This window comes from Pleurodeles waltl, chromosome 10 (assembly GCF_031143425.1).
Source record: "Pleurodeles waltl isolate 20211129_DDA chromosome 10, aPleWal1.hap1.20221129, whole genome shotgun sequence".
Classification (NCBI taxonomy): Eukaryota; Metazoa; Chordata; class Amphibia; order Caudata; family Salamandridae; genus Pleurodeles; species Pleurodeles waltl.
This window is the reverse complement of record NC_090449.1, coordinates 645,831,782-645,903,870: the sequence shown is the minus strand read 5'-3', so window position 1 is coordinate 645,903,870 and position 72,089 is coordinate 645,831,782.

Here is a 72,089-nt window from a genome sequence, read left to right as displayed (position 1 = left end):
TTCACAAGTGTTAGTGGACCTCTTACAGGGTGTCCAAAGAGGAGTTCAAAGGGGCTGAAGCCCACTCCTTTTTGGGGTACCTCCCTGTAAGCAAAAAGGAGGCAAGGTAACAGGACATCCCATCTCCTCCTGAGTTTTTCAGGGAGTCCCATTATCATACCTTTGAGAGTTTTATTAAACCTCTCTACCAGTCCATTAGTCTGTGGATGATAAGGAGTGGTGAACTTGTAGGTTACACCACACTCCTTCCACATTGCTTTCAAGTATGCAGAAATGAAGTTGCTACCCCTGTCTGATACAACCTCTTTAGGGAAACCCACCCTGGAAAAGATTCCCAGGAGGGCCTTTGCCACTGCAGGAGCTGTAGTGGTCCTTAGAGGAATTGCTTCAGGATATCTTGTGGCATGTCCACAACCACCAAGATAAACCTATTGCCTGAAGCAGTAGGAGGGTCAAGGGGACCAACTATGTCAATCCCTACCCTTTCAAAGGGCACCCCAACCACAGGCAGTGTGAATAAGGGGAGACTTTGGAGTGCCACCAGTCTTGCCACTGGCTTGGCGGGTCACACAAGACTTGCAAAAATCTTTAGGGTCCTCTGACATCCTAGGCCAGTGAAACAGGGGCACAAGACTTTCCCATGTTTTGGTCTGGCCCAAATGCCCAGCCAAAGGAATGTCATGTGCAAGAGTTAGGAGGAACTCTCTGTACTGCAGGGGAATGACCAATCTCCTGCCTGCTCCAGGTTTTGGGTCCCTTGCCTCTGTGTACAAGAGGTTGTCCTCCCAGTAAACTCTATGTGAGTCACTGACATCCCCATTTTGCTGCTTGACAGCTTGCTTTCTGAGACCCTCTAATGTGGGATAGGTTTGCTGTGCCACACTCAGCTCTTCCCTGGCAGGCCCCCCTCCACCCAAAAGCTCAGCAGTGTCTGCTTGCAGCTCATCTGGTGAAGGTTCTGCACAGGGAGGAAATTCTTCTTCCTCAGAAGGAGAATCATCTGTAGAGAGAGTGATAGTGGGTAGGGATTTACCCTTGCTACCCCTAGCTTTAGGGAGCACTTGGTCCATTGTTCCAGGATCCAAGTTACCCTGTCCTTTTTGCTTTTTGGCCTGAGCCCTGGTCAAAGCAACAATATGCCCAGGACTGCCCAGCATTGCTGCATGAGCCTCAAACTCCACTTCTGCCCAAGCTGATGTCTCTAAATCATTTCCTAGTAGACAGTCTACAGGTAAATCTGAGGCAACCACAACTTTATTTGGACCAGTAACCCCCCCTCCACCCAAGTTGAGATTCACAACAGCCATGGGGTGGCTAAGAGTGTTGTAATGAGAGTCTGTCACTTGGTACTGCTGACCAAGTAGGTGTTGTTCAGGGTGGACCAGTTTCTCTCTCACCATGGTAACACTGGCACCTGTGTCCCTGTAGACCTGAACCTCAACACCATTTATTAGGGGAAGTTGCTTGTACTTATCCATATTAAGGGGACAAGCAACCCCGGTGGCCAAATCAATGGCACCTTCAGAGACTAACATAGCCTCTGTGGTCTCCCTAACAAGACCAACCCCAACTACATTATCAATAGTGAGCCCAGCTACTTCCTTGGATTGGCTATTTGTAGGTGTTGGAAAATGGGTTATTGGTAGGGCAGGTAGGTACCTACACCTAGCAACAAGCCACTAACCTCCACATAGGTACAGTTAGGTCTCAGTAAATTAATCCCAGCTCAACCCTTGGTAGCTTGGCAACGAGCGTCAAGGCTTAACTTAGGAGACAAAGTGTAAAGCATTCAAATATCACAAAACAGTAATTAAATAAAACACAGGAAACAGTTTACAAATCCAAAACCAATTTATAAAAATAGTTTATATTTTTATCTTTAAAATGACACAAAAACGATTAAAATCGGTTCAGGGGAACCGGAGATATGAATTTTTAAAGAATTATTACTTTTCTAGCGCTTAGAAACAAAAAGCGCCAATCGGGTCATCTGGTTGCACCTCGACCGGGGCAAAGTCAAACTTTCAGGCCGACCGCGATGGAGCCCTGCTCGGCTACAGGTCGCGGGAGGCCTCGGTTAAAAAGTTACCTTCTGACTTAGTCTTTATTTTGAAGTTTTTCTTCACCGGGACGAACCTGCCAGTTGAATCCGACCTCCTGGAGCCCTTGTCCGGATACGCGATGTGGGTTTCCTCGGTGGAGACTTTTACCTTCGGACTTAGTCGTTTTTTCGAGATGAAAATCCTTCGACCGGAGTAAACCTGGATCTTGATCCGACGTCCATGGAGCCCTTCTCGGATACGATGGCTGGGAGGTCCCGGTCAACTTTTTACCTTCGGACTTAGGCCCTCATTCTGACCCTGGCGGTCGGTGATAAAGCGGCGGCCAAGCCGCCAACAGGCCGGCGGTCTAAAATATGCAATTCTGACCCTGGCGGGAACCGCCAACACAGCCCGCCAACTTAACACTCCGACCGCCACGGCGGTACAAACAAACAGCGCGGCGGTTCCCGCCAACAGTCAGGCGGCAGACAATGTACCGCCCACCCTATTACGACCCACCAATCTGCCACCTTTTCCGGGGCGGGAGCACCGCCGATAAGAACACGGCGGAAACAGACTACGAACGGGAAAACGCTCACCTCTACGCACTCCACGCGAGATTCCGGCAGTATGGAACCAGAGTTGCAGGTCATCCCCGCACTCCTATTCCTGCTCATATACCAGGAGCACGCCCGGCGGCGCGGAAGACATCGGTGAGTACTGCACCTACGACACAGGGGAGGGAAAAGATTACCGGCACACACCCACCCACCCACACCCACTACAACACACACATCAATGCATTCCCACAGATCACTGTCACAACCCACAAACCACCCCCCTCCGAAATAATGCAAAGACCAAAAGAAGAGATCATAAACGGGCAGATATATTGAAATATGTACACCAGTAATCCCAATAAATAAATAAACTATGTACAAAATATACACAGCTACTAAATGTAGTCCAACCACTGTCCGTGGATCACAGGGGTCCTGTGCAAAGGGGCAAGGCCCAGTCCCACGACAAGAACTCCACGGAGAGAACACTGCAGGGGCATCTGAAAGAAAATAGGACAGGCACCTCAGGGGGAAGGGAAGGGGGGGCACCTCAGCCACTTGAGTACACGACGCCAGATCCACGAGGGGACTCCATGACCACTGGCCCATCCTGGGGAGAGCAAAGCCACAGTCCATACAGTCCATACAGTGGGTGGCCTGCCCACTGGGCCATCCTGGGGAGAGCAAAGCCACAGTCCAAACAGTCCATACAGTGGGTGGCCTGCCCACTGGGCCATCCTGGGGAGAGCAAAGCCACAGTCCAAACAGTCCATACAGTGGGTGGCCTGCCCACTGGGCCATCCTGGGGAGAGCAAAGCCACAGTCCATACAGTCCATACAGTGGGTGGCCTGCCCACTGGGCCATCCTGGGGAGAGCAAAGCCACAGTCCATACAGTCCATACAGTGGGTGGCCTGCCCACTGGGCCATCCTGGGGAGAGCAAAGCCACAGTCCATACAGTCCATACAGTGGGTGGCCTGCCCACTGGGCCATCCTGGGGAGAGCAAAGCCACAGTCCATACAGTCCATAACAGACCCCACTGCCACTGGAGGAGGCAAGTTGGCCAGAGGACATCCTGCAGCCCTGCCCGAGATAGATCCTGCCCTGCCACGTCTGCCAAAGGGCCAGCGGTTCTTGCCTTGAAGGGCCCAGTTCAGCGGTTCTTGAGACGGCGGGGCCCAGCGGAGCGGTGCGTGAGACGGCGGGGCCCAGCGGAGCGGTTCTTGAGACGGCGGGGCCCAGCGGAGCGGTGCTTGAGACTGCGGGGCCCAGTTCAGCGGTCCTTGCCCTGAAGGGCCCAGTTCAGCGGTTCTTGAGACGGCGGGGCCCAGTTCAGCGGTTCTTGAGACGGCGGGGCCCAGCGGAGCGGTGCGTGAGACGGCGGGGCCCAGCGGAGCGGTTCTTGAGACGGCGGGGCCCAGTTCAGCGGTTCTTGAGATGGCGGGGCCCAGTTCAGCGCTCCTTGCCCTGAAGGGCCCAGTTCAGCGGTTCTTGAGACGGCGGGGCCCAGTTCAGCGGTTCTTGAGACGGCGGGGCCCGGTTCAGCGCTCCTTGCCCTGAAGGGCCCAGTTCAGCGGTTCTTGAGACGGCGGGGCCCAGTTCAGCGGTTCTTGAGACGGCGGGGCCCAGCGGAGCGGTGCTTGAGACTGCGGGGCCCAGTTCAGCGGTTCTTGAGACGGCGGGGCCCAGTTCAGCGGTCCTTGCCCTGAAGGGCCCAGTTCAGCGGTTCTTGAGACGGCGGGGCCCAGTTCAGCGGTTCTTGAGACGGCGGGGCCCAGCGGAGCGGTGCTTGAGACTGCGGGGCCCAGTTCAGCGGTTCTTGAGACGGCGGGGCCCAGTTCAGCGGTTCTTGAGACGGCGGGGCCCAGTTCAGCGGTTCTTGAGACGGCGGGGCCCAGTTCAGCGGTCCTTGCCCTGAAGGGCCCAGTTCAGCGGTTCTTGAGACGGCGGGGCCCAGTTCAGCGGTTCTTGAGACGGCGGGGCCCAGCGGAGCGGTGCTTGAGACGGCGGGGCCCAGTTCAGCGCTCCTTGCCCTGAAGGGCCCAGTTCAGCGGTTCATGAGACGGCGGCCGGTCTATGGCCAACTGCTAATTGCCTGGTGGTGCCCTCCTGGGCAGCGGGGATGGTGCTCCTTCACTGCCCACCTGGGCTGTGGGTGGTGGGGCCCTCCTGGCCAGCTGGGCTGGGTCCTCCCTGGGCAGCGGCTATGGGGGTGGTGGGCTCTCCCGGGGCAGCTGTGCCGGTTCCTCCCGGGGCAGCGGCTATGGGGGTTGTGGGCTCCTCCTGGGCAGCAGGCCTGCTGCCTGACCTCTCCGATTTGCTGCCCTTGCCCTCCTTAGTCGTGGGCCTGTGGCCCTTTCCTCCCTTTGGAGCTGTGGCTGGTGACTGTCTCTGGGTGGTGTCCGGGGGGGATGTAGAAGGCGGGCTCCTGCGGCGCCCCTTCCGCCTTCTGCTCCTCTTCCCAGGGGGTGGGCTGGCTGTCCCCTTGCTGCTGGGCGAAGATCCAGACATGCGGGCTGGCGGGCTCCAATACCCCTGCACCCTTGTCAAGGGGGTTGCAGGGCTGGTGGTGGCTGAGGTGCTCTTCTTACCCCGACGAGAAGGAGGGGGGGGCTCAGGGTCAGGAAAGAAGTTAGTAGTGGCGAGGAAGAGCTTCTTGGGACAATGGAGAGTGGTAGGTACAGTGGGAATGGGAGTGGAGGGAGAGGATGTGGTTGTAGGTGAGTCACGTTTGCTGTCTTTGGGTGCAGGTGCAGGAGGGATAGGCTGTCGTGAGGTGGATGGCTGTTGGGTGGGTGGGTGGCTGCGTTTGTGTGGTGTGGAAGAGGGGGTGACAGACACAGTGGGAGAGGACACAGGGGACGTGTAAATGGCAGTGGGGGTGGTGACTGCACGTGTGCGGACTGGAGTGGAGGGTGTGCTGGTGATGGAAACACTGGCTGATGGTGAGGTGAATGGAGGTGTGAGTGTAGACGTCACAGGGAGGGAGGAGGGAGACGAGGAGGTGGGGGTCACAGAGGTGGTAGTGACTGTTGGCATGTCTGCATCGGAATGTTGCATGTGTGAATGTCTGCGTGATCTGTGGTGCTTATGTTTGGATGAGCTTCTCTTGGGTGTTGAGGTGTGTGCAGGCTGGTCTGATGGTGTGGGTGGGACAGGCAGAGGAACAGGAGACTGGGAGGAGGGAGTTAGTAGAGGCAGGCAGGAGACAGGGACAATGGCTGCCGTCAGTGCTGAGGCCAGAGCCTGGAACGATCGCTGATGGGCAGCCTGACCCGAATGAATGCCCTCCAGGTACGCATTGCTGCGATGAACCTCCCTCTCCACCCCCTGGATGGCATTCAAAAGGGTAGTCTGCCCAACAATGAGCGTTCGGAGGAGGTCAATGACCTCCTCACTGAGGGCAGCGGGGGTAACAGGGGCAGGGCCTGAGGTGCCTGGGGCGAAGGAGATGCCCGGCTTCCTGGCAGAGCGGGCACGGGGCGAACGCTGAGGGGCTGCTGGGAGGGCGGAGATGGTGCGCTGGGTGGCGGCTGTACCTGTAATGGCGGGGGGCACGGATGGTGCCACCCCCGCAAGGGAGCCCCCTTCCGAGGACGTGTCCGTGTCGCTGCAGGGTCCAGTCGTCCCCGTCGTGGAGCTCCCCTCGCCCTCCGTCTCACTGGTCCAGTCTGACTCTGTGGCATGGCCCTCCTGGGCCATGTGAGATGCAGCTCCCTCCTGCCCCGATGCCACTTCTCCTCCGCCTGATGATGCTGATGCACACAAGCACAGAAGGACAAACAAAAAGGGGGGGGGGAGAGAAATAAAGGGATATTGAGTACATGGATCTCCGGTACAGTTAGCGGACATGACAGACACAGATGCCCCCTGCACTAAGTTGCGCACTTGGGGTCCGCTACGCATTCCGTGGAACATGCCCTACACGCCTAGAGTTGACAACTGCACCCATGGATGACACGGCCCAGGGATGGCTGTACTGACAAACTACTGAGGGTGGTGGCTGGGGACACAGGGGCTTACGGGGGTGCCCAGCCTACAGATATCGCCCTGGCCTAGGGGGACCCACAGCCCTCCTCCCCCACCCAGACACCTCCACTGCGCGACAACAGAGTAGATAATGCTTGTACTCACCCCCTTGTGTCTGCTGTGCTGCCCTCACGCGCCCATCCAATTCAGGGTAGGCCACCGCCAGGATCCGGAACATCAGGGGGCTCAGTTGACGGCAGGCACCCCGCCTACGTTGGGAGGCCATCCCCAGCAGAGACTCGGCGGTCTTCTTGGTCCCGCGGCGGATGTCCTCCCACCTCTTGCGGCAGTGGGTGCCCCGTCGATGGTGGACCCCCAGGGTCCGGACTTCCTTGGCGATGGCACGCCAAATCCCGATCTTCTCATGGGCGCGGACCTATGTGACACGTACAGGGAGGGAGAAATACCACGTTCAAGTTTCTCAGCATTTTCCTTTCCAGTGGCCCAACGCCCCCCATCCCCGCCAGGCCCCCCGCCATGCCCCCCGCCAGGCCCAACATGCCCCCCATCCCCGCCAGGCCCCCCGCCAGGCTCCCCGCCAGGCCCAACATGCCCCCCATCCCCGCCAGGCCCCCCGCCATGCCCCCCGCCAGGCCCAACATGCCCCCCATCCCCGCCAGGCCCCCCGCCAGGCCCCCAAGCCAGCCAGTGGCCCCAAATCCATATTGAATTAAACTCACTTGTTGGTCTGGAGGACCGTAGAGTAGCGCATACTGGGGGAGGACCCCATCTACAAGTTTCTCCAACTCCTCTCCAGTGAAGGCAGGGGCCCTTTCCCCAGGCGCAGCAGCCATTGTCCCTTCCAGACCGAGGTCACAGCAACACTTGCAGTATAGGTCCTCTCCTGTGAAAGTTCAAGTCGCAAGTGGATAAGTAGATAGAAAATGGCGGTCACGTCCGCGGCGGTGCGTACCGCGGCGGTGCGTCCCGCCACCGCCGGCGCCCTTCGCCATTGGCTCCTGAAACCCATAGGCTTCAATGTTAACCAATGCGGCTTCGCGCCGCGGTCTTCGCCCGCCGCCCGCCGCGGTGTGCCACGCCAGCGCATTGACCTCACATCCCATTGTCACACTTCACAGGTCAGGCAGCCGCCATTTCCAGGGCCCACATGGCTCAATTTCAACTGCGTCACACAGGCCTAGGCCTTGCATAGCCACTCAGACACGCCATTCACTGCATAGAGAATCGTATACTGTGCTAGCTGTGAGTACGTACCTGTGGGTTGCTTGACTGTGTGCTCCATGTTGTCCTTCCTAGGCACCGTCCGCTGGGTTGGGCGAGGAGACGGATGAATCCTCCCGTGTACCGACCGCTGGTGGACCTGTCGACAATGGAAGAACGCCACATTATCCTGACCTACCGTCTTAACCGTGCCACTATCCATGAACTGTGTGCCCAGCTGGAGCCCGACCTGATGTCCCCCATCCGCCAACCCACAGGGATTCCCCCTCTGGTGCAGGTCATGTCAGTACTCCATTTCTTGGCAAGTGGGTCATTTCAGACAACCGTGGGAATTGCTTCTGGGATGTCTCAGCCCATGTTTTCGAAGGTGTTATCCAGAGTGTTGTCTGCCCTGATGAAATCCGTGAGGAGCTACATGTTTTTCCCTGAGGTGGGCGAATTGGCTACAGTGAAGGGTGATTTCTACGCCCTTGGACATATTCCCAACGTAATTGGTGCCATTGATGGGACCCATGTGGCTTTGGTTCCCCCAAGAGACAGGGAGCAGGTGTACAGGAACAGAAAAAATTACCATTCAATGAACATCCAGGTGGTGTGTTTGGCTGACCAGTACATCTCGCATGTAAATGCCAAATTCCCAGGGTCAGTGCATGACGCCTACATCCTCAGGAATAGCAGCATCCCTTACGTGATGGAACAGCTACAGAGACACCGTGTATGGCTAGTGGGGGACTCTGGGTACCCCAACCTGTCGTGGCTACTGACTCCAGTAAGGAATCCCCGGACCAGGGCAGAGGAACGGTACAATGAGGCCCATGGGCGTACTAGGAGGGTGATCGAACGCACCTTTGGCCTCCTAAAGGCCAGGTTTAGGTGCCTGCATATGACAGGTGGATCCCTAATGTACTCACCTAAGAAGGTGTGTCACATCATCGTGGCCTGCTGCATGCTTCACAACCTGGCTTTGCGCTGCCAGGTGCCTTTCCTGCAGGAGGATGGTCGAGACGGTGGTGTTGTGGCAGCGGTGGAACCTGAGGAGAGTGACGAGGAGGAAGACGACGGGGCTGAAACAGACAACAGGGACAGAATCATTGAACAGTACTTCCAATAGGACACAGGTAACATTTCAAAGATAATTTAGTAAATGTTAACTACTCTCCTGCATCTCTGCTGCCTGTCTATTTGCCCCAGTGTATGACGACTGAGTTTTGGCTTTTCCCTCCCTATTTCAGATCTGGGGTCCCCACTACGAGTCCTGTGCTTCGTTTCCCCATGGACTACAGCTTTGTGGCAGCTGTTTGTTGACTTCACCATGTACAAGGACATATTTGCACTGTCATGTCAATTACAATCTATTGAAATCACAGCCAGACTCCAGATATTTTGGTGCAAAATAGGTGTTTATTGAAGTGCTCAAAATGGGATGGGTGGTTTCAAGTGGGTGGGGGCTATGGTGAAGGAATGTCCATGGCAGAGTCCAGAGTAACAGTCACACAGGTGCATTGTCCAGAGGCCTGTGGAGAGATGGAGCATGGGCAGTTCAAGGATGGACAGGGTGACAATGTGGGACAGTGGGATGACATCAGGTGGTATCCATTGCTGGCGGGGGTCTTGACATCCTACTCTGTCTTCTTGCGAGATCTCAGGGCCCTCTTGCGGGGTGGTTCTTCTCCTGCAGGAGGTGGGGGTCTGGTGGGCTGCTGCTGTGCGGGGGCCTCCTGTCCACTAGCGCCGGCGGAGGTGGTTGGCTGTTCTTGGTCCAGGCTAGTGGCAGGGGCCCTTGGGTGTTGTTGAGTGTCCGCCCTGTTGTTGACGAGGTCCTGCAGCAGCCCTACCATGGTAACCAGGGTGGTGTTGATGGCTCTGATGTCCTCCCTGTACCCCCGATAGTGTTCCTCCTGCAGTACCTGGATCTCCTGGAACCGGGCCAGTACTGTCGCCATCGTCTCCTGGGAGCGGTTGTATGCTCCCATGATGGTGGTGAGGACCTCGTGGAGAGTGGGTTCCCTGGGCCTCTCCTCCCCCCCCTGTCGCACAGCTGCCCTCCGAGTTCCCCTGTTTCCCTGGGCCTCTGCCCCCTGGCCGGTGTGCCCACTACCACTGCCCCCAGGTCCCTGTTGTTGTTGGGGTGGTGGGTTATCCTGGGTGCCCTGTAGTGGTAGACACACCGCAGATTGACGCGCCCTGGAGACAGAGGCATGGGCCCGCTGGGTGGGAGCTGTGCTGGTGTTCCCAGAGGGGTTTGGGTCTGTAGTGGCCTGGGCCTGTGTGAGGGGAACCGACTGTCCAGAGGTCCCCGATGGTCCGGGCTGGTCATCGGTGTCCAGGTGGACAGAGCTGCTGTCATCGCTGACGGCCTCTTGGGTGGGGGGTGTGGAGAATTCTGGCCCCTCCGCCGCGGTGTGTTGACGGTCGGGTCCTGCAGGGGTATAGAGGTATGGTTATAGTTTCAATGTGTGGCATATGGGTGTATCTGTGGGTTCTCGTGTCCCCAAGTGCTGGCATTCGTGTGTGGGGGCTTTGGTGAGGGTGGCTTGTGGGGGGGATGTGTATATGCATTGGGCATGCTTTGGTGATGGGTGTCCATGCTTAGTGGACGCATGCAGGCCTAGGTTTTGGGATGTGTGGGTTGTGATGGTGAGACATTGGCGGGGAATAGGTGTGCTGGGGGTGGGGGTGAGGATGGTGGTGGGGGTGAGGATGGTGGTGGGGGTGGGGGTGAGGGTGGGGTTCGAGGATGGGGGTGAGGGTTGGGGTATGATTTGGCATGCAGGTGGGGGGGAAGCAGTATTGAAGCTTCAACTTACCAGTATCCATTCCTCCGCCGACTCCTGCGAGGCCGTCAGGATGCAGGATGTTCAAGACTTCCTCCTCCCATGATGTGAATTGTGGGGGTTGAGGTGGGGGTCCTCCGCCAGTCTTCTGCACGGCGATGTTGTGCCTGGATACCATGGAACGCACCTTCCCGCGTAGGTCGTTCCATCGCTTCCTGATGTCTTCCCGATTTCTGGGGTGCTGTCCCACTGCGTTCAACCTGTCGACAATCCTCTGCCATAGCTCCGTCCTCCGGGCAATGCTGGTGTATTGTATCTGTGTGCCGAACAGCTGGGGCTCTACCCGAACGATTTCCTCCACCATGACCCTGAGTTCTTCGTCTGTGAAGCGGGGTTGTCTTTGGGGTGCCATGGGGTGGTGTGTATGATGTGTGGGGTGGAGTATGTGTATTTAAGTGAGTTGAGTGTGGTGGTGTGTGTTGTTTTGTGTGTGGATAGTGTGTGGTTGATGGTGTTGAGTGGCTGTGGCTGTTATTTTTTGGATGCTGGTGTCTCGCTCTTGCCTTCTTTACGAATTTTTTTGCGTGGGGGTTTGTGGGTGATGTGGGTGGGTGTTTTATATTGTATTGTGTGTGTGGGAGTGGTGTGTGTATGTGTATCAGGTGTGTGGAATTCAAATCGTCCAATGTGGCTGAGTTTTGTTCGTTTGTGTGTATTCTGACCACGGCGGTGTGTCCCGCCAATGGAATACCGCGTTTGAATGACCGCCGCGTGGATTCGTGGGTCGTAATGGGATGGGCGTATTTCTGTTGGCGTGGCGGTGGAGGTTTGGTCACCTCCACCTTTCCGCCGACCGCTGGTCTGGCGGTCTGTTGTGGCAGTCGGATTTTCGGAGGTTTGCCTTCTGCGGGTCAGAATGACCGTGGCGGGTTTCCACGACCGCGGCGGGATTATGGAGGATTTCTGACCGGCGGTAGGCGCCTTTTACCGCCGAGGTCAGAATGACCACCTTAGTCTCTTTTTTGGATGTTTTTCTTTACCGGGACGAACCACGAAGTCAGGCCGGGTCGCGGTTGAGGCAAGCCGGCTAGAATTTCCGCGGCGGGTCGGTCCCTCTCTGGAGCTTTTTTCCAAAAATTCTCAAATCTTTTCCAAACTTCTGGGGCTTCACCCAGATGTTCTTTTAAGGTTCTTTTGGGGTCCACAGCTCACCCCAAGGGTCCAGAAGTTCTGTGATGGTCCTTGGGGGGTGCGGACTTCAACTCCCAGAATGCACCTGGCGCAAACTCCTTTTTGGCCACTGGACAGTGGTCAGCTGGTCACTTTTTTCAGGAGTTGGTGCAGGGGACTCTGGTTTAGCAATTTTTCACCTGTAGCAAACAGGGAGTCCCTCCTTGAACCAGTTGAAGCCAGGCAAAGTCCTTCTTGTGGTGAAGCCCAAGTGTGCAGCTGGTGCAGTCCTTCTGAGTGCAGGGTCCAGGTGCAGGCCAGGGGTCCAGCAGGGCAGTCCTTCTTCTTCTTTAGTTCCTTTCTTGTTGAATTCTGGAGGGGATCTGAGGTGTGGGTGCAGGTCTGCCAGTTTTATCCTTGCTCCTGGGTGAAAAGCAGGGGGGCCCTGGTTCTCCAATCAGGGACAGGGTCGTCCCCCTGTGATGACCACTTCCTGGGAAGTGTGGCAAAAATCCATCCCAGAAGGCAACAGTCTCTAAAAATCCAACATGGATGAATCTGATTTTTGGAGGTTACATCTGGCTGAGCCCACCCACTGGTGTGGCTAAAAATCATAAACACACCCCTCTCCTGCCCTCTCCTAATCTAATCAAGGGGGCACCTAGCTGTCTGGGGTTGCAGGATGTGGGGGTGTTGCTGGGTGCTGCAAATGTCCTTCTCTGCCTTTGAAGACCAGTTTGGCAGCCCTCCCCCTTCCTGCCTCACCATCTACTGAGGGGAGATTCTCTCCCCCAAGCACATTCCTTTGTGTGAAGTCAGGCCACTTCACACCTCATCAAGGTAGCCTGGCAGAAGCTGCTGCAGGCTGGCCAATCAGAGCACAGCAGCAAAAACAATGCAGAGCTGAAATTGGCAACTTTTTAGGTAAAGTCTAAACTTTTTACCTGAACAAGTTATATTAAATCCAACAACTGGAAGTTGTAGGATTTATTACAACAATTAATTTGATACCAAATTCTTGGTATGCAACATTTAAGGAGACTTTAAAATTTAAAATAAAGTCTGCCCATTCTAGCCTATGAAGGCCATTTACTTCAATGAGGGAAAAACGAATTTGGCTGTTTTTACCTCACCAGGGCTTATAAATCTATTTTTATAAAGTCCCTGCTTATAGTTACATGGCACCCAGCCCTAGGGGCACATAGGGCGCACCTTAGGGGTGACTTATATGTAAAAATAAGGTAGTTTAAGACTTTGGAAGTACCTTTAATTCCAAAGTCGAATTTGCATATATCTTTAATTTAAAAGCAGCCAGCAATGCAGGCTTGCTTTTAAAATGACACTGGGCACCTCAGCAGTGCACCTAGGTGTGCACCACCTATGCTGTGGTCCCTAAACCTACATGCCCTACCATATACTAGGGACTTATAGGTAGGTTTATTTAGCCAATTATAATTAGCCTAATTTGCATATCCATTTTACACAGAGCACAGGCCCTGGGACTGGTTAGCAGTACCCAGGGCACCATCAAAGTCAGGAAAACACCAGCAAAAAGAGGAAAATGGGGGCAAAAAGTTATGGGGCCTCTGCAATCAGCCCTGTTTTCTCACAGTAGGTATGCTCCCACCACCACTGCTATTACTAGGGGCACTAGAATTTGCAGTAGGGGTTGTGGTAGTGGGAGGTTTGGTGTTTTTCTTTGGACAAATGGCATCAGTTGTCTAATGGCCTTTGACTTTACACAAATAACACCAAGGCTTTTTAGGTTGATTATTGAAAGAGGATTTGGACCCACCACCCCCACCAGAGGATTTTTGTGGGCCTGATGAAGACTCAGTTTTACTTTTGTCCCCACCCTTGTCAGAAGACTTACCATCCTTCTTCTTGCCATCCTTGTCACCCCCGTATGAACTTTTCTGTTCACTCTTGTTCTGATCCATTTGTCTGCCTTCTTTCCCACTTGTTGGGGAGAGGTCTGATCTGAGTCCACTAGATATTGGTGTAACAAATCACACACACAGTTATTCAGAATATGCTCTTTCAGAATAAGATTATACAGGATTTCATAGTAAGATACTCTACTGCCATGTAACCACCCCTCCAAAGGCCTTCACTGAACAGTCTAAAAAGTCGGTCCAGTCTTGTGAGGACTCTTTTCTGGTGTCTCTGAACTTAATCCTGTATTGTTCAGTGGTTAAGTCAAATCCATCCAAGAGTGCATCCTTCAAAACTGCAAAATTGTTAGCATCACTTTCTCTAACAGTAATGAGCCTATCCCTACCCTTTCCAGAGAAATATAGCCACAATATAGCAGCCCAGTGCCTTTGAGGGACCCCCCTGTACCATACAGGCCCTCTCAAGTGCAGCAAACCACTTGTTGATGTCATCCCCCTCTTTGTAAGGGGGCACTATCTTGAGCAGATTTCTGGAATCATGCTCTCTAACAGGATAACTATCAGGAATACTGCTGCTGCCACCATGGGGTCCAAACCTCAATCTCTGTCTTTCCTTCTCTAGGTCTAGGGATTCCCTATCTAAGGCCAGCTGTTGCTGTTTAAGCTTCAGTCTGGTCTCTTCAACCCTCAACTTTTTGAGTTCCCTTTCTAATAAGTTATCCTCAGGGTGGGTGGGTTGGGAATGCTTGGACACAGAAGATAAATTGGAAACAACAGAGGGGGATCTGTCCCTAACTGACTGGACCCAAGCAACTTGGCCTCTAGGAATAAAGACTTCCCTACTGTGATGGGAACCTCCATTACTACCAACATTACTGGGTGTCCTGCAAGGGGGCAGATCCTGTCCCGAACCCTCCCCACCTCCCTTAAGGAGATCCCCTGAGTCAGAATGGGAACCTTCTATTAACCTCTCATTTGATGTGCCTGCTTGGGACTCATCATTTACAATAGGCATGTTAAATAGAAACTCTTGTTTAGGGTTCTTTCCTATCACTAAACCTCTATCTAAGCAGAGACTCCTTAGGGTCTTGTAATTCAAATTGTCATAAGTAGTATTGACCATTTTAAGAGTAGAATCTACCACAGACATGATAAAAGGAGGGTTAGAGATAGTGAGAAGGAAGAAAAAGTTTCAGAACTTTTTAAAGAACAGAGAAAAACACTTTTTCTAACTTTTAGAAAACTTTTAGAAGTTTTAGGAAACTTTCCAGAACTTTGTAAAACGTTTAAGAGCAAAACGTTTTGGTGAGGTGTATATACACTGAACCGTTTTGTATATTATTCTGTTATGAAAAGTACACACTGACAAAGTGGTAAGTAGTTAAAAGTACTTATCCCACCACTGCACAACCAATGTAGGAGGCTAGCCTGGCTTGTAGTGGGTACCAGAGGTACTTACACCTTGTGCCAGGTCCAGTTATCCCTTATTAGTGTAGAAGAGGTGTTTCTAGCAGCTTAGGCTGATAGAAGGTAGCTATGGCAAAGCAGCTTAGGCTGCACTAGGAGACATGTAAAGCTCCTACGATACCATTGGTGTCATATGCACAATATCATAAGAAAACACAATATACAGAGTTACTAAAAATAAAGGTACTTTATTTTTATGACAATATGCCAAAAGTATCTCAGTGAGTACCCTCAGTATGAGGATAAGTTATATACACAAGATATATGTACACAAACCAACATTAGGTAAGTAATAGCAAGAAAAGTAATGCAAACAGTGTAGAATTACAATAGATTGCAACAGGAGCACATAGGTATAGGGGCAACACAAACCATATGCTCCAAAAGTGGAATGCGAACCACAAAAGGACCCCAAACCTATGTGAGCTTGTGGAGGGTCGCTGGGACTGTAAGAAAACAGTGAGGGTTAGAAAAATATCCCACCCCAAGACCCTGAAAGGTAGGTGTAAAGTGCACCTACTACCCCAAGAGAGCACAGAAGTTGTGATGGGGGATTCTGCAGGAAGAACAAACACCAGCAATGCAACAACAGTGGATTTCTGGACCTGAGTACCTGTAATACAAGGGGACCAAGTCCAATAGTCACGACAGTGTCGAGAGTGGGCAGGAGCCCAGGAAATGCCAGCTGAGGGTGCAAGGAAGCTGCCACCTGTTGGAAGAAGCTTGGAGTTCTGCATGAAAGAAGAGGACTAGGAACTTCTCATTTGGAGGATGGATGTCACACGTTGCAAAGAAGCTTTCAGAGGTGTTCCCATGCAGAAAGACCACAAACAAGCCTTGCTAGCTGCAAGAGTTGTGGTAGAGGTTTTTGGGTGCTGCTGTGGCCCAGAATGGACCAGGATGTCGCCATCTGGAGGAGGAGACAGAGGGGGCACCCAGCAACTTAGGGAGCCCTCACAGAAGCAGGCAGCACCCACAAAAGTACCTGAACAGGGACTTGAAATGAAAGTGAACTGGAGTCCATGCGAAATCACAAAAGGCAGTCCCACGATTCCGGAAGACAACTCAGAAGGTTGTGCACTGCAGGAAGGAGTGATGGGGACCCAGGCTTGGCTGTGCGCAAAGGAAATCCTGGAAGACTGCACAGGAGCCGGAGCAACTGCAAATAACGTGGTAACAAGCAATGCAGTCTAGCGTGGGGAGGCAAAGGCTTACCTCCACCAAACTTGGACTGAAGAGTCACTGGTCTGTGTGAGTCACTTGGACAGAGTTGATGAGTTCCAGGGACCACGCTTGTCAGGCTGAGAGGGGACCCAGAGGACCAGTGATGCAGTCTTTTGGTGCCTGCGTTACCAGGGGGAAGATTCCGTCGACCCACAGGAGATTTCTTCGGAGCTTCTGGTGCAGGGTGGAGGCAGGCTACCCCCAGAGCATGCACCACCTGGAAACAGTTGAGAAAGCTGACAGGATGAGGCGCTACAATGTTGCCAGTAGTCATCATGCTACTTTGTTGCGGTTTTGCAGGCGTCCTGAGCAGTCAACGGTCGATCCTTTGGTAGAAGGTGAAGAGGGAGATGCAGAGGAACTCTGGTGAGCTCTTGCATTAGCTATCTACAGAATTCCCCAAATCAGAGACCCTAAATAGCCAGAAAAGGAGGTTTGGCTACCAACAAAGGAGGATTGGCTACCAAGACAGGTAAGAGCCTATCAGAAGGAGTCTCTGACGTCACCTGCTTGCATTGGATACTCAGAGCATTCCAGTGTGCCCCCAGCACCTCTAAATCCAAGATGGCAGAGGTCTGGGACACACTGGAGGAGCTCTGGGCACCTCCCCTGGGAGGTGCAGGTCAGGGGAGTGGTCACTCCCCTTTTCTTTGTCCAGTTTCAAGCCAGAGCGGGGCTGGGGGATCCCTGAACCGGTGTAGACTGGCTTATGCAGAGATGGGCACCCTCTGTGTCCATCAAAGCATTTCCAGAGGCTGGGGGAAGCTACTCCTCCCCAGCCTTCACACCTATTTTCAAAGGGAGAGGTGTGACACCCTCTCTCAGAGGAAATCCTTTGTTCTGCCTTCCTGGGCCAGGGCTGCCTGGACCCCAGGAGGGCAGAAACCTGTCTGAGGGGTTGGCAGCAGCAGCAGCTGCAGTGGAGACCCTGAAAGGAAGTTTGGCAGTACCCGGGCACTGTGCTAGAGACCCGGAGGATCATGGAATTGTCCACCCAGTGCCAGAATGGCATTGGGGTGACAATTCCATGATCTTAGACATGTTACATGGCCATGTTCGGAGTTACCATTGTGACGATATACATAGGTAGTGATCTATGTATAGTGCATGTGTGTAATGGTGTCCCCACACTCACAAAGTCTGGGGAATTTTCCCTGAACGATGTGGGGACACCTTGGCTAGTGCCAGGGTGCCCACACACTAAGTGACTTTGTCCCCAACCTTCACCAGGTGAAGGTTAGACATATAGGTGACTTATAAGTTACTTAAGTGCAGTGGTAAATGGCTGTGAAATAACGTGGACGTTATTTCACTCAGGCTGCACTGGCAGGCCGGTGTAAGAATTGTCAGAGCTCCCTATGGGTGGCAAAACAAATGCTGCAGCCCATAGGGATCTCCTGGAACCCCAATACCCTGGGTACCTCAGTACCATATACTAGGGAATTATATGGGTGTACCAGTATGCCAATGTAAATTGGTAAATTTAGTCACTAGCCTGTTAGTGACAAATTTGGAAAGCAGAGAGAGCATAACGACTGAGGTTCTGGTTAGCAGAGCCTCAGTGAGACAGTTAGGCATCACACAGGGAACACATACAGGGAACATACTTATGAGCACTGGGGCCCTTCCTGGCAGGGTCCCAGTGACACATAGATTAAAACAACATATATGCAGTGAAATATGGGGGTAACATGCCAGGCAAGATAGTACTTTTCAACACCCCGCCACAAGCTCAGCCGCGACTGACACCGCCACATGCACCTCCGCGACTGACACAGCCACAAGCACCGCCAGCGGCCCCGCGACGTCCTCAGACAGTGGCACCACCGCAGACATGGTTACCATCCCCAGTGGTCAGTCGTCCGAGGCTGGTGGTGAGTTCCAGGACCCTGGGCAGCTTCAATGAAGCATCGCTGTCATCGCAGTTGTCACCTGCATATGGAATGCAAAGCCGCAGCAGTGTGGGGTATGTCTCTGCCTCCATGGCGTATCATGCTACCAGTACCTCAGCAATCTCGTGGCACACACACCCAGGCAAGTGTATTGTTCCGGCCAAACTGCATGTGGAGCACTCTGGGCACCTAGCCCCCTCCAGAACCAGTGGAGAAAGGCATCCACTACCTCAGTCCTTGGCAGGATGAAGCACACAGGGCACCAAGCCCCCTCCAGAACCAGTGGAGACTGTTATTCACTTGAGAGACTGTGGCTTTGCACTCCCCAGGATGCAGCAGTGGACAACCCACCCACTGGAGAGACTTGAGAGACTGTGGCTTTGCACTCCCTAGGATAAAGCAGTGGGTAAACCACCCACTGGAGAGACTTGAGAGACTGTTGCTTTGCACTCCCCAGGATTTGGCAGTGGGCAAACCACCCACTGGAGAGACGTGAGAGACTGTGGCTTTGCACTCCCCAGGGTGCAGCAGTGGGCAAACCACCCACTGGAGAGACTTGAGAGACTGTGGCTTTGCAATCCCCATGATAAAGCAGCGGACAACCCACCCACTGGAGAGACTTGAGAGACTGTGGCTTTGCACTCCCCAAGATGCAGCATTGGGCAAACCACCAACTGGAAAGACTTGAGACACTGTGGCTTTGCACTCCCCAGGATTAAGCAGTGGGCAAACCACCCACTGGAAAGACTTGATAGACTGTGGCTTTGCACTCCCCAGGACCAAACTGGGGGCATGGAGCCCCCTCGTGGAGCAGTGGCGTTGTGCGTTCATCACGCTGAGGTGCCCCCCTCCCCCTCCCACTGAGGTGCCTGTAGATTTACTATGTGATGCCCCTCCAGTGTTCTCTCCGTTTGGAGTCAGGTATCATGTGTGGGCCTCGCCCATGCATTTTGGGCCCAGTGGTCCACGGACAATGATTGGTGCACTATCCGGACTTGTGTAGTTGGTTGATTTTGCATTTTGATAATGATATTTCACATGATTACATTCGTTCAAATCATTTCCTTTTGTCCTTGCGTTCTTCCAGGGGGGGGGGTGTTGTATATGTAATGTTGCAGCATGTATTTGTGTGTATGGTGATGTGGGTGAGGATGGGTTTGGGGTGTTGCGTGTTGCGTGTGTGTGTCACTCTCTTTTCCCTCCCCCTCCCCAGTGTTGTATGTTTACTACTAACCGTGGTCGTCGCCGCCGTCATTGGAACTCCTGATAGAGGAGCAGGCAGACCATCGCCGGCAGTATCTGCAATTTGGGCTCCATGGCGTCCTGGTTCCTCGTGGGGTGTGGAGAGGTGAGTGCTTTCCCCTCTGTGTACTGTTTCCGCTGTGTTTTTATTCGTGTTGATTCTGTCCCGGAAAAGGTGGCGGATATGCGTTTTGTGATAGTGTGGATGGTACATTGTCTCCCGTCTGTCTGTTGGCGGTCTCCGCGGCGCTGTTTGTTTGTACCACCGTGGCGGTCGGAGTGTTAAAGTGGCTGTCTATGTTGGCAGTTTCTGCCACAGTCGGAATCCCATTTTTTTTTCCATCAGCCTGTTGGCGGTAGTACCGCCGCTTTAACAACGACCGCCAGGGTTGTAATGAGGGCCTGTATTTGTTCAGGCTGAAAAGTCTTTCCCTGAGGGAAATGGGAAGTTACGGGGCCTGTGACATGTTAAGCTCAGCAAGTTTGTACTCAAAATCCAAAGGAATTGTTTGCTTTTGCCTTGGTCTGTGCACTACAAGAAAAAGAGTATTAAAGTATTTTCCTGAAAGTCAGTACCTGGCAGAGTTTGACCCAGAAAGTACAGACATTGTAAAATCAATTATATTGGATACATACCATCCAAGATGAAGTCCACATCTAGAGGACAAGTGTCTTTATAAAATTCTTCAAAACAACAGATGTAAAAGTATTGTAACTGAGAATATAGAAGAAGGAAAATATGCAGTTTGTGGACATGAGAGATGCATGGTGAAACATGAAAATTAAAATTTAATTTACCATTGAAAATTGACCTGTCCAATTCATGAAAAAAGAGATTTTTTTTTATTCAGCACTCCTTCATTTGTTCAAACGTTGACATAGCGATATGGAATTACGACTGCTATAAAGATTGTTTTAATGCTGTCAAAGATAGTATTCAGTGTCCTATGTTTAATAACTACTTGAAAATGTTAAATGATGTGATAAAACAGGAAGAAATGATTGCTGCTGAGGTAGCTAAGGATAGCTTTCAAAACAGCCAAAGCTCAGCACCTTCAAGTAGGGATTCTCTTTGAAAACCTATTATTGAAAATTAAGCTTCAGTAGTTTTGAATGAAGTGGAAACTGCAATGTAACAAGCTAGACAAGAATCAGTAGATCTATAAAAGTTAGTTGCACATCTGAACAACGAGCAGAATGGGATTTATATTGTAGTAAAAGGCAAAATAGAACATGGATTACCACATGAGAAGAAGGAATACAATGGCTCATCTTCTAAGCCAATACTAATATATATTAGTGGTCAAGCTGGCACCGGAAAAATCTTTTTAATGAAAGTTATCTCTTCTTATCCACAGAAGACTACTGATTCTAATTTGTTGTGTGTGGTACCTACTGGACCAGATGCACATAATACCAAAGGAATAACTTTACATAGACTACTAAAGCTACCAGGTGAAAATGATAATAAACTGAAATACAGACATTATCAGGTGAGGCTTGTCACGAGGTAGCAAGAGTTTTGAAGAAAATGAAGCTTTTGATTATTGATCAGATAAGCATGGTTTTAAATCTAATGCTTGCCTTTGTCCATCTTCAAATGCATGAGATTTAAAAAAATGAATACAATGTCTTGTTTGGAGGAAAGCATTTGATTGTTTTTGGAGTCTTATTAAAATTTACTCCAATAAAAAGACAGCCTGTTTTTAAAACTCTTTCACTTGAAGATACTCAAAAGTCATCGGGAAGTATGGGTGATGTCAACATTTGGCAATATTTTCAACACAAATAACTCGTGAAAAATAGGCACCAAGCCTCTGACATGGAGTATGGAAACATTCTCAAGGCAGACAGAAGAGGGAAAATGTATACTGAAAAGTCAACTTATTGAAAAACTGTTTTCCTCTAACAAGACGGCAGCAGAGCTTATGTAAAACTTTTGTAAAGAGGGTAAACAGATAGTTTCTTTGATGCCTACCCTTCAAGAGTGTGCTTCGTTTAATGGGGAATTACTAGCACTTGTGAATTAAGGCATTTTGGAGATTACAGCAATTGACAAAGTAGAACATCAAAAAGCAACTTTAGTTGTAAGTGAAAAATCACGAGATAAGTTAGATTCTTTGGAAAAATCTGTATCTAGGAGTGCTTGACTAGAGAAAGGTTTGCATGTTTGTAAAAACTGAAGAGTAATTTTGAGACATCATTTAAATGTGGAAGAAATATTGGTAAATGATGCCATGGGTAAATTTGTTGGTTTCACTACTTTCCCTAACTATGATCAGGTTGAATTATTAGCTATAATGTTTGATCAAGTTGATGGTGTGAAGAAAATTGGATGATGTGTTGTACGCTTTTTTAGCATGAAAGATTTGTATGTGCGAGGAAAATAGTTTCCAGTTTGTCTTGCATATGCTGTAACGATCTATGAGTCTCAAGGGTTAAGTCTTAATGCTGCATTCATAAATATTGGAAGTGCAGTTTTTAAGAAGGGAATGTCATACGGAGCAGACGTTATCTGGAATGTATCTGGTTGATTTTGATGAGAACAAGCTTAGTGGAGATGCAAATTGAATTAGAGAATACAACAGACTAAGAAGTAAATATGCTCCTCATTTAGGACAGTATCCTGTTTATGAAAAGAATGTATTATGTCCTACGTGGAAATTTGTAAAAAAATCAAAAACATTATACACAAGAAAGAAAACACAGGTAAAGCAGAAGGTCTGATGAAACGAAAAGTGGAAAAAGATGGCAATATTGTTGGGTATTAGTTGGATAAGACTAGTGATGTTAACTGCTATGCTAATGTTGTTCTCAATGTTCTCCTCCATCTCCCACATGTAGTAAATGCAATCCAAGAAAAACCCCAGAACACATTGTTGACAGCACTTTTTAATTGCCTTCAGTGATTATCTCGAAACAGAACTTTGCAGTCTGCTTCAGGAATTTGAGAACTGGTTGAAATATATAGTGGATATATAGTAATTACTCTAAATGCTCAACAAGATGCACAGGAATTTGTTATGGTGATTCTTGCAATTTTAGAAGAAGAAAGTGTGAATATTGATTATATATTTGGACTCAGTTACACATGGAACTATGAGTGTGAAGATTGGTCTTTCTCATCTAACACTGAAATCCAATCAGAGGGATTTTTATACAAAACTCTTCCAGATTGTAAAAGTGTATGTTTTGAAAAATTAATCTTAGAAAGTGACCAAAATATGACATGTCCACCATCTAAATTAAGGCCCGTATTTATACTTTTTGACGCTAATCTGCGCTAACGCAGTTTAGCGTCAAAAAAATTAGTGCCGTCTAACGCCATTCTGAAGCGCCATGCGGGCGCCGTATTTATTGAATGGCGTTAGCCGGCGCTAGCAGACCGGCGCTGCCTGGTGTGCGTGAAAAAAAAACACGTACACCAGGCAGCGCCGGCGTAGGGGGAAAATGGCGTATGGGCGTCTTAAAATGGGGCAAGTCAGGTTGAGGCAAAAAAATCGTCTTAACCCGATTTGCGCCATTTTTTTACGACGCCCATCCCCCATTAACATGACTCCTGTCTTAGTAAAGACAGGAGTCATGCCCCCTTGCCCAATGGCCATGCCCAGGGGACTTATGTCCCCTGGGCATGGTCATTGGGCATAGTGGCATGTAGGGGGGCACAAATCAGGCCCCCCTATGCCACAAAAAAAAAAATATATATAAAAATATACTTACCTGAACTTACCTTAATGTCCCTGGGGTGGGTCCCTCCATCCTTGGGTGTCCTCCTGGGGTGGGCAAGGGTGGCAGGGGGGGTCCCTGGGGGCAGGGGATGGCAGCTGTGGGCTCATTTTGAGCCCACTGGTCCCTTAACGCCTGCCCTGACCCAGGCGTTAAAAAGAGGCGCAAATGCGGGGTTTTTTGCCCCGCCCACTCCCGGGCGTGATTTTTGCCCGGGAGTATAAATACGACGCATATGCGTCGAAGTCATTTTTTTAGACGGGAACGCCTCCCTTGCATCTCATTAACGCAAGGAAGGGGTTCACGCCAAAAAATGACGCTAACTCCGTGCACTTTGGCGCTAGACGCGTCTAACGCCAAAGTTTAAATATGGCGTTAGTTTTGCGTCGAATTTGCGTCAAAAAAAACGACGCTAATTCGGCGCAAACGGAGTATAAATATGCCCCTAAATGTATTGTCTACATTGCTTATACAGAGGAGTGGTACATGAATTAAAGCAATGTTTCAACAATGCAGAGCAGATGGAACAAAATTGGATACCGAGATTACAAGCTTTAAAGCTGAGCAGATTTCAATTTCTGGAAGAACATATTGTACTTTGGCTATAACATTCCATAAAGTAGTAAATATTACTTCTGGACATTATACTGTAAATTTGAAGACTCAAAGAGGATTGACAAAATGCAAAGCTCCTAGTCTCCAATTTAAATAAAAACTACTTTTCAAACTTCCTAATTCTCATTTATTGTTTCTTCAACCAAAGTTCTGAGGCAGATAAGTAGGATAGTATTGGATACCGTCTTCTTTATATGTGAATCATTACTATCTCAGACATCATTCCTCCTAACAAGGATGATGTCTTCAGAGCATGTGACAAAGTGTTGGCTGCTTAAAATATATTCTACTACTTTTCAAAAACAAACAAGGGTACAAAGCCTTCTTTGTTCATTATTCATCAGTGCTAAAGATATTGTTCAGCCTATCAAGGCTTTGGAAAAATCAACTGTGGATGAAGTTCTTGATACCGCTTCAATGGAAATAATACCTTTGAACCAGGTACAGGTATAATTGCCAACATGACTGTAGAATCTGTATTTTATTTTAGTACAGTAATTACGGGATAAGTACTCTCTATATAGAAATTGTAGTGAGTGCAAATAATAGTTATCTGAAGACAAATATTGATAAGTTAGACTTAATATGCATAGTATTGTTAATTGTAAGTAATGTACTATGTGCTTGAGTTTTTTTTCAAGTCCATCTGACTGCTTTTTCCCACCCACGGTTCAGTGATGAGCAGCTATAGCAGCTGACAAGGGAGCATAACAGGTCTATATAATGTGTGAAATTGCTGTATTAAAAAGATGATTGTGTTTTGTTACTAATAACATATTTTATATTGCAGGTTACAAGATTTAATAATATAATAATAATATCAAACTTTAACTATTATTTCAGTTGTTTCTTTTCAATACAGGTAAAAGAACCATTTCTTGAAGTAATGAAAGTAAGTAATTACTTGTCGCTTCATTAATATATAAATGCACCCAGTCACTCATTTACCCATTCGGTCATCCATACACCCATTCATGCACCCACACACTTACCCATACAGACAGTCATGCACCTACTCCCCCACTTATAAAGACACTTAGGGGCTCATTACAAGTTTGGCAGTCCCAGGACCGCCATGTTGGCGGTGGCAGTCATAATGCCAACAGGCTGGCGGAGAAGACCAAAACTTCATGGCCATGACGGTATTCCCAACAGAATAATGCAAAGCATTGCCGGCACTGCCATTGCAGTCTGACTGTCAAGGGTGACAATAGCCACCTACAGGCCAGCGGGGACCATGTTTTCCCCGGACAGATTACAAGGTTGCACACCACCAAGGTTTCTTCCATGGTCGTACCACCATGGAAACCGAGGCAGATACCAACTACATGAAAGGAGACATCTACCTTTAGGAAGCAATACTCGTCCGGAGCCACCATGGAACCACACATATAAGTCTTCCCACTGCTCCTTCTGAATCAACGGCGACGAGGTCAACAGCAACTGTAAGTATACACACTTAATTGTTATTGCTGTCTATTGTCAATTTTTGTACACACACACACAACATACATTCTGGAAGGGGGTGCAACAGCACACTAACATGCATACTCACAGACAGGCACACATACACACATGCATATATACAACAAACACAGCATCGCCACCATGCACATACACACACACATACAAACATTACAAACACATACAGGTATGCACAGTAACACTGCACAGGCCCACACAGTACCACACAACATCACAACACATCACAAAAACAACCCACACTCACAATCTCTAATCACTTGGCAGAGACCCACAGGGGACACTATCCAAGGACACATCACACGGACCTCACAACTTAAAACCAACAGGCAAAACACACATACAAATACACAATCATACTACTTACTGATCGATCTACAAAGAACTCCGTGTCCAACATTTAATACACATAACGCTCACACAGTCAATGCACACAAAGCTACTCAACACACCAGCAAACACATCACATCACCAACAACACACAATACCAACATAACTAAACCCCTCTGACACACAAATGTACATCACACAACACATACCTTACCACTTTCAGAATAAATCACTGGACACAACCTCACAAACTGCCAAACAACACGTAGCTTAACCAGACCACACACATACACACATACATACACACAACCAATGTCAGCCAGGAACAACTACACACTATAGGGAAAGAAATGCATGACAAAAATGTAACCACAAAGCCAACAACTGGTTGATTCCAAGTATAGTAAATAGCCTCAATTTAGAAAAACAAAGGCCATAGACCAGTCCATTTTTAAAAGTCCACAATGCACACAGTGCACTTTTGTGTGCCCCGAACTTGACTCCTGACTGCCAGGTAACCTCCACAGGAAGGGACGTCACTGGGGCAGGCAGGCACCTCAGAGGCTACCTTGGGGGTGGTGGAGGGGTGTTTGGGCTTGGGTTTTGGAGGGGGGCCTTTGGGATCTGGCTTGGAAGGGGAGGTTTGGGCTTGGACTTAAGCTTAGGGGAGGGTTGGCTTTTAGGTGAGGGCTAGCCTTCTTGGCAGGGGAAGGGCATTGGAACTTGCAAGGGGACAGGGGAGGTCTTGGAGGTGGAAGGGCAGGACTTGGAGAGGTACACAGCATGTTTAGGGGTATCTCAGGGTGGGAGAGGAGTAGGAAAAAGGGCAAACTCAGAAAGAAAAGCTTTTGTAGACACATGGGGATGGTCATAGCAAAGGGTTTGGGTGTGGAGGAAGAGGGAGTGATTGTCTGAGGTGTTGGTGTGGATGTTTTGGGGGCATGTTTGTGTGAGGTATGCTTGTGGGTGGTGGGTGTCTGTTGGGTAGGTTTGTGTGGGTGTTTATGTGTCTTGGGAGGAGGGGGTGGAGGTGCTGGGAGATGCCATGGTGGGTGGGTGAGTGTCTGTTGAGGTGGTGACTGCAGGTATGGTGGACGTGCTGTATGTAGGCGTGCATGTGGTTATGGTGGCTGCAGATGTGGTGACTAGGGTGGATTTCTGAGGGTCTGCTGTGGAGCTGTCTGTGGGTAAGATCAGTGTAGTGGCTGGATCTGTGCATGTTGGTGTGGTGTCTGCAGGTGTGTCAGGTGTTATGTCTGTGATGCTGGGGGTGGTGGGGGTATTATGCCAGGTCGTGGCTGTTGCTGTGTCTTCAGGTGTATGTTGCTTGTGTGCATGCTGGTGGTGTGTCTTGTGGTGCTTGTGTTTGTCTGAGCCACCCTTGGATGTTGAAGTGGATGCATGACTGTCTGTGTGTTACTTTGGCTGGATCGGGGAGAGGGATTTGAGATTGGGAAAAGAAAGGTGAAGAGGGTAAGGGAGACAAAGGGTGGCTGGCTGCCATCAGTGTGGAGGCAAGAGGCTGAAAGGATTTCTGTAGGCCAGCCAGTGCACCTTGAACGCCCTCCAGGAACGCATTACTCTGTTGGATCTGAGTTGCAAATCCATGGATGGCATTCAAGATGGCCAATTGACCCACCAAGATAGACCTCAGGAGGTCAATAGTCTCCTCACTGAGGGCAGCAGGGCTTACAGGGGCAGGGGCAGAGGTGCATGTGGCAAAGAAGATGCCCACCCTCTTGGGTGAGTGGGCATGGCCCACTGAGTGGGGAGCTACAGGGAGGGTGGTGATAGTAAGGGGGTTGGCAGACTGAGATGGTGCTGGGGTGGTCCCAGATGGGTCCGCCACAGCCAGGGAGTATTCTTTGGAAGAGGATTCCGATGATGATGAACTGGATCCTGTCCCCTCTGTGGTACTCCTCTCACGTCCAGCCCACTTAGTCCTTCAGTGTTGGTGGTATCAGCACTCTAGGTCCCGTGGCCAGCAGCTTCCCCACTCAGCTGTGCCTCATCTCCTTTACATGCCAATGCTGATGCACAGAAGGAGCGAGAGGCAAACAGGGTGATCACATTCTTAGCATACACATACATTACAACATACACAACACTTACAACACATCTATTGCACATAAAACCCCAGCTAGGAACCATTTAGAGCCTACATCATGTCACAATTACATACATCCAACATTCCCCTATTTGCACTGTCTCAACCACTACATAAGCCAATCACCTGGCCACTACACCAAAATCCCATCATATCAACAGTAACTCAAAAAGTCCATGCACAAGATTAATTGGCTACATCTGTATTCTCTCCCTTTATAGGTCATCACTGTGTATCAACAAAACATTCTTAGGCAATGCAGTTTACTAACAACACAATATCATGCCTGTCCCTACTCTACACTTACCCAGTATATCACCAATAGTCATGTTCGAGAAAGTAAACTCATCTCACTTCAAATACAACACAGCATTTTGCTTTGCAATCACATACCTAAATTGAGAATCTGTCCATATCTTTCAGAATGTGAAATACCTCAGATGACAACACTACATATGGCATCCCCATATAGTGTGTCTCACAAAAAGACATATCATGCCATTGAAACATTTATCTAAATACTATAAAAAGGTTTCCACAGAGTATCTGGACCCACTTATCTAACTCATTGACACATAGGTAACATTTCAGTGTCCTGCAATAGGGTTCTACTTAGCACACAGAATACAACCACAGACAACCACAGGGAGCATACCAACATGCCCAATACAATGGACACCAAACAATGTACATGAAGGCTGCATACCATTGCACAATACATGCTGGTTAGAAACCTCAACATCTAAACACAAACATCGCTAAACACTGAACAGGCATGTGAATCCTATTACCTAAGTCCAGAACTAATACTTTCAAAACCAATCACTAATGTAACCATGAACGATACATACACCTAGAGTTAAGCAAAATAAATGACAACATATACCATAAGTCCAACATATATATTTCAAATGAAAGCTCTGCTACACTATTAGGTCAGTAAGAAATGAGCAGATCCAATACTAGAACTGTCCAAACAGCCTCAGATTAGCAGAGGTAAGTCTAGTAAAGAGGAGGTCTCAACATACCAATATGCACAAAGTATCAATTGACACATGATGTAGGCACCAAATAGTTTATGTTACAATCATATAGGTATGGTACAGCCCCAATGTAGCATGGACAATATCCACAGGTAAGGGATAAGAAGCTTAACCTCTTACCTGCTCAACTCCAAATGCATCTGAATAAAATGTATTTGAACACATGTCAATGTTAAGTCCTGAAATGTCAATGTATTGCTGCCACCATGATTGCCTGTATGTACAATGTCCACCCTGATCAAACTTCACATTTCCCAATGTATGAATCTGACATGGCAATGGGGACACTTCCTCAGACCTTATAGGGAGTGTATTAAGCTTGCCATACCAAAATCCTGATTGGGGTGACAGACTCACAAGAAGTTGCCACCTTTTTAATGACACAGGATAACTTGGCTCTATTACTCATCTACCAGACCCAATGTTGCACATAGAGCAAGAACCAATGGAATTGGACTGGTCAGAGGCCAAAGAGCAATACAACTTACCATTTGGGTAATTGGACTTGGGAACACTAGGTGTGAAGAATGAAACTGCAGATTAAACATACGTATGACTGAGTAGAGTTATACATATGACACAGTCACATGTGCATCTACATGCAGCCATACAATATGGCAGACATAGGTGAGTGACATGTCCCTATACACAATACAATGGCCACATCTGTGTTTCAGTGTTGGCAACTGTAGTACTATATCTTCCTAGGACACTTTAACTCCAGCACTCACCACATTGGTACAGCGTAATACTTAGACATCACAAACTTAACTGACAGAGGCTTGTACACGGGTCCTGTCTGTACTTAACCCCTTATGGCTGCTGTGGTGCCCTCAAATGCCCATCCATGTCAGGGTAGGCCACAATCAAAATTAGGGCCATTGGGAGTCAAGGTCTGACGAGCACCCCTCCCTCATTGAGAGAACATCCCCACCTGGGCCTCCTGGGCCTCAGCGGTCTTCCAGACCCAGCATCTCATGTCCTCTCACCGCTTCTTACAGTGGGTGCTTCACCGGCTGGTCCACACTTGCTTGGTGATTGCACAGCAGAGTCCCTTTTTTGATGGGTGTTGACCTGCATAGATGTTAAAGAAAAAAGGAACAATTCAGGTCCATATCCACCATTCCAAAAGTAGTGGACATAACATTTCAGTTGACACTCAAGTACAAGTTAGCTTCTACATGCATCAACAACTTCACTACTTTACATTTCAGGTACACCAACGTACACCACATCTTTCACACACTGGTAAAACATTGGACTCACTTGCTTCTCTGGTGCACTATATGGCTGTCCATACAGGGATAGGACCTCCTCCACAAGCTTATCCAGCTCAGGTGTGAAGGCTGGGGCCCTATCACCTACAGGATGTGGTTTGATAGCTCCCAGGGGCAGTACACAGCAGCCCAGGTAGTGGAGGATTTGCTGGCAGCAGTGTCAGGAGTCAAGTGAGCAATACTGGAGAAGATGATAGTCACATCTGCCATGTACAGGAACTTCACCGCCGGCAGACATCACCATTGGCACAAGTCAGCCAAAGACAGCAATGTGTTCCAATGGCAAATTGAACTGCAGTTGCAACAGCCTACTGCCATGACGACTTCCGCAGGCGGACTTAGGTCAGTTCCACATGTCCAGTACAGTAGGTCAGACGGCAGCCATTTTGAGCACATTTAATGCATGGAAGAGTTCTGTAATGTGCCTCATAAGCAATGCCGTATATAGTGCAGTATAATTGTATGTACTGCCTACATGTTTTGTTTACTATTGGTGCATGTGAGCAGTAACAGCTGTGTAACTGAAGTACATGTGGTGATAACAATGTACACCTATTCCGAGGCTCTTATATGCGTTGCTCATGTAGATAATGTGCAACAATATGTGTACAACCTGTCAAGTCAGTTGAACAAACAAACAAATACAGTCACAGAGGATTATGCATCTGTAGTTCATTAGTTAATTGAGGGTATGCGCACCAAGGAGAATGCTGTTGGATGCATAGCTATGTACTGTACTGTAGACGTCAGAGGTTGTAACCGACCTCGATAGGAGATATCTGTGATTTGTATATAGACACTTACATGATGTGATCATGCTTCATGTCACATATAATTTAACAGGTTTCCACATAGTTACCCTGCTACGAGGAGAAGAAGATAACCACCATTGTATTGTCCACTTGTAGACCTGTACACTATGGAGGAAAGACATATTATTCAGATATATCAGCTGAATCAGCATACTATCATGGATCTTTGTGTTCAGTTGGAGCCAGATCTGATGCTTGCCATATGCAATCCCTCTAGCATACCTCTCATCGTTCACGTTATGTCAGTGCTAAACTTCCTGGCCACTGGTTCCTTTCAGAATACAGTGGCCCTAACTGCAGGGGGAATCTCAGCCCATGTTCAGTCTGGTTTTGAAAGATGTACTGTGTGCATTGTTGAAACACTTTGACCGCTACATAAGGTTTCCCCAACATGCAGATTTGGCCTGTGTGAAGATGTGACAGCAGAGTTTTATGCTATCAGACATTGTCTACATGTGGTTTGAGCCATAGTTGGCACCCATGTAGCCTTGCCCCCCCCCCCCCCAAATCCATTGAACATGTTTTTAGGAACAGGAAAGACTACCACTCCATCAGCCTTCAAGTGGTGTGTCTGGCAGACCAGTACATTTCACAAGTCTATGCTATGTATTCAGGACCAGTCCATGATTCCTTCATCATCTGTAACAGCAATGTCCCACTGCTGTATGACACAACTCAACATAGAGAGGGCCTGGCTGATTGGTAAGTTACAAATGAAATGCATGTTTGCAAAGTATGTTTCCTGCCATCACATTGTTGCATGTTCCACATATATGTTTGTATAGTTCTACCTAATTGCTTACAGGTGACTCTGGCTATCCTAACTGTCCTTGGTTCTTGACACCAGTGAGGTACTAAACCACATTAGGGGAAGTCCGCTACAATGAGGCCCACAGGAGGACAAGGCGTGTCATGGAGTGGACCATTGGGCCCCTGAAGGCACGATTTAGGTGCTTGGACACTTCAAGAGGAGCCTTCCTCTACTCACCCAACAACGCATGTCAAATTGTTGTTGCCGGCTGCATGCTCCATAATCTTGCCCTGAGGCGTCAGATAGTGGGGCATATTTATACTCAGTTTGCGCCGAATTTGCGTCGTTTTTTTCGACACAAATTCGACGCAAAACTAACTCCATATTTATACTTTGGCGTTAGATGCGTCTAGCGCCAAAGTTCATGGAGTTAGCGTAATTTTTTTGCGTGAACACCTTCCTTGCGTTAATGAGATGCAAGGTAGGCGTTCCCGTCTTAAAAAATGACTCCCAGGCATGTGCGTGGTATTTATACTCCCGGGCAAAAATGACGCCCGGGAGTGGGCGGGGCAAAAAACCCCGCATTTGCGCCTCTTTTTAACGCCTGGGTCAGGGCAGGCGTTAAGGGACCTGTGGGCTCAGAATGAGCCCAGAGGTGCCCTCCCCTGCCCCCAGGGACACCCCCTGCCACCCTTGCCCACCCCAGGAGGACACCCAAGGATGGAGGGACCCATCCCAGGGAAGGAAAGGTAAGTTGTGGTAAGTATTTTTTTTTTTTTTTTTTTGTGGCATAGGGGGGCCTGATTTGTGCCCCCCTACATGGCACTATGCCCAATGACCATGCCCAGGGGACATAAGTCCTCTGGGCATGGCCATTGGGCAAGGGGGCATGACTCCTGTCTTTGCTAAGACAGGAGTCATGTTAATGGCGTCTGGGCGCCCCAAAAAAATGGCGCAAATCGGGTTAAGACGATTTTTTTGCCTCAGCCTGACTTGCCCCATTTTTGGATGCCCAAACGCCATTTTTCCCTACGCCGGCGCTGCCTGGTGTACGTCGTTTTTTTTCACGCACACCAGGCAGCGCCGGTCGGCTAACGCCAGCTAACGCCATTCAATAAATACGGCGCCCGCATGGCGCTTCAGAATGGCGTTAGCCGGCGCTAATTTTTTTGTCGCAAAACTGCGTTAGCGCAGTTTTGCGTCAAAAAGTATAATTATGGCCCAGTATTTCTACCAAATGAGGGGGAGCCTGAAGTACATGTGGGTGGAAATGCTGATGTGCTAAGTGATGATGAGCCAGAAGAGGATGAAGCAGAATACACCAGGGCAAATCTCATCAATCAGTACTTCTAGTGGCTCAAGGTATGTGATGTATCCGTGATGCAGTGATTTCAGATATTAAGCTAGTGTTGATGTGTAGCATGCCACCTCCTCTTTACCATCAGCTATGGGGTATAATGCACCTGAAATGCCTGTGAGTAAGTTGTAATTGCAGACTGTAATGTGGTGTTGTTTAAAGAACTAACTGGTATACAGTATCATGTATCGTTCATGCACTTGCAATAACCCTATTGTGAACATGACTTGTCTGCATTGAGGAATGTTTTCTGGTATGTCTTATCTGTCATCTATGTTAATCACAGATTTGGTGAGTTCCAGTTTGGCTCATCATCGTTGGCAAGACACAATCAATATCAAAGGCAGATGGAATTGGAGGCGCACATGAGAAGTGGACATGGCTGAAACCAGGAACTGAATGCAATGAGTCTGTGGAGTGTAAGTTACATGGCCAGACTGTCAGAGCACCAGGCTGGAATTGTGTCTACCCCTCAGTTTTACCTGTAGGGTACTGGAGGTGGTCAAATTGTGCAATCAGTGTGACAATATGTGCCTGGCACATGTGAAAATGTGGAACCATAGCCTCTACCATCACAATGTCTATTGTTGTATCTAAGCTACCCTGGACCTAGCTGTCAGTGTGTTCCTACTTTGCAGGCCCATGTGCATGTGTCTGTGGACTGACATAGGTGAGTGGCAACCCTACAGGTATGTGATCAATGTAAGAGAAAGAGCCTAGGACTGGGGACACCAGCACTGACAGCTGTCTGTACCATGGGGTATGTACATTTGGGTTGGGAAGGTATGATCATGTGTTAAGGTTTTACTGTGAGATACAAAGGAACATTCTGTATGCCTTCTGGCTTGTGTCTCTAACTTTAGAATCCTGTGGGTTAGCACTGTGTGCCACCATAGCAGACATCTTGATGTTACTGTCTGTTATACTCAATGTACCATTTGCATTTCTACCAATAAATATGTGTAGCTGTAGAATACTGAAGTTTTTTAATCTATCCATATCTGAATCCTAATGTGTTGAATCTTATGCTGATGTCCATGTGTGATGTCCATGACAAAGGTTATATAATACAGAGGGATATATTGATGGCAAAGTTACCATGCAACACAGTTGTACATTGTAGATTCACGACACATACACAGGACCTGTGTTAAAGTGTGATTTATTGTGAACAGATAAACAATATGTGTGACTAATAGCTAACAAAAAACAAGATAAACAGTGAAGGGTTGAGTCATGGTAGCTGGATTCATGAGGGCAGCTGCTACACCATTTGGATGCACAAGTCCAGTGTGCTTGTACCATGGAAATAGGGAGTTTGCTTTAAGGACAGTCAACAGGGTCTATCTGTAGCACCCAAGGGGAACAAGTCAGGAGAGATTTACTTCCTGACAGTGGGTTTTGTCTTGGCATCTACTTATGCTGGATGTCTGGGTGGACATCCACGTTTGTGGTGGATGTTCCTCTGCCACAGATGGTGGGATGTCTGAGGCATGTCCTTCCCCTCACAGAGCCTCCATTGTACTAGCAGCCACAACTGTAGAAGGCCTAGTAGACTCATTGCTAGTGGAAGATGCCTGATGTTGTGCTGCAGTCCTATTCAGGGTAGTGTTGATGTCCCTGAGCGCCCCAGCAATGGAAGCCAGGCAGGCATTTTGTGCTTGCCACTGCTACATGATGTCATGGTGATGATCCCTCTGCTGGAGTTGGATTTCCCCATTCATGGTGATTACCTGGCCCATCATGCCTTGGGGAATTTTGGCATGCTCCCAAGACTTGGGAAATGGTTTCCTGGTCAGTATTGTGCCTTGGAGCCACCATCTGCTGGCCCACAGCATCACTCCCAGTCACCCTCCCCACATGCCATTGCCCCTGGCACTGTGGGCCTACTCCCAGTGGTGGCAGGACCATCATTGTCAGAGTGACAGTTGAGACTCAGTTACCGGTACTGTGAAGCACACAATGGATGATACAGTCCTTAGGACACAGGTTTGGGGGTGAATGGGTGCTTTTGACGTAGATGCAATAGGGCTGGAATGAGTCGTTGTGGGAAGGGTGAGGCTGACAGTTGTTGACCGACCAGATGTACCTGATGGGCCAACTTTCTCCTCAGTGTCCACACATCAAGGGGTTTTGTGCTCACTGGGGCCTTAATCCAGAGGGGCTCTGGCAGTCTCTGGTATCGTGTCCATGGTGACATTAGCAAGGTTACCTGTGGGAGTAGTGGAACACAGAGCTGCTGCTACATTTAGGGTATGGTTAATGTTGTTTGAGATGCAGACAGAGCCTCAACATGATCCCCAGAAATGGCAATGATAACTGCTGCACAATCTTGCTTACTTTAACATGGGATGCTGTAATTTTCATACCATATACCATGCTTGAGGCTGTTAAACATTGTTGGCTAATGATTGGACTGCTGACACCATTTTATGTTGTCAGATTATTGCCATGGGTGTCCTCTTTGTTGCCTTCTGAAGTGTCTGAAATGATACATGGCACAAAAAAAGGTGTGCAATGCACAATAGTGTCAGAATACTAATACAGTATAGGAGAATATGAGAATGCAATAGACATTGACCTGTAACTAGTTGTACTGCATGTGCATCCACTTTTACATCAATATTTCTGTCCCAGGTGAGTACATTTTAATCTTAGGTATCTTTATTCTATGGGCATTGTGAGTGGGCACTCAGCTATAGTTGTGTTTTCTTGTTGATGATAGTGGTAGAGGGCCATTGCATTGCTGTCATTGCCATTCACTGTTATACACTTGCACAATCAAGATGGCTTATATGTGTAGTTAGTTTCACATGCATGACATCTTACATTTTGTGTAGTGTTCTGATTTTCCCAATGATCTGTTATTGCCTTGCAGATGGTATGGTTGTGTTCAAAGATGAAAGGGTGGAGTAAAAGGTAACTTGTGAGGTGTAGGTGCTGTGATGTGAGTTGGTGGCAGTTGTGGATTGGGGGTGGGAGTAAAATGTGTGTTGTGTATGTTGTGCAGGTGTGTGATGTGTGCATAGTAAAATGCATGTGAATGCCTAATATTGTTTTTCCTATTTCTGTGTAAGGTTTTGATTGTCCGTGGCTGTGTGTAGTGCTCAGGTCACAAAGGATTGTGGGTTTTGTGGGGTGGATTATGTGGTGCAGTGTGTAGGTGTGTCATCTGTGTGGATGTGTGTCAGGTGTGGGGGTTTTCAAACTATCCAATGTGGTGCTGAGTTCATTGTGCCATGAGCTGAGACCGCCACAGTTTGCACCTCCATTGGTTTTCAGCCATGGAAGTACTGCTGTTGTGATTTGTGGATCATAATCTACTGGGTGGATTTCTGTCAGTCTGACAGGGCTGGTGGTCCGACCACCTCTTTTCCATCCTCCAATGCCCTGGCGGTTTCAGATATTTGGCAGTGTGACCCTTAATATGGCAGTCAAATTACTGCCAACATGTCGGTCTTTTGGCGGCCACCACTGCGACGGTCTTAAGGTCAGATCACCAAAATCATAATGAGGCCCTTAGTCATCCATTCACTCACCTATGCAGCCAGTCATGCAGCTACTGAGTTTCTCATACAGATAGGTATATACCCGTTGACTCGCCTTTACAGCCACTCGTACACCCAGACATTCACCCATTCAGCTACTCATGCACACAGTTACTCACTCATACAGCCACCCACACATGCAGTCATTCACATATACTGACACTCATGCACCCAGTCATTCACCCATGAAGACAGTGATGCAGCCATTCACTCACCTATACAGCTACATACACACCCAGTCACTTACCTGTAGAGCCAATCACACACACAGTCAGTCATCCATTCAGCTACTCACACACCCAGCCACTCATTCATACAGCCACTCTTGCTCCCAGTCACTCACTGATACAGCCACTCACACATGCAGGCAGTCAAGCATACACACAGTCATGCACCCAGTCACTCACACATGCACACACTGATGCATTCAGTCACTCACATATACAGCTACTTACACACCCAGTCACTCACCTGTGGAGCCACGAACACACCCAGTCACTCACCCATTCTGGCACGGATGCACCTAGTCACTGTCATGGATTCAGCTAGTGACTCACCCATACAGCCAGTCACACACCCAGTGACTCACCCATGCCAACATGTGCACAGTCACTCAACCTCACAGCCACTCATGCAGCCAGTCACTCACCTATACAACCTCTTGCATACCCAGTCAATCTCCCATACAGTCACTCGCACACCCATTCACTCACCTCTACTACCATTCTCACAGCCAGACACTCACCCATTCAGCCACTCTAGCACCCAGTCACTCACGTATACAGCCACTCACACATGCAGTCATTTACCTATACTGACACTAATGCCCCAGTCACTCAGCCATGCAGACACTGATGCATTCAGTCACTCACCCATAAATCTTCTTGCACACCCAGTCACTCACCTGTGAAGCCACTCACACACCTACTCAGTCACCCATTCAGCCCTTCACACACCCAGTCACTCACTCATACAGCTGCTTATGCACCCAGTCACTCACACAAACAGCCACTCACAAATATCTAGTGGGACAATACCATCTGATTTTATCTGTCAGACCAGTGGCCTTTGTGCCATATAGGGTCTAATGAGCAATGTACAGTGCTTGGAAGGTCACTTCAGTCTTTCACTCTAGTGAAGTTCCTTCAAAGCACTTGATGCTGATGAATGCTTAGAAAGACTTTTTAAAACATGTGCTCCAGCATTTTGCACCACTTGAAGTTTCCTAAAAATAGAAAGCCTAGTGTCCATATACAGGGAATTGCAGTCCCATTCTCACACCCAGTGACTCACCTATGGAGCCACTCAAACAGCCACACACTCACCCATTCAGCCACCCATAGACCAAGTCACTCTCCTATACAGCCACTCACACATGCAGTCAATCACCCATACAGACAGTTATGCACTCAGTCACTCACCCATGCAGACACTGATGCATTCAATCACTCACCCATAAACCTTCTTGCTCTCCCAGTCACTCACCTGTGAAGCCACTCACACACCTAGTCAGTCACCCATTCAGCCACTCACACACCCAGTCACTCACTCATACAGCCACTTATGCACCCAGTCACTCACGCAAACAACCACTCACACATGCAATCAGTCAATCAAAAAGACAGTCATGCACCCAGTCACTCACCCATTCACACAGGGATGCATCCAGTCACTCACATAGACAGCTACTTACACACCCAGTCTCTCACCTGTGGAGTCACTAATACACCCAATCACACACCCATTTTGGAATGGATTCACCCAGTCACTCACCCTACAGCCACACGCCCACCCAGTCACCCATTCAGTCACTCACACATGCAGTCACTCACCCATGCACCCAGTGACTCAACTATACAACCACTGCCACATGCAGTCATTCACACATACCCCTACTAATACATCCATTGAGTCACCCATGTGTCCACTTGTACACCCAGCACTCACCCATACACTCAGTGGCGTACCTATTCACTCACCCATATACCCACACCTGCACCCAGTGACTCACCCATACATTCACTTATACACACACTCATTCACCCATACACCCATACACTTAGTACTGCACTCTATCAATGACTTATTAAACCACACACGCACATATTCACACACTCAGTCACTGTTCAAACCAGTCATCATATTTATATTTGTAAAAGAAAGATGTGGTTCTAAAAAGAACCACTTTTTTCAAAGTTTCATTTGTTATTTGTGTTTTTGTGACTGTTTTTACATTTTTTGCACATTTACTTATTTTTCTCAAAAAATGAACATTACTTGCAACAGCAAGTACAACAATTTCTATATGTCAGAAAACCAGTAAAATAAAAAACAAAAACATATTCAACATTTGCGTATGTTGATTGCCTTCTTGAGACTGGAAACAACTTGTTCTCTGACACTTAGGTCTTTTTTAAATTTTTGGCAAAAAATGCCTACTTCCCCAAACTCGGAAATAGTTATAGGAATTTCTGATAGGACATCTCAAACGGATTATGGCCCGGCCTGTCCTCCAGACATACTGACAACACCTTCACTTTCCAGCCTCTACATTGCTGCATGAGGCAACCGCGTATAGTGCTTAGATGTTTATTCATAGTCGAGGTGCCATGCGAGTATTTGCGTTCACTCACTTGGGAGGCTGCAGGTTTCTTTCCTCGCATCCACTTTTTTACCACCTTCGGGAATGGTAAGAAATTGCAACACAATGCTCTCTTTTCTTTTGGGTGCAACCTCATATTCTTCTTCCATAAACACATGATCATCTACCTCGTACTCCTGCTTTGAAGCTGCCACCTTCTTCCAAATAAATGACCAAATAGTAGTGTGAGTGTGGTAGAGAAGTATGAAATCACACAGCCACTCCCACAGTAAAATGCAATGGGTGGGATCTGTGACAGAGTAAGATATAGAAATGATCTTAGCCAATAGAATTCCTTTTTCCTTGGTCACATGGGATGCATGGGGCAATCGGGATCCTGCTGTGACGTAAGCTTGACTCCTCGAAAAAAATTAAAATATTACTTAAAATGTATTTTTTGGGTGGAAAAATTAATTTTAAACGTGGTAGTAGACCTCTATATCAAATACAAACATTAAAAAAGAGTATATAGTTGTATAATGTGCTTTCGAAAACCTCTGGAGATGCGTACTATGCGTGAATCTGGAAATACGTGCATTGGTGGTGCGTGACACACTGTTGCAACTTCCTAAAAGTGCTACAAACATGTTTGAAACAATTTTCAATTGCTACTGTTAAAGTGAAAAGACAACATTAATAAACTACCCATGTAAAACTGTATTTTAACACATTACATATATGTAATTCATGCTAGAGTTGTGCACTATGCCTGAAGGTTCATGTATGGTACAGAAACTCCTAAACATTTTATTTTTTTAAAAGCTGTTAGTAATAGTAGTGGACAAACTATAAATTCAGCATGAAGGCCTGTGACGGAAAGACAACAAAATTATGAATTCATATATGATGTAGGACAAATTAATACAAAGTTATTACTCATTCTCCTAATGTTACTCCCCATATATGTTTTGTGTTTAAGTTTATGTTGTGGCAAGTTGGATTTTAATTGGTATTTTATATGAGATCTGATTTACAATGTACAGAGTGTGTTTGACAAAATAAAATTATGGAAAACACTGAGCTTGTTGTATTTTAAAATACTGCCATACTACATATATTTGTCAAAATAGGTATGTTTAACAGTGTAAGGCTGTATAATACATATGTTTTGCAAACTTGCATGCTACAAGATACATTTTGGTGACATTTAGGGTCTGATGTATTTAAAAGTGGCACAGCGCAGTGATGCGCCAAAATTGGCAGCGCAGCGCTGTGTCACTTTAGAAACGCAGGGATGCGCCATATTTAACTGAATATGGCGCACCCTTGCGATTCCCCCTGCACTGGCGCTAAATTGAGCAGCCAGCGCCAACACAGGCATCCTTGCACCATCGTGCAAGGATGTCTGTGTTGACGGGTGTGATTATTTATGTGAGGGAAGGTGTCCCTTTCTGCACAAAAATAATCACTAATGGCACTTTGGCACTTCAGTGTGTGCTGTACAATGCAGCACACACAGAAGTCCCAAAGTGTCATGGTTAAATGATTGTTTATGTGCAGGAAGGGACAACTTCCTACACAGAAACAATAATTTCTGGCATTTTGCTTTTTCTATGCATGCAGCAGAATACAGCGCGCATAGAAAAATCTAAAAAAGAGGAGGACTAAAAGTATTCCTCTTTGTTGCTCCCTGCTAACGCCAACCGCTGTGGGCGGCGTTAGATTTTGGTGCTGCCTCAGGTTTACGTGATTTCATAAATCTGAGACAGCATCAAAATGCAATGGGTGTTGCTGTAGCATGACCACAGCAAAACCCATTGCACGCCCCTCCCACGCACAGTGCTGTGTGGGAAGGGGCCGTATTTACAGAGTGGCATTAAGCCACAAAAAGTGGATTAACGCCATCTTGTGAATACGGCGCTGTGCCTAGCGCCACAGGAGAATCACAAAAAGTGATGTTCCTGTGGTGCTAGGGCCGTATACGTCCCTTAGTGCTACAGACTTCATAATCCAACTCAAAAGAGTATTTCCATTTGCAGACAGTAAAACTATTAAACGGTAATGGAAAAAGGAAAGAATAAAATGCAATACATGGACATTTATAGGGAGGCTATGGCTAGAACATAAATTTCATCAAATTATACAAATGTATAGATAAAAAAAGGGTTACAGGAAATGGTATTGTTAATAAATAGAATTTACAAAAAAAAACATAGAAATTCACCGAAAACAAAACTGAGGTTAAAGGGACGTCATTGTTGGATGGACATCTTTAAAAAAGACTTAGAAATTCACAGAAAAAATCAAAAATTATAGGGACCTTATAGTTAGTCTCACATTTCACACAAACAAAACCATTAAAATTCAGCATTTATAGTTACCTTAGCTAGCTATAACATGTGCCTCTGTAATGTACTGCTTATGACCTCACATATTAAATCACTCATGACATGGTCAGTGACACCACTGATAACATCAATGATGACATCTCATTTGACATCACTGATGACATCACTGATCATATCATCCACAAAAATACTCAAATATCTTGTCATACCTTCGTACATACAATTGTACATTGACACCCAGAATTACTCACACACTTAATCCTACACCTATAACAATTCTGACAGACACACACTCACTCACATAGCCATTACTACAACAACTCAGTCACCATACATTACCAAGAGAGCTATTTATACTGGTACAGAGCTAATCACACACCCTCTCACACACTCAAATAGCCACTCAGATACCAGCTTATACACCTGTACAACCACTCACAAACACAAATAACAAACATACACAGGCACTAATATACACACTCACTCACTCACCCATACAATCAGCCACACACCCACACACTCATCTATTGACTGTCAGACACAGCTACTCACTCTCCGATACTGACACTTACACACAAAGTAACTCATCTGTACAACAACTACCACATCAAGTCACTCACCCGTACAATTCTTTCAGTAACATATCCTCTAACTCATACATACAACCATTCATACACTCACTCAGTCACCCATGCAACAGCTCATACACCCACTCACTCACCAAAGTACACACTGACACCCAGTTTGTAACCAATATAGCTCCTCACAAATTAATTCACTCTGTTTCACAAACTCTGTGACACATCCACATACTCATGCAATAAGCTAGTGATACATCCACTCACTAACCTGTACAGGCACTGACTCACCCACTCACTTGCTGAACCAGTCACAAACACACTCTGTCACTCAGCAATATAAGAAAACACGTACTGACTCACCTCTATAGCCACTGACACACCCGCTCACACATCCATACAATCACACTCACTGGATAATGTGATCAGTGATGTCATCAGTGATGTCATTTGAGATATCATCACATGTATAAAACCACAGAAATTCGTCAGTTATAGTTACCTGAGCTAACTATAACTTGCACCCCTGTACTGCACTGCTTATGAACTCAAATATTGCATCACTCATGACATGGTCAGTGACATCACTGATGACATCTCAAATGCTGTGCACAGCAGTAGTTGGCCACAGGTCCGCAAACCCACCTCCCCCCTTCTGATTACAGCCCGATGACCACATCACCCCATGCCCGGCATTCTACAATGTATTTTTATTTGTGAAGGGGGACTGCACAGCTCCCCACCCCAGGTCGATCTCGATCCTGGGGACCACATCCCCCAGGGCTTGGCCTAATTACATTTTATTTGGAGGGTTGGTACCACGTGGGAGCCAGCACTGCTGTCACAGAGAGGGAGTTACCAAAGCAACTCCAAAACAACTTCCTCTCTGTGGGAGAAGTTTCCTCTGTTTCTCTGCCTGCATCTCAGTGGGCAGGAAAACAGAGGAAACCTCCCCTCTTATGAAGTAAGAGCTGTCAAACAGCTCTCACTTCATAAGAGCGGAGTGTTTTGACAGCTCCTGCCAAGTCACAGTAAGCAGCTATGTCCAGGAGGTGGGCACCCTGGGACATAGCAGGAATCGGCCTTGGGGATGGGGGTCTGCAGGGCCATTTATGGCTCCTTGAGGGGAACCACATGGCCCACATCAATATCTAAATAGCCTTGGGGAGGTGGTGGTCCTCAGGACCCAGGGGTCCACAACAGACCCTTATCTCTTATTAAATTACCCCCAGGGCATTGGCAGTTTTGTGATCCTGGGAGATGGCAGTCTCTCCGTCTGAGGGGTGGCCAACCTCCCCCTCCACTCACTTGAATATATGTGCTCTGGGAAGGTGACAGTCCCCAGGCCTGAGGGTGAGCTGTGCGGCTCCACTGCACTTACTTTAATATATGTTCTCTGTGGAGGTGGCAGTCCCCAGGGCTGCGGAGAGCCAGATGGCCCCTTGCATTACATTTTCATAAGTACTCCATGGAGGTGGTAGTCGCTGGGGCTGTGGGGGGGAATAGGCAGCCCCCCCACATAGAAAATGTGAATGACCCCAGGACCTGGCCCATCCGGATGCTTGTCAAAAACAAGCACAGGAACCGCAATTGTTTTTTAAAAAAAATGTTTTCCGAATTTGTGACTTTTTGCAAATTTGCGGAAAAAGATTAAAAATTATATTTTTCACTCTGGAGAGTCCCTTTAGGTCCCCAGCACCAAAGCAAAGGGGCAGGATGACTCTACCCTGTCCCTGTTTTTGTTTTTTTACTTTTATGTGGGACTTGGCTAAAGCCGAGGTTCAAGATGGCTGCCAACACTTCCTAGTTTGAAGCTCTGTGCATGAGATCTTATTATTTGCGAAGTCGGCGTTCTACCAAATAACTAAAAGCATAATCTGCGTACCGAAAGCTACCTTTCTCCCATATGTGGTATCATTCTGTCCAGCAGCTCGGCCTGTAAAACTCCTACAGAAATTTACATGGGAAATGCATGTTTTTGATGCCCCCGTTTTCTCTGAGCCCGCTTGATAGCAACAAGAATTATATATATATATATATATATATACACACACATATCTTTATTAATACACAGTGGCACTAACTCAAATGAAGCAATGGGCATAACAAAGATAGTCAATCAAGGTGTGTTGAGTATGAAAATTTAGAACGGCGGCTAAAGTGGCAAACTCTAATTAAGTGTTTGTGTTTTGTAATTTTCTCTACATTTTCCCTTCATTTGATTAATCATTATTTTTCCAGGTATATGCACCTATTTGTCCATCTGAGTGCATGGGCGCTGGAACAATACAGGATTTGCTCTTAGTTAAGCATAAACCACTATGCCAGCCTGTACTCTACCCTCTCAATGTGATTACACACAAACCATGATAAGCTAGACCTTCAATATCGTCATTTTCATTTTGCATTCCACAGGCCTTCTCTTATACAAGAAACTTCCTGCTCGGCTATTCAACCAGGACTGCACCTAAGACAGACAATGCCAGAAGAATACACTGCCCATGTATTTACATTTACATTTTTATTTAATCATATTTTTTAACATTGCTGGTCCTCTCCATGTTACATTTTCCAGCCTGTATAACAAGTAACTTGGATGTCTGGGGGCTGCTAAAGAAAAACACTGATTGAATTTGGTTACATCACCTGTTGCTGATAGACTTGATGAATGTTGTGTTTGACTACCTCACCTTTACGCTAAATCCCCCTACCCACCCTTTCATCAAACCCCTAACATTCTTCCTCCATGTTGAATAATCTGTTGTGCTATCAATTTTCACAATCAAGAGATCTCACACTGGGACAGATGTGGTTAAAGCTACAGCAATTAAAAATTTGTCCACACCGCCCATCCTATGCCTTACCCATGGAAGAAGGGAAATCATAGTGCAGAGAATACATTACAACAATGGTTGGGCAAGGATAGGTAGAGTGTAATAGTTTTTAACATATTTTATGTCCCATGGACTCTAGTGAGTCTTGAGACTTGAAGGATGCATTACGCTTACTTATTAAATAAATATACACTATGTTGCTAGCTGTTGTATTAGCATGATCGTTTCTGTCTTGGATTTTCTATTCTCTCTGTGTTTTCTATTTGCCAAAGAATGAGAATCCTGTGGCAGGTTTACCAAGATCATTCTAAATAAGATAAAGATCGTTTTCTCTGTGATGTTTTCCCTACTAGCTCCGGGCCACCTAATACCAGTATTGGAAGGCCCTTTGGCAAACTGTGCTTTATAATTTTGGACTAGTCGTGAGAAGTAGCAGATAACCTTTTCAGTACAGGTCAGAAAAGAAGTTTTAAGGATGGGAGGTGGGATTGTTGTATTTTGGCTACTTGCTGGCAGACATCACTAGTGGTCAATAGTTACAGAGGAGAAAAACAAGTGCAGGAAATATGCAACTATTACTGGTGGAGGATGGGTGCTTCAAAGCCTGATAAACATATTAAGGGTGGGGGGTGTATGATCTAGGTCAGTTTCCCAACACTGATCGCAGGGAGGTTGACTGGAGGAGGCAAGGTATGTAAACTATCCACTGAGGCAAGGGAGGTCAGGGAGGCAGAATAAAGTGTAAAAAAGGGATGGACATAGTTGCACAATTGGTTTGTGATGGCTCAAACCTTGTTGTCACTACTCTGATGGTGCCTCCTGTTAAATTAACAGAGATGCTAAACTAGACAGTAATACCCAGTTGTAAATTAAAAAAAGGAATACACACTTTGATGAAAAAATGCACCCCTTTATTAATCAAAAATGATAAAGTCTCACACTGATCTCCCTCAATAGGCCCTCCCACTCTTCCTAAACCCTAAAAAGCCTGTACTCAACTATACTTCCACTCATTCTTCCTGCAGCAGGCCCCCCTTCCTAAAACTGTCCCTCCATGACCTCCAGCCTCCTTATAGAATTCCACTGGTCTTCTTCAACTCTGCCTTAGCCCTTCTTCACTTCCTGTAAGCCTTTGATGAATCGCTGGAGAAGGTCATCTGTGGTTGGTGGGCGGCGGCTTGGGTCCTCGGCTGCCTTCAGTGGCAACATTGCTAGCTTCCCTCAGGTAGCGGCCTCCTTCTTCTCTCATTCCTTCAGGACCACCAACTGGCAGTACTCCAATGCTACAGTCTTTATCATTTTGAAGCGCTGCTAAGAGGCTACCTTCTGCCGAAGATTTTGGGCATGGCTTCCTCTAGGAGCAGCTAAATGATCCAAGAAGAAAATAATTGAATTGTAGTACTCAATGCAAACACTTGCAAAGACAGTAATAATACTGGAACCCAAGAGCAAGTGGCAATTTTTATGTGATTCTTTATCACAGGGCCTTTTTGCCATCCATAATTCACATAATGGAGTATGTGGTATGAATTAATCGATGACCACCACAATATTCCAACATATGGACAAAAGGATAAATTAAATCATGAAATGACATAGGGCCTGATTACAACCTTGCTGGATGGGATACTCTGTCACAAACGTTGCGTATATCCCGTCCACCATTTTACAAGTTCCATAAGGTATAGTGGAACTTGAAATAAGGCGGACAGGATATTCATCACATTTGTGATGAAGTATCCCATCTGCCAAGGTCGTAATCAGGCCCATAATGTGCAATAAAGATGACTGAGCTTTAAAATATCAATATATATTGCCACAAAAAATATGGTGTATTGCAATTATGCTGCACAATGTATTTGACTATATTTACATGTATTTTGCAAGATTAGTAGATTGAACTTGGAAGGGTAGCATGTTTTCAGGACAACTAATGGCATGTCATAAATTCCAGTTTGCCCCGCTCTTATCATACCCCTTCTTGAGTGCTTTTTTCCTGTTTTCCTGGGCTATGGAGTAATTAGATGCTGAGTAAGGAAAGTTCTGCCAAATCATCAGGGCTTGGGTTTGGTTTAGGATTTGAGTATGGACAGGTTGGGTGATTTACTATGAAGTAGGATTAGTAGTGTGGGGTTATGGAAGGCACTGAACCCAAACACATACCACAAATAGCAAAAGGTTGTGTGTGGAGGGGGGCTGGCCGCCCTCATCCTCCAAAGGTTAATGTGATTTTATAATTAGGTAAATTTGTCAGTTTTGGCCATTGAAAAAAACATGAAGGGTAGGTGTCTGTGGGAAGTTGTGTGACCATGGGAGGGATGTGTTGCCCAGAAATGGACTGTTGGCCTCCGAGGGGGATAGGAAGCTCTATGGGGGTTAGGCCCATAGGCTGGCCAAAGACCAGGCTCTGTGTCCCTTCCTCTAACACACACCGTCAAAAGATGTGTTCAGTGAGGAAAGCGGGTGAATACGATCGAAAAACCTAGAAATTCACAGAAAAAACAAAGCTTAAAATGGTATTATATTTAGGAATGGAAATAACATCATATCTAACTGCAATAAAAGAAAACCCTAGAAATTCACTGAAGAAACAAAAGGTTAGTGTGATGTTACATTTAGGTCTTGTAAAAATGTAAAAGCTATTGTTTTTAAACAACAACCGTGGACAATGTCAATAGCTCTGGCTTATGAATGAAAGCTTCTCATCTGTCACTGATGGTTTTAGGCACTTAATTAGTCATCAGCCATGCATTTATGCATCCATTCCTCAACCCACTGACACATTCTTCCATTCACCCTGTGACACAACACAACAAAATCTATACAAAATGAACAACATATACAAGATAAATTAAAAGAATACAAACAGAAAGAAAAAAACGTGCTGCCATCTAAAAACAGCTGACATATGCTTATAATAATGGAACTATTTATAGCAGAGGGTGTCTATCTTACAAAGGTACTGTAAATAGTCTACCATCCTTTTAAAGTTCAGCCATTGCCACAAACAATGTGTTGGACACCTTGGAATGGTAAAATAAAGATACACTATCGACCACAGCACTTAATAATAATCTTTTAGTTTAGAGGAAGTGGCCTCGTGGGATGAAGTGCACTGGGGATGTAAATGAGCAGCAAATTTGTGACCCGTTAACACTGCTTGGAACGATGATGTACCCTCTTAAGAAATATACCACAAAACAGGAGGAACAAAGAAATGAAAGGTGAACAATAAAAGGAAAACATTTAAAACTAAAGAAAAAGCCAACTAGCCCAAACACTGAAGCACACACATTTTCAGGTTGATGCATACATGTGAATAAAAATGCATTGTTCACAGAGCAAGAGAGCAAATGGTCCATGCAGACTAAACGATAACCTCATGCAGTCATGGATGGAAGCAGAGTTTAAAAGACAGACAGATCATGGGCCGAACAGAGAATAACCAATGGCCCTCTATGTAGATATGAAGATATATATTAATGCTTATGGATGTATATCCTATTTAATTCATTTTTATTATATGATCCTGGTAGACAGCTAAGAAAAGATTTAGGAAAGGAGTACTACACAGCCTGGGGTTTGTAGGAGGCAGTAACAAACACCAAACAAAATACTGAATGATTTAATACAGAGAAATAACAATCCACCCTTAAATCCCTATCATTTTCAACATATGCTTTTCACAATCAACATGTCAGGTCTAATGTATTAATCATAGCTTTTCATAGTAAATGGATCAGACCTAAGCCAACATAAATATTTGTTCTAGGAAAACAATCAAGGTTTAGCTGCTATTAAAGGTTTATCATCCTAACTTACTGAGGCCTACTGTGATGAACATAAATGTTTCCACAAGGCAACCATCAGGCATGCATTAATAAAATTACATATTATGCAAAATTACAGTTGTCAAAGAAAACTACTATCTCCCCTAAGATAGCCTGACAAGAATTCTGACTGCCCAAACCTTTTATATCCACAGTTTGTCAGAGGGAGTAATCAGCATCAATACCGTTGCCTGCTACGGTAATCTGCGAGATTCCATGTAACAAATTTCCTTCTGTAAACGGTTGATGCAGAGTAATAACAATCTACCCTTAAATACCAATTGACTTTAAAATATGTTTCTCACAATCAACATGTCAGGCCTACTGCCTTTATCATATATTTTCATTAGAAACAATCAGGCCTATAACCTTTATTGTTAGAATTTAGCAGAGTGGTCTCCAGACTCCCGTTTCAGTTAATTCACAGTCTTCTCTCCATCTCAGTCTCATCCTACTGAAAACAATAAAAATAAGACAAAAGATAGCCAGGCTTATCCATTCTGGTCAGCACAATACAGGTCATTAAAATAACACTGTTTCCATGTGTAAGAAAATTGTTTTGTATTCTGAGTACAGGTTAGACAACAATCAGTGAATATCTACATACATTTTAAAAGCCTGATGTCTCTCCACGGCCTATGGAATATCTTTTGGTGTCAGTAGAGGCCAGTAAAAATTGATAAAAGTAATGAAAAATAATAAGCACCTAGAGAGACCAATCTATGTGACAGAAAATATATAAACAATTTGAAAATGTGAAACAAATACCTGTCATCCCTTTAGGAAGCCAGAAGGAGAACGACAAAATGAGTTGACTGAATTAAAATAAGAATAACCATGGACTACAGAATACTACAGCCACCTCCCAAGCACTATATAATAACAGGCAATGTGTAAGAAAAAAATAACAAATTAACATAAATATCAGTGGGCTTCAAACGGGCATCAACACATTCAATGTTCCCAACCAAAGGTTTTTAAAAGAAGACTTGGGGCCTTATTACAACTTTGGAGGACGGTGTTAATCCGTCCCAAATGTGACGGATATACCACCTACCATATTACGAGTTCCATAGGATATAATGGACTTGTAATATGGCTGGTGGTATATCTGTCACTTTATCGTCACTTTTGGGACGGATTAACACCTCCTCTAAAGTTGTAATAACCCCCTTAATGACTAATGATAAATGATCACACTCCTACACTGGTTTCACAAAATGGCGAACAAGCACAAGAAGTGGCAAGGCAGGATTCATTGAGATCCAAGACATGATGGGCAACTATGAGGCACACACTGGTTTTACAAAATGGTACACAATCACATTGTGTGGCCAGATAGAAGCCGTAGAGGACAATGGCAAAGGTCTGCCTATTAGGCACCTACTTCGTTCACAAAATACTGGATAAGTATGTCTCTTGGCAAGGCAGAAGACATGAAAAAACCACTACAGACCACATGTACGTATGTTAGAAAGGGAGATTTTCTTATTGCCATTCCATGTGAATCACAATTAGGAAATCATAATTCCAAAAGTATGAAACTCCATTGTATTTCTTTTGAGATTATCACAGGTTGCAAATAGATGTACCTCATGAATATTAATGAGATAGGTAACAATTTGCAACTCATTGGGAATCTCAAAAATCAAAGGGTTGGTGGTCTGCTGGGGTAGCAGACCACCATGTCTGTGATTGCCTTTAAATAAAGAAATCATTTTTTTCTTTAAACGCAGCCTGCTTTCCCTAAAGGAAAACCGTCTGGATAAAAATAAATACAAAAAAAAGAAATTTAAGTTTCATTTTTTAAGAGTAGGCAGTTATCCATGGGACCACTGTCTGCTCTCAAAAAGTATTTTCCCAACCATTCTCAAAGGGGAGCGGGTCCCTTGGGGACCCCTTCCTATTTGTGAATGGGTTGCCACCAACGCTTCATTGGTGGTAAATTGCAAATGTTTTGCAACTACATTTCGGTCGCAAAGCATTCATACAGACCATTCCGATTCAGTATTAAGGAGGGATGTCCTCAAGACGCACCTTCCTAAACCTGAATCACAAAGCCAAATTGCGTTTCGGTAACAAGTTACCTAATTGCAATTTGGGCTTTATACATTCCAAATTGCATTTTTCCAGTTGAAAATAGGCCAATTCGGTGAATCGGCCAATTTGTGACTAGAAAAAAGCTTGGTACATAAGGCCCAAAATGTCAGCCTATGAGGCACATACTGTTTTCAGAAAATGGTGGGTAAACATGTGGCTTGGCAAGACAGAAGGCATGGAGAACAAAGACAAAGGGGGTCATTCTGACGGCGGCGGACGGCGGTCGCCGCCCGCCAAACGGTTCCCGCCGAAAGACCGCGGCGGTCATTCTGGCTTTCCCACTGGGCCGGCGGGCGACCGCCGAAAGTCCGCCCGCCAGCCCAGCGGGAAACACCCTTCCCACGAGGACGCCGGCTCAGAATGGAGCCGGCGGAGTGGGAAGGTGCGACGGGTGCAGTTGCACCCGTCGCGAATTTCAGTGCCTGCAAAGCAGACACTGAAATTCTTCGTGGGGCCCTCTTACGGGGGCCCCTGCAGTGCCCATGCCATTGGCATGGGCACTGCAGGGGCCCCCAGGGGCCCCCAGGGGCCCCCAGGGGCCCCGCGGCACCCCCTACCGCCATCCTGTTCCTGGCGGGAGAACCGCCAGGAACCGGATGGCGGTAGGGGGTGTCAGAATCCCCATGGCGGCGGAGCGCGCTCCGCCGCCATGGAGGATTCTCAAGGGCAGCGGGAAGTCGGCGGTACACCGCCGACTTTCCGTTTCTGGCCGCGGCTGAACCGCCGCGGTCAGAATGCCCAGCGGTGCACCGCCAGCCTGTTGGCGGTGCTACCGCCGACCTCCGCCATGGCGGTAATTACCGCCAGGGTCAGAATGACCCCCAAAATGTTTGTTTATGAGTCACACACTGGTTTAAAAAAATGGTGGATTAACACAAAGTAAGGAAGAAATAGACAACAAGGGCATAGAGAACCTATCTTTCGGCCTGGCTGGAGTCCGTTCACCCCACCCCTTCTGCCACCAACAAACACTTGCAGCATTTGGCAAGGAAAGCATCGAACAAATACATACACCCCTTCTGCCACCAACAAACACTTGCAGCATTTGGCAAGGAAAGTATCGAACAAATACATATTCGATGTGTACATGTAAACCAGAAAAACATTTTTTTTTTTTTTAAACTTTCAAAATGTCTCAAACACAAACAGCTCCAGGCAGCAATTTCCCTAGGCAACACTTTTAAACACTGCAGAAAGTACACAATACTTAACCAACTGATACCAACAAACACAGGCAACCACACACAATCACATAACTGTGAACAAGCACATGGGATGGAAAGTGACTGATAACAAAGGAAAATGCCTGAATCCCTGGAGCCAGCACCAACCCAGGGACCAACGGGCACATATATGCAAATAAAATCTGAATTTGACGTGAATTGAAGGCCATCTATGAACCTCTAAAATATCTCTAGCACATCAGAATTTGAAAATGTAATTAAAACATCAATGATCTTTAGCAGTCTCAGTACCAAACAGTGAGACACCAAAATATAATTGCAAATCCATCAAAACACTCAAGGAGGAATTACATATAATCACAGGCCTCTACCACCCCAAAATGTCCATTGTCACTTGTGTTAGGGGTGTGTGAAATATATGTAATTTACTTTCATGTAATTACTCAAACTTTTAGTGAAATGGTGGGAAATTAAACATATTTGTATAAAACACAAAGCTGTCAGCACTATATTTTAGAGTGAAATGCATCCTTGCATACATTTGTGCCAGAAATACATTTTTCACGCTAAAAGAAAGTACAAAAAACAAAAGCACAGCAAACACCAGCCACTTACGTTCTGTTGCTCTTGTGCATTTGCAAACAATTGTACCACCAATGGTGTGTTCTCTGCAAATATTATAACAAATTGAACTCAATTATGTAACGTAGCATAATGTTGTAGTTTCAGGAATGTTGTTTGACAAGTGTAACCTAAAATTATTATAAAAATTATGCAATGTAGCTTAAATTGTGCACAGGCCTAAATCTTATTATTTAATCCCCACTTGAGCCCCCTATTCCCAACTCCAGGCCATCCAGCAACAAACAAAATGAATGAAGTTCAAAAAGAAAAAGCATTCCATCAAATATTGTGGAGAGTACTGCACTGAACGTACCTGATTTTCGCAAACAAATGCAAACATTCCAAATATGGGTGATGCATCAGAGATTGCAGACAAAAGATACGAAAAGAGTCCAAATCTAAAATAAGAAGGGATCACCAAAGAATAGAGAAGAGTCTTCGGAACAAGAGAAAGTTGTTACTGTAAGCACAATAGTCTCAATCTTTATGGTTCTTCGCTTCTTAAAAAAAAAAAAAAAGAAATAATAAAGCATTTTGCTGTAAAAATCTATCTAACTAGTTTGCTAGGGTAAACATTCTTAAAGTTGACAACATTGTTCATTTCCAGGATTAGTCATAGTCCATGCTTGTACAAAAGAGAGACTGGAGGGAAATCTAGGAAAAAAAAAATACCATATAGATGTGGCTTTCCATTCAGCCTATTCTTAAAGCTCAACGTCAAACAATATTGGGTCAGGTTGCTAGGTAAGGTAAGAGATATTTTGAACATCCAAAACACTAAGGGGTGTATTTATAGGCCCCTAGCCCCACTGGAGCATCTATTTTCGTGGCGCTCCTGTGGCGCTAAGTACTGCGCGTTATTTACAAGGTGGCATTAAGCTACTTTTTGTGGCTTAACGTCACAGCCCCTTTCCATGCAGCACTGTGCGTGGAAGGGGCCTGCAATGGGTGTTGCTCTGGGTGTGCCACACCAACACCCATTTCATTTTGATGCTGCCTCAAATTTACGAAATTTCGTAAACCTGAGGAAAGCGCCAAAATCTAACGCCACCCCCATGGATTGCGTTAGCAGGGTGTAACGAGGAGGAATACTTTTATTCCGCCTCCTTTTTTACTTTTTCTACTTGTGCAGCATTCTGCAGCATGCATAGAAAGAGCCAAGTGCCAGAAGTGATTGTTTATATGTGGGAAGGTGTCCCTTCATGCACATAAACAATCATTTGAAAATGACACGTTGGCAATTCTGTGTGTGCTGCATTGTGCAGCACACAGAAGTGCCAAAGAGCCACTGGTGATTGTTTATTTGCAGGACGGGACACCTTCCAGCACATAAACAATCATACCCCTCGAAGCAGAAATTTTTGCATGACGTGTCACTTTAGAAATGCAGGGATGCACCATATTTAAGTGAATATGGTGCACGCCTGTGTTGTCCCCTGAGCTGGCGCTAAATTCAGCTGCCAGCGCCAACACAGACATCCTTGCACCATCGTGCAAGAATGTCTGCATTGAGGAGTGTGATTGTTTATGTTCAGGAAGGTGTCCCTTCTTGCACATAAACAATCACTAATGGTGCATTAGCACTTCTGTGTGTACTGCACAATGCAGTACACACAGAAGTGCCAAAGCGTAAGTTTCAAATGATTGTTTATGTGCAGGAAGGGACACCTTCCCGCACATAAAAAATAATTTTTGGCATTTTGCTCTTCCTATGCATGCTTCAGAATGCAGCACACATGCAAAAAGCAAAAAACGAGGAGGAATAAAAGTATTGCTCATTGCGTCCTGTTAACGCCACCCATGGGAGTGGCGTTAGATTTTAGCGCTGTCTCAAATTTATGAAATTTCATAAATCTGAGACAGTGCCAAAATGCAATGGGTATTGCTGTGGCACGCCCATGGCAACTCCCATTGCATGCCTCTTCCACACACAGTGCTGCATGGGAAGGGGCAATATTTACAAGCTGACGTTATGCCACGAAAAGTGGCTTAACGCCACCTTGTAAATACGGCGCAGTGCTTAGAGTCAGAGGAGCATCACTTAAAGTGACGCTCCTGTTGCGCTAGGGGCCTATACACCCCCAAGTACGGTGCAGATGAGAAACAGACGGAGACACCCATACCCTCAATTCACCTGTAAAAAGGAAAGAGCTGTTGCGATGGCTACACTTGAAGATTTTATGTCTTTTGAAAAATCTATCACTTTTGAAGAGGTTAAGACAGTTATAAAGCACCTGTCGCCTAACAAATCATCTGACCAGATGACTTCTCTGTTTTATCTAAAAAGACCTTCAAAGAAATCTTAGCCATTCCTCATCCTAAGGTGCATAATTCAATTTTGACCTCAGCTTGGTGACCAGAACTGTGACCAATTAAACTCTTTCACTGAATTTGAAGCCTGAGAACGATCCCACGTATTGGGCCATATTTACATAAAAGTGGCGCATCAGCTGTGATTCCACCAAATGGCACCATGGTAGCGCTGTATTTACAATACGGTGCTCATTGGTGGAAGTAAGGACAATAGGGTCATAGTTTATGACACTATTGTGGTACTTTGCAGAATTAGTGCCATAAATAATGGCACTAATCCTACAAAGTAAAGGGACGTCCGTTTAAAGTAATGGGCGCTTCAATTTAACACATGCTCTAAGCAGGCATGAAAAATGACGCTGAAGATGCAGCAGTGAAATATTCGAAATTTCTCTGCACCATTTTTAAGGGCCTCCCACCACAGCAACACCCCTTTTGCATACATTATGCCTAGCGCAGGCATAATGTGGTGCAAAGTGTTGCAAAGTGGTGCAATTCAAGGATTGCGCCACTCTATAAATATGGTGAAGGAGAATGGCCTCCTTAAGGCAACATTAGAGTAAAAAAATGATGCTAGTGTGGCGCTAAGAGGCCTAGGGCATGGTAAATGTGGCCCAATGTGCTTTGTATGGGCAATCGGGTTATTAAATGTCAATGCCAAAAGCTTTGCTATCATATCTTTGACTCAACTCCATGTGATTTGTCAGTCTTGTCTCAAGTGCCGGTTGGGTTTCATCAAAAACTGTCATACTAAGGATAACATAAGCTTCGCATTAAAGAGGCAATTACTGCCCTACCTTTAAAAAGCTCTGCTGTCAGCAAAGCATGTATTTTAATGTATGTGCACAGGATGCCAAAAAAAGTGCAGAGATCTGTTCTGCACTGGCGCAGAGCAACAAACAGCAACATGATACAGCCCTTGGGTTTCCATTTGTCCAAAATCTCACGGTGGACAGAATTGCAAGTATAAAAATGAACTTCCTAACACAACTCCTCTACATCGAGCAAATGTCACCTCTCCGATTGTCCAAACCTATCATATCTCAAATTTAAAAACAAACGTATTGACTTTGCCTGATGTAACAAACTCTCAAGAGTGTCCAGGCTTACCTTGTTTCCACACACCACAACTGGAGGGTGGAGTTATGGGGGTGTTGGGTTATTATATATGTAACACAATACGGATACGGCTTGGCTAGCCTAGAGCTACTGTCCATATGTGACCCCATGGGAGCAAGATTACACTCCATTCCTCTGCAACATTCTTTGGCTTCCCCACAAACGCAGGCCTCACACAACTACGTAGTCTTCTGTAGTGACTATCCTATTGGAATATTTGAACCATATAAGAAAATGCATCCAATACATAAAGGCCACAGGGATCCCCTCCCAAATGACCCCTTTGAGTCATAACCCTAATTTTCAACTTGGAATTGAAGATGCACAGTGATAAATGGAACCGCATTTTCATGGAGCCTTGTTTGAGAACGACTACGTTTCAAGGAGTGAAACGTGCATTCAAACATTCATCCTCGATTCTGCAAATGAGTATCGCTTAATCCAATTACAGTTTAGATCAGTAAGAGATCTGTAAGTGAGAATTGAAAGAGAGACAGAAAGCCAATGGAATTCATATTTTATTTTATGACAGACAACTGAAAAACTGTATCTATCGAATGCATTCCCACATAATTCGAGTGACCCAGAAACATGTTTACTTGTCAACTGTTAGAGAGAATTAAGTATAGACATCTGGGATGAAACCTGGGTTGACATTGACATTTGGGCATTAGAGCGCCTTACAACTGTTCCAGACTTTGTTACACATGATGTTATTTTAGGCGCAGTGAGTTTATGTAATTTGGTCAGAATCACAGAATGTTGAGATATAGCTTGATACAACCTGATTCACCATGTTGAAACGTCCGCGGCTCTAGCCACGGGACACACCTCTTATCAATGTACTTCCCGTGACATGGCAACTGTAGATTTAAGACACATTGGGCCTCATTTCCGAGGCCCGTGGTTCAGGGCGGAGCAGCAAGTGGGTTGCTGCGCCGCACTGCCCCACTGGGAAAGGCCAGAATTGTACCATATCTACGAGATACAGCGCATTTTTGTCCTCTTCCCCTGTGCTGGTGCACAAGTTGTTGTCTAACACCAATGCAGGCACCCTTGCACCATGGTGCAAGGGTGCCTGCGTTGCAGTGATGATTGTTTTTGTGCAGGAAGGGACACCTTCCTGGCACACTGCGCCACCGGAGAGTAAAAAAATATTGACGCTCCAGTGGTGCAATTTGTCGCTAGGGATACGTAGATGAGGTCACTGGTATTCGTTTCAACTGATGCAGAGAAACCGTGAGGGATTTTTCATGAAATAAATGTTAACTAATAATTGATACAAATGGCTACTTTACAAAGCAAAATATATTTCAATTGCAGGATGATTTTGGAATCAAATTTAACTGTGAACCCATTAAAGAAAAAATGACTGTTCAATCCTGAACATAATTTAGTGTTGAAATATGACTGATGGACATCTTTGAAAATGAAGAATTTGCACCAGCATTAGAGAAATAATGAAATACATGAGTGTGAACAGTTTGCAATAACAGGATTGTATTTTATTAGGAGGTTTCAGAATAATTAATACCCAAAGGAATATTTGAACTATTGGGTGAATAGCTAATTGATAATTTGGACCGTAATAATATGCAAATAATAAAAATAAAAAAAAATGACATCTTAGTTATTGTTAAAGAATAAGGTGTTCCCCCCAACACTTCACATGGATCTGGCTCTATCAGCAAATGCACTTGACTCTGCTTAGTCAGTTTTGGCTTCCTCTGTGAGGGCTGTTTATAGCCTACAGGAATTCCATTGTATTCAAATTCTGAGACGGAGTTCCATTACCCAGAAGAAATATCTTCCTGCTGGCGATTCACGCTGCAGTTTCAGGGGGTTTCGGATGTTTGTCCATTTAAGTTTGGTGAAGGTTATGCCCCGGACTGACTTTGGCAATTGCGAGAGAGAGATGAGAAAAAAAGCCAACTACATGGGTCAGACCACTCTAAGCCTAGGTTCTCATCAATCTAGGCAAATGTTAGGCCAAAACCAAAGCTTACAGCAAGGAGAGAGACAGGCGGGGAAGCCCCAACAGCAACAGTTCACTTCTGTCAGTCGATGCACTCCTGCATTCCAGATACCTATGAGTCCTGGAGTGCCAGCAAACCCACCACTGTTGGTCCATCAAAGTGACTCAGGACGCAGGGGGTTCTCTCCACTTTCTAGCCCATGTTCCATGGCCCTGGTAGTCCACTTTTGGCCCCAGGTGTTATGCTTCATGTTGGTTCTCGCCTATGGACTTCAATAAGCTCCAGCACTTGATAAAGAGCACACAAGATGATCTGTCTGTGAAGATAAAGGATTATGCAGGATCTTGATGAGTCTCATAAGATCCTTAACTCCTTCTGTGCCGCGGAGGTAATGGTTATGTCCTGCGGCACAGTGCTCGTGTGCCCAGAATGTAACCATTACGTCCTGGGCATGGAGCCCAGAGGGAGCGCTAGGAAATTGGCATAACGGGGGCGCCCCCTTGGGCAAGGATTGCTCCCCAGGGGGGCATATTTTTTTAAGGACTTTTCTAACCCCCCCGGGGGCAGATCGGCCTGTTATTAGGCCAATCTGCCCACAGGGCGGCAGAAACCTCTAGGCACCAGGGATCTTTTTTTTTTTTTTTTTAGAGGTGGGTAGCGACCCCTTAGGCAAGGGTCGCTCCCCTGGGGGGCAAATTGTATTTAGACCATTTCTGCCGATCGGCCAAAATGGTTTTTATGATTGGCTTTTTATGAGGCCAATCTGCCCCCAAGGGGGACAGGAACCACTAGACACCAGGGAGTTTTTCTTTTTCCGTGAATTTCACGCAAGGGGAGAGACCCCTTAGACAAGGGTCGTTCTCCTGGGGGCAATTTTATTTTAGGCCATTTCTGCCCCCCTGGGGGGCAGATCAGCCTATTTTAATTAGGCCGATCTGCTACCAAGGGGGGCAGAAACCACGAGGCACCAGGGATTTTTTGTTGTTGTTGTTGTTTTACAGATGGGGAGTGACCCCTCAGGCAAGGGTCGTCCCCTGGAGGGGCAAATTGTATTTAGGCCATTTCTGCCAATCTGCCCCCAAGGGGGCAGAAACCACTTGGCACCGGGGATCTTTTTTTTTTTGCGCCAATGTCACACAAGAGGAGCAACCCCGTAGGCAAGGGTCGCTCCCCAGGGGGTAGGGGGGCAGGGGTCATTGGGGCAAATTTATTTTAGGCCATTTCTGCCCCCACTGGGGGCAGATCGACCTATTGTTATTAGGCCGATCTGCCCCCAGGGGGGGGCAGAAACCTCTAGGCGCCAGAATTTTTTTGGTGTTTTTTTTTTTTTTTTCAGAGATGGGGAGCGACCCATTAGGCAAGGGTCGCTCCCCTGGGGGTGCAAATTGCATTTAGACCATTTCTGCCCTCCTTGGGGGCAGATCGGCCGATTTTAGGTCAATCTGCCCCCAAGGGGGGCAGAAACCACTAGGCACCGGGGATCTTTTTTTTTGCGCCAATGTCACGCAAGGGGAGCGACCCCCTAGGCAAGGGTCGCTCCCCAGGGGAGTGGGAGGGGTGGGGGGCAAATTTATTTTAGGCCATTTCTGCCCCCCCGGGGGCAGATCGGTCTATTGTTATTAGGCCGATCTGCCCCCAGGGGGTGCAGAAACCTCTAGGCGCCATGGCTTATTTTATTTTTGTGCTTTTTTTTTTGTTTGTTTGTTTTTTTAGAGATGGGGAGCGACCCATTAGGCAAGGGTCGCTCTCCTGGGAGACAAATTGTATTTAGACCATTTCTTCCCCCCTTGGGGGCAGATCGGCCAATTTTAGGTCAATCTGCCCCCAAGGGGGGTAGAAACAACTAGGCACCAGGGATCTTTTTTTTTTGTGCCAATGTCACGCAAGGGGAGCGACCCCGTAGGCAAGGGTCGCTCCCCTGTGGGGGGCAGGGTGGCAAATATAGTTTAGGCCATTTCTGCCCCCCGAGGGCAGATCGGCCTATTGTAATTTGGCTGATCTGCCCCCGGGGGGGGCAAAAGCCTCTAGGCACCAGGGATACATTTTTGGGGATTTTTTTTTGTTTTGTTTTGTTTTTTAGAGGTTGGGAGCGACCGCTTAGGCAAGGGTCGCTCCCCGGGGGGGGGGGTGGGGGATTGTGGGGCAGGGTGGCAAATATATTTTAGGCCATTTCTGCCCCCGGGGGCAGATCGGCCTATCTGCCTCTAGGCTCCAGGGATGAAAAAAATAGTTTTTTTGTTTTTGTTTTGTTTTTTAGAGGTGGGGAGCGATCCCTTAGTCAAGGGTTTCTCCCCTGGGGGGTAAATTGTATTTAGACCATTTCTGCCGATCGGACGATTTTCGTTAGGCCAATCTGCCCCCATGGGGGAAGAAACCACTTAAGCACCAGGGATTGGTGTGTGTGTGCATGCATGTGTTTTCTTTAGGGGGCAGCCCCTTGGGTAAAGGTCGCTCCCCATGGGGGCACATTACTGTTGGCCATATGTGCCCCCCATTGGCCGCAGATGGGCCTATTTTTGAACCTAGTCATACCCCCATCCCAAATAAATGGGGCCAAAGTTGTTCTTCCCACCAGTGGGCAGATGGGGCAATTACCCCGGACCCACACCCCGGGGGGGCAGAAAGTCTACTAGATGCCAGGGAATTAAAAAAATATATATATATTGGGATGGTGGCTACCAACCAATATGGGCCTGGTTAAGCCCCCACCTCAACTGAAGGGGGTAACAGTCTTTCAGCTCTCCCCCGCACTCTAAAACATCTTATCCCACAGCAAGCAAGAAGACATTTGATTATTTTGGGTTTTAGTTTTACATTTGGGCCATGAGAGCTTGGCTTACTCTCAAAATCGTCCCACTTGGAATGGTGAGGGCTGCACTTTATGGACTTTGGGACGCTGCCATGTAGAAAAATCCACAAGACCTAGACACATCTGAAAACTAAACATCTGGGTGATTCCAGGGTGGTGTGTTTCACATGCACCCGCACCATTTTTGTACCCACAATCCCCTGCAAACCTCCAACTTTGCTGGAAATCACACATTTTTCCCACGTTTTTGTGATGGAACCTTCCGTAATCTGCAGGAATCCACAAAAATTCCTACCACCCAGCATTGTCTCATCTATACCGATAAAAATTCTGCTGCACTTGTCAGCCTAAAAAATGTTTTTTTACAAACTGCCCTTTTGGACCCCTTTGTTCCCCCTTAATATCAACATGTTTTTGGCTCTTCCCTTTCACAAGCACTTGGCCCACCTACACAAATGAGGTATCATTTTTACCGGGAGACTGAGGGACACATTGGGTGGTATGAAATGTGTCCCAGTACAGTGATCCCACACAGAAATGTGGGAAAATGTGATTTTTTTGCTAAATTTGAGGTTTGCTGAGGATTCTGGGTAAGAAAACATTGGGGGATCCACGCAAGTCACACCTCACTGGACTCCCTCGGGTGTCTAGTTTTCAGAAATGTCTGGGTTTGGTAAGTTTCCCAAGAAGGCTGCTGGGTCCAGGACCAAAAACGCAGGTGCCCCCCTGCAAAAACAGGTAGTTTTGTGTTTGATAATTTTGATGTGTCCAGATAGTGTTTTGGGGCATTTCCTTTCGCGGGCAGTAGGCCCACCCACAAAAGTGAGGTACCATTTTTATCGGGATACTTGGGGGGAACGCTGGATGGAAGGAAATGTGTGGCTCCTCTCAGATTCCAGAACTTTCTGTCACCGAAATGAGAGGGAAAAGTGTTTTTTTGGCCAGATTTTGAGGTTTGCAAAGGATTCTGGGTAACAGAACCTAGTCAGATCCCCACAAGTCACCCCTTCGTGGATTCCCCTAGATGTCTAGTTTTCAAAACTTCACAGGTTTGCTATGTTTCCCTAGGTGCCGGCTGAGCTAAAGGCCAAAATCCACAGCTAGGCACTTTGTAAAAAACACCTCTGTTTTCTGTGGAAAAATGTGATGTGTCCACGTTGTGTTTTGGGCCATTTCCTTTGGCGGGCACTAGGCCTACCCACACAAGTTAGGTACCATTTGTATCGGGAGACTTGTGGGAAAGCTGGGTGGAAGGAAATTTGTGGCTCCTCTCAGATTCCAGAACTTCTGTCACCGCAATGAGAGGAAAAAGTGTTTTTTGGCCAGATTTTGAGGTTTGCAAAGGATTCTGGGTAACAGAACCTAGACAGAGCCCCACAAGTCACCCCATCTTGGATTCCCCTAGGTGTCTAGTTTTCAAAAATGCGCTGGTTTGCTAGGTTTCCCCAGGTGCCGGCTGAGCTAGAGGCCAAAATCCACAGGTAGCCAGTTTGTAAAAAACACCTCTGTTTTCTGTGGAAAAATTTGATGTGTCCACGTTGTGTTTTGGGGCATTTCCTTTCGCGGTCGCTAGGCCTACCCCCAAAAGTGAGGTACCATTTTTATCGGGAGACTTGGGGAAACGCTGGGTGGAAGGAAATTTGTGGTTCCTCTCAGATTCCAGAACTTTCTGTCACCGGAATGAGGGGAAAAAGTGTTTTTTTGGGCAAATTTTGAGGTTTGCAAAGGATTCTGGGTAACAGAACCTGGTCAGACCCCCACAAGTCACCCCATCTTTGATTCCCCTAGATGTCTAGTTTTCAAAACTGCACCGGTTTGCTATGTTTCCCTAGGTGCCGGCTGAGCTAAAAGCCAAAATCCACAGCTAGGCACTCTGCAAAAAACAGCTCTGTTTTCTTTGTGAAAATGTGATGTGTCCACGCTGTGTTTTGGGGCATTTCCTGTCGCGGGTGCCAGGCCTATCCATGCAAGTGAGGTACCATTTTTATTGGGAGACGTGGGGGAACACAGAATAGCAAAACAAGTGTTATTGTCCCTTGTCTTTCTCTACATTTTTTCCTTCCAAATGTAAGACATTGTGTAAAAAAGACATCTATTTGGTAAATGCCCTGTAATTCACATGCTAATATGGGCACCCCGGAATTCAGAGATGTGCAAATAACCACTGCTTCTCAACACCTTATCTTGTGGCCATTTTGGAAATACAAAGGTTTTCTTGATACCTATTTTTCACTTTTTATATTTCAGCAAATGAATTGCTGGATACCAGGTATGGAATAAAAACCCATTGCAAGGTGCAGCTCATTAATTGGCTCTTGGTACCTAGGGTTCTTGATGAACCTACAAGCCCTATATATCCCTGCAACCAGAATAGCCCAGCGGATGTAATGGTATATTGCTTTCAAAAATCCGACATCACAGGAAAAAGTTACAGAGTAAAACGTGGAGAAAAATGGCTGTTTTTTTCACCTCAATTTCAATATTTGTTTATTTCAGCTGTTATTTTCTGTAGGAAACACTTGTAAGAACTACACAAATGACCCCTTGCTGAATTCAAATTTTTGTCTACTTTTCAGACATGTTTAGCTTTCTAGGATCCACCTTTGGTTTCTCACCCATTTCGGTCACTAACTGGAAGGAGGCTGAAAGCACAAAAAATAGTAAAAATGGGGTATGTCCCAGTAAAATTTCAAAATTGTATTGAAAAATTGGGTTTTCTAATTCAAGTCTGCCTGTTCCTGAAAGCTGGGAAGATGGTGATCCTGCCACCGCAAACCCTTTGTTGATGCCATTCTCAGGGGAAAAAAACCATGAGCCACCTTCTGCAGCCCCTTTTTCCAATTTGTTTTTAAAAAAAACTAAATTATCACAGTATTTTGGCTAATTTCTTGGTCTCCTTCAGGGGAACCCACAATGTCTGGATACCTCTAGAATCCCTTTGATGTTGGAAAAAAAGGATGCAAATTTGGCGTGGGTGGCTTATGTGAACTGCCCCATAGAGCCAAAAAAAGGCTCAGCACAGGAGGGGAAAAGGCCTGGCAGCGAAGGGGTTAATGGATTGTGTTCATCAGGTTAGGCATCCCGGCCATGCCTTCCTATTTCCCACTTCCTAGTCTATGTTCCTTTCTTTGCCAATCAGGCAACTGAAATAGCTAAAGACTACTCTTCTGATTTGGGAAGAAGGATTCTTTCTATCCTGCTCTACTGTGCACTCTTCTGTCAAATCTAGTGCTTTGAGAAAACCACAGACCAGAAAGAAGCGCTAGACAAGCAACTATCCTAACACAATATGTTTCTTGATCTGTGTATTTGGATGACTTGTTGCTAATTGACTGAGGAGTACGGATAAGTATAGGTCTGTGTGCATGCATGCTTGATTGTTGCTTTGTATTTGTGGTGGCTATGTGTATAAAGGACTGTACGTGCATGGGTGTTTGCAGGTATTTTGAGTTGATCTATTACATTGTATACCTGCATGAATTAAACATTGAGTATCTGTTTTTGCGCTAATGAAAGGTCCATTCCATTGGCTTTGTCAATGTTTGTTTTACAGAGTGTTTTCTACAGCTTTATATTAATGTCCTATTACTTACAGTAATCTTCATTACTCCTGGTCCTGTTGTCCTCGTCCCATTCATCACCAGTGAGATATAACCTATCTCACGTCCAGAAAACAGAACAGAGGAATGCTACTGCCCCTCCTGCTGGAGGCTACATAGACAGCACTAACCCAGCATTCCCTCAAACATGTGAAGGTAGCAGCCCTGCATGACAAATGGGAGGAGGACATCAGGAACAAGAGTAATGAAGATTACGGGTAAGTAATAGGACATTACTCCCATATGTTCCTGTCCTCGTCCCCTTCATCACTAGTGAGAATACCAAAGCCATCAAACTGGCATTCATATGTAATAGAATTAAACACCAGATACTATCTGAAGAATGCAGCACTGTAAGTGATTTTTGTTCAAGACCTGACAACAGAAAACAAGGGAAATCAAGACGCAACAGAATGCAAAATTCCCAATCCAAAGTTCATATCATCACATATAACATTCTGTAATCTGCAATGCTTCCCAACAGTATTAGAGAAAGCCCAAGTAGCAGCCCTATAGATCTCGTAAATAGACACCCCTTTCAACTCCGTCCAGGAAACTGCACCCCCCTGGTAGACCGTCCCTGAACCCCAGCCAGAGGAGGTGCTCTGACACAGCGTAAGACAGAGAAATCAACTGTTTGATCCAGCAATTATTAGGCAAGGAAGAAGCCTTACACCCCCTGGAAAGGGACCTAAATGAAACAAACAATGAGTCTGATTTATTAAAAGACGTTGTCCTATCCAAGTAAAGCAGCTAGCCCGATGAACATCCAACAGGGACCACAGAGTTTCAGAAATAGACTCAGGCCCATCCCCCAGACTCTGAAGAATCACTTCCTGGGAGCTATGAAAATTTGAGTCCACCGTAGGAACAAAAGTGAGTCCCAACCAGAAAGCCACTCCATCTTTAGAGAAAGACAACTAAGGCTCTGACATAATCAAAGCCCCCAGCTGTCCAATCCCCCGGGCAGAGGTTATCTAAAACACAGCCTTGAGTGTGAGAAACTTAACGTCCACCAATTCCAATGTTTCAGAAGGAGAAGACACCAATTCCTTCAGCACCAAAGGAAAGTCCCAGAAAGGAAATAAGGGCATTACCAAAGGCCTAGACCATGTAGAAACTGTTCAACATATGTGCCACCAAGTCCTCGACATCTGCCAAATTGCCTTAAGGAGATCTAAAAGTACAGATAGCTGCCCATGGGGCCCTCAAGTTGGAGACCGCTCAACATTTCGCAAATCCTTCCTACAAAAACTACAATATATCACTCAGCTGACTGTCCAGAGGAAAAGCTGGACAGGTATACACCACCTCTGGACACTACCCGAATGCCTCTCATAAGAACGCAAAGTGGAAGGCTTGCTGTAATGCTGTATGGCCACCGCTAAGTGGCAGGTGAACCCATTTCCCTGCAAACCCAGCATCCCAAATTGCAGCCCAACAGACGGAGTAGTTGAGGAGACAGGAAAGGTGCAGACCTGAAACGGGAAGAGAAAGACAGAACCAATCCAGGATCTTAATTGTCAACAGCTTGAGCCATGGAAACCATGCCTGCTGTGGCCAAAAAGGAACCACTACCATCACCATATCACCACCCTGGCCCCGCCGTACAATCTGGCCAAAAGAGGAGAGATCGAAGTTACTGGAGGGAAGGCATGTAGCAGACAATCCGGCCATGGGCGAGTCAAAGCATCCACCCCATAGATCTCCTCTTGAAGAACCTGAGAACAAAATCTGGGAACTTGCGCATTGAGCCAGGAGGCAAAGAGGTCTAGGCACACCAAACCTCCAGCACAACTGAAGAAACATCTCCCTGGTCAACAACTGTTCCTGAGAAGGAGGAAACAATCTGCTTAGTGAGTCCACCATCCTATTGTCCGACCCTCTGACATGAACCACCACTAACAACTGCAGAAAGTGTTTCTCCCACTGAAAAATCAGGCTAACCACTACATTGAGGTTCCACAGCAAGGTGATTGTCTGATCTGACCATCAGATTGAAATCTACGAGGGAAGACCTGAACTTCATCCTACCCCTGTACATAGCCATTATCTCCTTTCAGTTGAAACAACGCTTGCTGTCCTGTAACTACCACCTCACCTGAAGAGACCTGTCACCCAGCGTGGCCCCCTACCATAGGAGGTGGCATCTGTTGTAAGTACCAAAGGAGGATCTTGCTGAAGAGCTATCCCGGGCCAGAGTGGCAGCATGAGTCCATCACCTCAGGACCTCTACCAATCCGCCATCACAGGAACCACACAATTGAATTCCCCAGACTCAGGATCCCAGAAACCATGAAGATGAGACCACAGGAGAAGGAGTTGAAAGCAAGCTCTGGGCACCATGAACACTATTTCTACCATGTGCCCCAACAACCTCAACCACTGCTTTACTGGTAGGGACAACCCATGGCATGCAAGTCCGGGGCCCTTAGGACCGCAGCCCTCGGTTCCAAAAGAAACACTTAGTTAAGGTTCATCCGAAAACTGGTCCTGATGAATGTCAGATCCTTGGAAGGACTCAGCTGGCATTTGGCCTGATTGATTAGGAACCAATGACCCTGAACCTGAAAGCAGACCAAGGTCAGATCCTGAAGCAGCTACGATGTTGTAGGAGCATTAGGCAGCCAATTGTTCAGGTACAGATACAGGCTAACCCCCTGCAGATTAAGAAATGCCACCAAGGAATCCACCACTTTAGTGATCAGCTGTGGCGCTGTCTTCAGCCCTAAAGGCAACACTCTGAACTGAAAATGCCCATTCCTGGTGCAAACCTCAGATACTGTTGGTGCTGGAGAAGAATGGGAACATGATAATATACCTACTGCAGATTTAACGTACACATCAAATGGTCCGTGTGCACCAGAAGAATGACCTTCTGAAGAGTCTCCATCTTGAAGGGAAATGTCCTCACAAACTTGTCAGGGTTTTCAGGTCCAGCACTAGATGAAAACTCCCTGTTGACTTCACCACCAGAAAAACTATGGAATAAAGCCTCCTTCCCTGCTCTTCCTGAGAAACCTCTTATGTCAGCCTTCAGAAGAATAAAGTCTATCCCTTGAGAAAGGGCCTGGCATTTCTCTATCCTGAAGGCTAAGAGGTGGGCCGTATACCAGAGGAACCAGGCAGAGCTGAAAACTCGATCCGGTATCCTTCCCGTCAGACGTCTAACACCCAGGCATCTGAAGTGATGCCTTCCTACAGAAAAAGGAATTGCTGAAGGCGTCCCCCTACAGCCCTCTCCTGTGATGCCACCATATAGTCAGGAGCAAGGCTTCAGAGGAGACTTGGCTTTCTTGTCTCCCCCGCTCCAAGCCTGAAACGTTCCCTACTGAAGCAATCTACTGGAGGGCTGACGAAAGGGTAATTTATGCATAACAGACAGTTTATCAAAGGCCTATGTAGCTTCCAGCAGCAGGGGGACGGGAATTAGCACTAGCGTTCTTGTGTTCTACAAATAAAAGAAATAGATAAAGGCCGTACTATATCAGAATATTTTGCTGTTTCCCAAAATCTTTCACAAAAAGAGCAGTGAGATACGTTTCACAAATAGGCTGTTATAGTGACAGCAGCCGCATTTCAACTTGTGACATTCAGTCTACACACACAATGCAGATATAGAAAGCAATATCATCTTGCCTGTTCAGCAACTTGTACAAGGGAGAAATCAATATGTAATACGTTTGAAAATGTAGTGCTGAAAATGTGCATGCAGAGCTGAGTCCAAAGGCACTCTGTGCTACATGGCCTTCATACTGATGTCGCAATGAAGGATGTTTAAAAAACCTCGTATGATTTGGGGGCCTTTCCATTAATTAATCCAGCTTCCCTCCAGGGTTAGGATTTTTAATGCTACAATTTGGAATGTAAGAATCTATATGAGATAACTGAATGCTCACGTTCTCATGATTCCCGATGGCACTACTTATATTATGATCATGGTAATATTTTCTTTTTAAAAAAATGACACGTTTTCCGAGGTTAGCATGGCCATCATGAACACTGATAATAAAAACAAAGAATAGTTTTCGGAGTCTTGTGAACTTGAATTGAGGAGTGAAAGAATGTTATTATAGGAGAGAGATTTTTGAGTAGAGGAAATAAAAAGCTTTATAAAATCCAATAATTTTGTATTGTATACAGCGCATACATTCAGAGAGGGTTACCATAAAGAGAAACATGCTTCCTTAAGTATCACCTGGAGATACAGCAACTCGCCTACAAGTAGAATTGCATATTGTTTATCTTGTCTTTTTCCACAAATAACTGTAAAGCAGCTCAGCTACTCATTAATACCTCGTCCAAATTTCTGAGAAAAATCCAAAACCTCACTTCCAATCAATTCTAGGCTAATTTGGTTACGGCTTGTCGTTTTTCTGGTACAGCACTCTGGCATCCATAAAGACAGATGTCGTGCAATGGAAAACCTAAAAAATAGCACATCCACATAGAGCAACATGCCGCCGTTGGCGTCATTTTTTGGTTGCGGCAACCAGCTTTGCGTTAATTATATGCAAGTTAGGCAAAAAAATGACGTAAACGTCCGTGCGTCGTATTTATGCTTTCGGGCAAAAATGGCGCACGGCCGGGAGGCGGAGCCAGAAAATGACGCACAGCCCGATTTGCGTCAAAATTTAATGCCTGGGTCAGGGCAGGCGTTAAAATGGGGCAAACACACCTGTATTTAATCAGAACACACAGAAGCAACAGCAGAGCAGCAACAGTGAGACATGGAGGTGATTCTAATCCAGCATGCATGCAGACGCAGAGCCCAGCAGCAACAACAGCAGCTACAACAACACCAGCAGGGACCCCAAATGCAGCGCAGAAGGCAGGGGAGGATTTTCCGCCGCAGAACAACCCTTCAGGGCCTCAGGGAACACGGCATCATCCAGAGGTATCGGTTGAACTGGCAGGCCATTCAGCAGCTGCTGCACAACATGAAACCGCAGTTGGCCCCCACTTTGCTGACACCCTGCACCATCCCAACAGAAACCAAGCTGCTTGCCGTACTTCATATGATGGCAAGTGGCTCTTTTCAAACAACTGGTGCCCTGGTTGCCGGAATATCACAACCATCATTCTCCGCCTTTTTGCCCAAAGTACTGGATGCCATCATTGGACTGACACCCCGCCACATCTGCTTACCTAACACACTGCAGAAGCAGCAGGAAACAAAACAGGGGTTCTACCTCAACAGTGGCTTCCCACATGTCCTTGGTGCAATCGACTGCACACATGTACGCCTTGTGCCACCTGCTGCAACTGAACACCTCTACCGCAGCCGGAAGCACACACATTCCATCAACGTGCAGGCAATAGTCGATCACCAGGGATTGATCACCAACATTGTGGCTAAATATCCTGGGAGTGTCCATGACTCCTTCATCTTCCGTCACTGCACCATCAATGAACATTTCCAGGATGGACAGTATGGCAATGGACTACTTGTTGGTAAGTACAAAAAACCTACTTATATACACACCGTGCAGCAACCCTCTAGGACACACAACACATACACCACAACAGCAACATGTGAACAGGAACACACTGAGGTTGTGACATCGCTAGCCATGTTTCTTAGGTCACCATTGAACCTGTCACACATCGGAAATTACTGTACAGCCTAATGTTAAGACGTCAAAGATCACAACGTGTTGAGTGGGTTGCCTAAATGTCATCTTACAAAATGTAATTGTCCCAATGACCTTTACATTAATCCATTGCATAAGTCTAAAGGTATGGGATGTCCAGGGTACATTGATATGAACGTGTTACCACCACTGTCAATTTTAACCTGTGTATGGAACTATCATCTCACCCCCAGTGAAGACACACGGACACCTGTATCACAAGTCACAATGCTAGGGAGGGCACACTGTACTGCAAATCCCAAAACATACTGCTGACAACCGGTTAGCAGGCAAACACTGGTTCAGCCAAGGGAACAACACAATGCAGATGGTACATCCTACAAGCCTAGGATGCTACATTATAACACAAAAGAGTCACAGACAACACAAGAAAACTACTGCCCTGAAAGGTGATTTCAATAGGGCCAGCTACATCAACATGATTCCATTCATTTTCTCTTGCAACTGATCAGGGGTATGGCATCCAGCCATGGATTATGACACCATTTGGCAACCCGAGTACTGCTGCAGAGCGTGCCTACAACGACGCACATAGGAGGACACGCAGCATTGTTGAGAGGACCTTTGGCATCCTCAAGTCAAGGTTCCAGTGCCTCGACATTACTGGTGGTAGCCTCCTATATGCGCCGGAGATGGTCTGTAGGATCATCCTAACATGTGCAATATTGCACAACATTTGCATCAAAAGGAACATTCACCTCCTGGAACCAGAGCCACACATGCCTGAAGAGGAGGAAGAGGAGGATGCTGGCCTGCAACGTGAGGGGGAGCTACAAAACACGGCCGCTGGTATACGCAGGCGGCAACATATCGTCAACAGTTTCTTTTAAATATAATCACCTTCACCACTTTAGTTAACTAATTTAAATAAACACCTATAATAATCACCATATCATGGTCTGGCTATTCATTTTTGCACACCTTCATCTCTACTTATCAGAATAAGAGTGTTGCCTCATGGAGCATTGCTGAGATACTTATTAGGATACTGAACATCCCAGAGCTAATGTGGTGCCTAACATACAATGGTCACATACACACACACTGTTAATGACATATATCATGTACATTTCTCCTTTGAAGGCCAATAGCAGAGGACCACACCTATTTCAGACATACATGTTGAAATCAAGGTCCAACGTAGCATATGCCACACAACTAAGACACCATCACTCAATAAGGGGAAAACGAGCCTCATACATGAGGCAGTCGATGTGCTTTTGCATCAGTAACAGGAATGTCTGACCAGACCCTTGACAGCAGTAAGTCCAACTGCATCCAATATTTGCAAGGACTATCTGTGACCAGAGTTCCATAGAAGCAGAACATAGACAGAGCAAGGGCCACACATATGACAAGCATTGCACACATGACATTCCATGTACATGTAAGCTCATTTCCTAACTTCTGACACACCCATGCACCTGGTCACAACCCACCTGTCGGAAGAGGTCCCTGGAATACTAAGATGTGTACTCTGATATTCCCCCCTCTACACACACAGACCAACATAGCAATCCAGTGTGCTACACCCTTTCCTATGGTATGCCATTGTCATAGTACATCTGACTGCATGGACGTCAAGTTAATTTATACACTGTCTTCTAGTTTCAAAGCCCTGTTAGCACCTGTAGATTGCTTCCCATGTGAAAATGTCTGTTGGCCCTTAGAATGCAAATCTCACCTACAGGACTGGTGAGAAACAGATGCAGCCCACACCTGTGATCACCTCCATGCACACCACCCATTTAAAAAAGCACTGCCCCTGCTGATGCCTGGAACAGCATAGGAGTTGCCATTTAGTCAATTACACCATTAAGCATTGATACTAATTAAGATGTGTAACACAGCCCTTGGGTTCATTTGTCACCTTCAAAAACACAGGACACACACAGTTTGGCATGTCAACTGTCTAGTTTGTCCTCCAAACAGTCTAAGTCAGACCACTGATTATGTAACTTGTCAAATTGCTGGATCCTGAATCTCCCTGCATTCTGTCAGCCTGACTGGCATA